Source organism: Taudactylus pleione, unplaced genomic scaffold (genome assembly GCF_031769625.1).
Source record: "Taudactylus pleione unplaced genomic scaffold, aTauple2 ptg000431l, whole genome shotgun sequence".
Taxonomy (NCBI): domain Eukaryota; kingdom Metazoa; phylum Chordata; class Amphibia; order Anura; family Myobatrachidae; genus Taudactylus; species Taudactylus pleione.
The window spans coordinates 4073735-4145823 of NW_028284833.1; the positions used below are offsets into that span (position 1 = coordinate 4073735).

Sequence of the window (72089 nt, forward strand, 5' to 3'; positions counted from 1 at the left end):
TCAATAACCTTAATTTCCACTCATTTCCAGTCTATTCTGAATACCTCACACCTCACAATAGTGTTTTTATGTCCAAAAGGTTGCACCGAGGTAGCTGGATGACTATGCTAAGCGACACAAGTGGGCGGCACAAACACGTGACCCATCTAGGCGTGAAACTGCAGTGGCAGACAGGATGGCATTGAAAAACTAGGCCCCAAACTGTACATAATGCAAAGAAAAAAAAGAGGTGCAAGATGGAATTGTCCTTGGGCCCTCCCACCCACCCTTATGTTGTATAAACAGGACATGCACACTTTAACAAACCAATCATTTCAGCGCCAGGGTCTGCCACACAACTGTGGCTGAAATGATTGGTTCGTTTGGGCCCCCACAAAACAAGCTGGCAATTTATCTGTCCCTGCACAAACTGGCTCTACGGAGGCAAGATGTCATCCTCATCCTCCTCATCCACCGATTCCTCACCCTCTTCAGTGTGTACATCCTCATCCTCACAGAGTATTAATTCGTCCCTGCTGGAACCACAGGTCCCTCTGTACGTTCTGGAGGCTGGTCTCCCTGGAAGAGTTGATAATTCATTTTATGAACATCATCTTCTCCACATTTTGTGGAAGCAACCTCCTACGCCTTTCGCTGACAAGGTTCCCGGCTGCACTAAACACTCTTTCGGAGTACACACTGGAGGGGGGGCAACTCAGGTAAAATAGAGCCAGTTTGTACAGGGACCTCCAAATTGTTTCTTTTTCCTGCCAGTACAGGTACGGACTGTCTGACATGCCTACTTGGATGCTGTCACCGATGTAATCCTTTAACAGACAGACGCACGCTTGTCACTGCTGCTTTGAGGATTCAAGTGCGGCTACAGCCCACACAATTCACAAAGACAGAAAAAAAAAAGAATATTTTTATTGTTTGTGGAGCACACTTTGAGGGTTACACCACCCTTTAACAGACAGATGCACGCTTGTTGCTGCTGCTTTGAGGATGCAAGTGCGGCTACAGCCCACACAATTCACAAAGACAGAAAAAAGAAGAAGAATATTTTAATTGTTTGTGTAGAACACTTTGAGGTGTCACCACCCTTTAACAGACAGACGCACGCTTGTCGCTGCTGCTTTAAGGATGCAGGTGCGGCTACAGCCCACACATTTCACAAAGACCAAAAAAAAAAAGAACAATATTTTAATTGTTTGTGTAGAACACTTTGAGGTGTCACCACCCTTTAACAGACAGACGCACGCTTGTCGCTGCTGCTTTAAGGATGCAGGTGCGGCTACAGCCCACACAATTCACATAGACAGAAAAAAAAAGAACAATATTTTAATTGTTTGTGTAGCACACTTTGAGGGTGTCACCACCCTTTAACAGACAGACGCACGCTTGTCGCTGCTGCTTTGAGGATGCAGGTGGAATCTAGACGGGATTTGGAACCGAGGACACACTACCTCCATCAATTGTCTAAATCCCACTGCACTAATGTCGGATACCGGACGCACGTCTAACACCAACATAGCAGTCAAGGCCTCAGTTATTCGTTTTGCTTCAGGATGACTGCTGTCGTACTTCATCCTCATCGCTAGGGACTGTTGGAGGGTCAATTGTTTAGTAAAAGTAGTGATGTTCCTACTTCCTCTCTGGGATGATGAACAACTCCCAGCAGCAGCAACAGCACTAGGAGGAAGTGGTTCTTGATCTTTCCCTATTTTATTTTTATCGGAGAAAGTTTGGTCCTCCATTTATGTTATATTGATATATATACGTGCGGCTAAAGCGCACACAAACACAGAAAATATTATTTTATTTTTGCTGGAGAGAAGTGCACTTTGTGGGTTACACCACCCTTTAAGAAATGAGCCAGCCGGCTCTTTACTTATGGGACACAGGCGCACGCTTGGCGCTGCTCCTTTGTTGATGCACGTGCAGCCACAGTGCACACAATTCACAAACACAGAAAATAATTTTTTTTTTGGTTTGGACTGGAGTGTACTTTCGGGGGTTACAGCACCCTTAACGGTCAAGCCAGCCGGCCCTTTACTTATGACACAGGCGCACGCTTGGCACTACTTTGTTGATGCACGTGCGGCTACTGCGCACACAATTCACAAACACAGAAAATAATTTTTTTTTTGGTTTGGACTGGAGTGTACTTTCGGGGGTTACAGCACCCTTAACGGTCAAGCCAGCCGGCCCTTTACTTATGACACAGGCGCACGCTTGGCACTACTTTGTTGATGCACGTGCGGCTACTGCGCACACAATTCACAAACACAGAAAATAATTTTTTTTTTGGTTTGGACTGGAGTGTACTTTCGGGGGTTACAGCACCCTTAACGGTCAAGCCAGCCGGCCCATTACTTATGACACAGGCGCACGCTTGGCACTACTTTGTTGATGCACGTGCGGCTACTGCGCACACAATTCACAAACACAGAAAATAATTTTTTTTTTGGTTTGGACTGGAGTGTACTTTCGGGGGTTACAGCACCCTTAACGGTCAAGCCAGCCGGCCCTTTACTTATGACACAGGCGCACGCTTGGCACTACTTTGTTGATGCACGTGCGGCTACTGCGCACACAATTCACAAACACAGAAAATAATTTTTTTTTTGGTTTGGACTGGAGTGTACTTTCGGGGGTTACAGCACCCTTAACGGTCAAGCCAGCCAGCCCTTTACTTATGACACAGGCGCACGCTTGGCACTACTTTGTTGATGCACGTGCGGCTACTGCGCACACAATTCACAAACACAGAAAATATTTTTTTTTTTGGTTTGGACTGGAGTGTACTTTCGGGGGTTACAGCACCCTTAACGGTCAAGCCAGCCGGCCCTTTACTTATGACACAGGCGCACGCTTGGCACTACTTTGTTGATGCACGTGCGGCTACTGCGCACACAATTCACAAACACAGAAAATAATTTTTTTTTTGGTTTGGACTGGAGTGTACTTTCGGGGGTTACAGCACCCTTAACGGTCAAGCCAGCCGGCCCTTTACTTATGACACAGGCGCACGCTTGGCACTACTTTGTTGATGCACGTGCGGCTACTGCGCACACAATTCACAAACACAGAAAATAATTTTTTTTTTGGTTTGGACTGGAGTGTACTTTCGGGGGTTACAGCACCCTTAACGGTCAAGCCAGCCGGCCCTTTACTTATGACACAGGCGCACGCTTGGCACTACTTTGTTGATGCACGTGCGGCTACTGCGCACACAATTCACAAACACAGAAAATAATTTTTTTTTTGGTTTGGACTGGAGTGTACTTTCGGGGGTTACAGCACCCTTAACGGTCAAGCCAGCCGGCCCTTTACTTATGACACAGGCGCACGCTTGGCACTACTTTGTTGATGCACGTGCGGCTACTGCGCACACAATTCACAAACACAGAAAATAATTTTTTTTTTGGTTTGGACTGGAGTGTACTTTCGGGGGTTACAGCACCCTTAACGGTCAAGCCAGCCGGCCCTTTACTTATGACACAGGCGCACGCTTGGCACTACTTTGTTGATGCACGTGCGGCTACTGCGCACACAATTCACAAACACAGAAAATAATTTTTTTTTTGGTTTGGACTGGAGTGTACTTTCGGGGGTTACAGCACCCTTAACGGTCAAGCCAGCCGGCCCTTTACTTATGACACAGGCGAACGCTTGGCACTACTTTGTTGATGCACGTGCGGCTACTGCGCACACAATTCACAAACACAGAAAATATTTTTTTTTTTGGTTTGGACTGGAGTGTACTTTCGGGGGCTACAGCACCCTTAACGGTCAAGCCAGCCGGCCCTTTACTTATGACACAGGCGCACGCTTGGCACTACTTTGTTGATGCACGTGCGGCTACTGCGCACACAATTCACAAACACAGAAAATAATTTTTTTTTTGGTTTGGACTGGAGTGTACTTTCGGGGGTTACAGCACCCTTAACGGTCAAGCCAGCCGGCCCTTTACTTATGACACAGGCGCACGCTTGGCACTACTTTGTTGATGCACGTGCGGCTACTGCGCACACAATTCACAAACACAGAAAATAATTTTTTTTTTGGTTTGGACTGGAGTGTACTTTCGGGGGTTACAGCACCCTTAACGGTCAAGCCAGCCGGCCCTTTACTTATGACACAGGCGCACGCTTGGCACTACTTTGTTGATGCACGTGCGGCTACTGCGCACACAATTCACAAACACAGAAAATAATTTTTTTTTTGGTTTGGACTGGAGTGTACTTTCGGGGGTTACAGCACCCTTAACGGTCAAGCCAGCCGGCCCTTTACTTATGACACAGGCGCACGCTTGGCACTACTTTGTTGATGCACGTGCGGCTACTGCGCACACAATTCACAAACACAGAAAATAATTTTTTTTTTGGTTTGGACTGGAGTGTACTTTCGGGGGTTACAGCACCCTTAACGGTCAAGCCAGCCGGCCCTTTACTTATGACACAGGCGCACGCTTGGCACTACTTTGTTGATGCACGTGCGGCTACTGCGCACACAATTCACAAACAGAAAATAATTTTTTTTTTGGTTTGGACTGGAGTGTACTTTCGGGGGTTACAGCACCCTTAATGGTCAAGCCAGCCGGCCCTTTACTTATGACACAGGCGCACGCTTGGCACTACTTTGTTGATGCACGTGCGGCTACTGCGCACACAATTCACAAACACAGAAAATAATTTTTTTTTTGGTTTGGACTGGAGTGTACTTTCGGGGGTTACAGCACCCTTAACGGTCAAGCCAGCCGGCCCTTTACTTATGACACAGGCGCACGCTTGGCACTACTTTGTTGATGCACGTGCGGCTACTGCGCACACAATTCACAAACACAGGAAATAATTTTTTTTTTGGTTTGGACTGGAGTGTACTTTCGGGGGTTACAGCACCCTTAACGGTCAAGCCAGCCGGCCCTTTACTTATGACACAGGCGCACGCTTGGCACTACTTTGTTGATGCACGTGCGGCTACTGCGCACACAATTCACAAACACAGAAAATAATTTTTATTTTGGTTTGGACTGGAGTGTACTTTCGGGGGTTACAGCACCCTTAACGGTCAAGCCAGCCGGCCCTTTACTTATGACACAGGCGCACGCTTGGCACTACTTTGTTGATGCACGTGCGGCTACTGCGCACACAATTCACAAACACAGAAAATAATTTTTTTTTTGGTTTGGACTGGAGTGTACTTTCAGGGGTTACAGCACCCTTAACGGTCAAGCCAGCCGGCCCTTTACTTATGACACAGGCGCACGCTTGGCACTACTTTGTTGATGCATGTGCGGCTACTGCGCACACAATTCACAAACACAGAAAATAATTTTTTTTTTGGTTTGGACTGGAGTGTACTTTCGGGGGTTACAGCACCCTTAACGGTCAAGCCAGCCGGCCCTTTACTTATGACACAGGCGCACGCTTGGCACTACTTTGTTGATGCACGTGCGGCTACTGCGCACACAATTCACAAACACAGAAAATAATTTTTTTTTTGGTTTGGACTGGAGTGTACTTTCGGGGGTTACAGCACCCTTAACGGTCAAGCCAGCCGGCCCTTTACTTATGACACAGGCGCACGCTTGGCACTACTTTGTTGATGCACGTGCGGCTACTGCGCACACAATTCACAAACACAGAAAATATATTATTTTTTTAGCACTTGGGGGGAGCACCCCTGATGGACAGAGCACCGCCTGGACAACACTGCAGCACTCCTTTAGGACTGGGACACTGCACAGGACTTTGGAGTGGACACAGCCCCTATGGAGAACTGACTGCACAACACAGTCCAGCCAGCCCCTATGGACTTTGAAGTAGTGGACACAGCCCCTATTAACAACAGCAGCACAGCACAACACAGCCAGCCCCTATGGACTTTGAAGTAGTGGACAACAGCAGCACTACACTACACTACACTACACAGCCCTAACTCCCACCCTCCCTCTTCACTGTCCACAGCCGAGTGAGAAAATGGCGCCGACGTGGGTACCTTATATAGGATCCAAAACCCGCGAGACTCGGAAGGCGGGATGATGACGTTTTGCCTCGATTTCAGATCCGAGTCAGGCGGGAAAAGTCGAGCCTGATTCGGATCGGACTCGGATCGGGGGGGCTCGGGGGGGTTCGGATTTCAGAAATCCGAACCCGCTCACCCCTAAAAAAAACCCTCTCACTTTAGTAAATATACCCCTTAGTATAAAACACCTGGGTAAGAGAGACCCCAAGCTTATTGGAAGGAAGACTTCTACATATGTATGGCTCATACATTAAATGTCATCCCAGCGTAGAGCCTTATTCATAGGTGTAGAGGAACTTGCTCCGGCAGGGTATTCTGTTCCTTGTAGTGCCAAATTGGTGGATCTTGAGGTGCCTTTAGGTGAGTTAGCTCTAAATTTAGACATATATATGTAGTGTACATACTTCAGGATCAGGTTGTCAATTTATTAATTTAAAGTGTAAGGTAAAACAGGCTAGCAACAGCAGATTAATGGACTGCAGACGTCATAATGAAGTATAGCTCAGTTGGGTTGCAGTGCATAAACCACTCATATCCGGAAATGTGAATTTGGTAGATGAGTGGTTCTGGGGACAGGCCTGGCAAACTACTGGGAATTGGAGGAATGCTATATGGTCAGATGTATCATTCTTCAAACAGAGAAGTACACATGTGGTGCCAACCGAAGACCTCTACAGTCCTGAGTGCTTGCTTTGGTGGTTCCATTATAGTGTGCAGTGCAGTTTCCTGGTATAGCGCAGGTGCAGTCATTGTTATCAAAAGGCACAGCCAACATTTATAGCTACTTATTGGTACTGAGGAATCATATTCACCCCATATTGAAGAGCTTACTTGCTGAGGGGAGAGGTGATTTCCAGGGCAACAAGGCAACAAAAACAAAAAACCTGTCCAGTCACCGATTTGATGAGCATGACCTGGATATTATCTCTATGTCATGGACTGCTCATTCACCAGGTCTCATTTATGGGATATTCTGAAATGACACTTCAGATCACTATAAACCATGTGTCAGTTGGGTGACTTTCTTGTGGAATATTGATGCTGCAACCAGGGGAGGATTTAGGTGTCAGACCCCCATAGACACAACATTATTGACCACGCACACATGGCATAGGGATTAAAATAAGTGTCGGTATTTTGACGCCTATCTTAAGTTCCGTGTCGGACTTTCAGTGTCGGGATTCCGGTGGCATGCCGTCCACCAACCTGCTAACTACATCCCATCCATTAAATAATACCGCTAGAATTTGTTGTACTGAAACAGATTGCCTAATTTACTGATATCTAGATATTCCAGTTTTGCAAAGGTTCTTCTAATTAGAATGATTTTGACAAAAAGTCCACCTCATTTTCAGTTTTTCAGGCACTGTAACCCAGAGAATAGATTTAGCAGGTCCACACCAGAGCTTACTACTGTAAGACCCAGGAAAGGGATCTGCATTGTTCTACTGGTCTGCTGGAGGGAGAATTTGGAAAAGTGTTGTTTATGGACAGCTACTTGCTTTTCTTCCAATACCTTTAACAAGCAAACATTTTAGGGTTCTCAGTTTCAGACATTTACACAATCAAAATGATATAAATCCTAGACATATAATGCCGAAAAAAAAATTAGCCAGGGCCGGTGCTAGGTGTCTCGGCAACAACCGCCCCGTGCTCTCCCTCTGCCCCTTCCTGCACTTCACTCTCCCCCTGAGCTTAATAATTACGGCAGCAGGTGGGAGGAGGGCGGAGGAGCTTCTACAGCCGGACCCCGGTGCCCTTGTGCAGCCTGCAGCCGACCCTGGCAATGGCAGATGGATTCACCAAACTATACCGGTTACATCGGCAGGCCAAGTCACAGCATCCGGTTAACCAGACTGGGGCACAAGTCTACTCATTCATTTGTGGCCTGTCTTATTGAGAGCATTAAAAGTTATCGTTGTTGTACAATGTTTCCGCTATATGGACAGGAGGAGAAACTTCTCATAAACTATTGTATAACAGATTTCAATGTGAGGAAAATATATTTCAATAACTAAACTGGTTATTAGTTTGTTTTTCAAATGAATTCTGGGGTTCCCATTCATATATTTAAATAACTTTTGGGTTGGGTATGGATTGCTGGCTGTTGAGATGCCGCTGGTCAGAATACAGACAGCGGCATCCCAACAGTCAGAATCCCGACACCCATAAGGAAACAAGGTAAGCCTAACCCTAAATCCTACCCTAACCCTTCCCGATGCCTAAACCTAACCTCTCCCTCCTCGCACCCTAACCCTCCCTCTAGTGCCTTACCCTCCACTAACTGGCGATACTTACATTCGGGATGCCAGCAGTCAGGAAACTGGTGCCAGGATCCTACACCGGGATGCAGACAACATCCCTAACTTTTTAGCCTGGGCACTCTAATGTGCCTAATCTATCATTTCAAAATGGCGACTTTGCTGCCGAATAAAATATTGGCCCTGGGGTTTTTCTACTTTCATTGATTTCCCTGCTATTTTATTATAGGCTCAACATGGTTTCAGGGTTTTTTTGTGCACTGGTAAACTATACTGTCATTTTTATACACTCAATGTGACATTTTATTGGAAGACCAATTGCCCAAATCTATATAGTTCATATTCTACCCGTCTTCAGTTAGGTCTTCGGTTCTCATGGAGAATCTACATGCTAATCCAGGAATGGTCGAAAAATTAATTTCCATTCAGGATAATTTATTTCTTCATCTCCCCAGAAGATCTTTGGGGTAAAGGTGTGCAGGACGGGATGTACTAAGGGCAGAAATGTGGTCAAACCACCGAAAATGCAGTTGTTTTCTCGGGTTTGAGCGCATTTCTCATATGTATTAAGTTCCGGAATGCCTCTTCGACCGGCAGGGTAACACCATCTTTAGATAGTGTTACCCAATAGAAGCATATGGGCTTCTTTCCGCGTCCTGCACTGAGAGAGATCCAACCGGATCCCCCCCCCCCAATGTGCCCAGCGGTGTGCGCGTCATTCTGCGCATGTGGAGGATGACACCAGGGGGACCTCCGGGTCATAAACCCTAACAGGAGAGCTGGCTTATGTGATTTTTCTAGGTACATAGCAGCGATATCACCGGTATGTACGCTATAAGTGGCAGAATGTACAGCATTGCGGATATAATACTTTAACCGCCCGTAGTCAGAATGTCTCCAATTTAAATGGGGTCTACGTACTAAGCCTTGGAGAGAGAGCGAGAAAACGGAAGGAGATAACGTACCAACCAATCAGCTCCTGTCATTTTTCAAAACATAGCCTGTAAAGAGAGTTAGGAGCTGATTGGTTGGTACTTTATCTCCAGCTACTTTATCCTAAGTACTCTACTGTTGAATGTGTTTTTTAGTAAAGTCCAATCTGGAAGGGAGCCCGAAATGCGACTTGATCACCAGAACAACAGTCACTTGCCGCGCTTGTACTAGGATGCACGAATCTATCTGCACATTACAAATTGAAATTATACAAGCTCAGACCAGCAAGCCTGAAGTTAGGCAACCATCTAATAATGATGTGCAATCTTAATAATGACGTGAATAATATTAATATCACCGATAACTAACAATATCAAAAGTTTGTTTGTTTTCTTAATTTAATTCTTCAAACAAGAAAAAAAAAAAAACTGGGATTATATATTTGTCCACTCTACAAAATAGACTGGGAATGAAACGGCAGAGATACAAAAGTAGCCTATAAACCTAAAAGAACTGCCAAATGCTTCTAGGATTTCCAGGTATAACACCACATTTTTCCTAAGCTATTTATCCACTCCCCAAATACGAAGACACCCAATTTTGCGGAGGTCCTGAACCCAGCAAGCTCCACGCTTTAGTTGCAGAGAATTTAAATCATCGAATGGTAAAAAGATCTTATATTATCACCGATTGGAGGACATAGAATACAAAATAGTTTCGGTAGGTTGCACTTCTAATCATGGCTTTCCTTTTAAAGCTTTCAGGTAGGATTGTTTGAATACATCTTAATTTATTATTGAGACTGAAAAAAATAAAACAAAAAAACGCATCAAGAATATGAAGACAATGTTAGAATAGTGTGAGAGGTCATCTAAAGAGAATAGGAATTAGCAGGCCACTGATGGTAGCTGGGTGCAAGAAATGGAAAATCAGGACTTTTTATAGACCATCATGAAATAGAAAAAAAACATCTGTTTAAGATTCCTTGGAAAGCCCGTCTTCATCATCACTGATGTGCGTTCTCTCCTCGGACACTCCACTTTCATCTATGTTCTCTAGCTCATCCGCACGTTGGATGGCCAAGTCTTCCAAATTTACAGTAGGTAGCGTGTTTTGCTCCGGATACACCCAAGGTTTGAAATGTGGGTCATGTTTTCGTTTCCATTCGGGATACTTAATCCCAGCTTTGTAAATCTTCTTCATAGCCTGTACAGACAAGTCAATTATATTATGTAAAATCAGCTTTTGTTTATATGGTCTTACTTTATATTAAGAATGATAAATGGTGCAATGCTGTATTTTGGTTCCATATGAATTTATAGTGAAAGGAATAAAAAGTACCAAGATTTAAATACTATTAGCACTGTACTTGCACAGAGCCAGGCCTGGACTTTTTGGCGCTATAAGTGAGATTTTAGCTGACCATCGTGCCTGCCGATATATATATATTTATTACACACACACACACACACACACACTGAAAATTACATTTTAAGGTAGCTTAGAGTCCATTTTAGCATATCCATTCAAGAGACTGAATACAGACTGCTTTAGAAGTGTTACATCACCTATAGTTTAAGGCAGTGTTGGCCTACCTTGACACTCCAGCTGTTATGGAACTACATAACCCAGCATGCACTGCTACAGTTTTGCTATTAGGGCATGCTAAAACTGTGGCAGGGCATGCTGGGATATATAGTTCCACAACAGCTGGAGTGTCAAGGTTAGCCAACACTGGTTTAAGGGGTAACTTTAATGGACCTTATTTGGTAGTTTCTTTACCATGGCATTTTTTTTTGTTTTCAGTGTAGAGATTCTGGTCACTTTATAGACAGATTATACTAAATGTCTCTCTGTGTAAACGTAGTCACTTACCTTTGGAGCCACAAACTGGGAGACTTTATTTACTACCCACTTCGGTAGCGAACCTTTAATTAAAGAAAATAAATACATAAATAAAAGTATAATTCATGAACTGGGTAGTTTGCAGACTTTTATAAATTAAAACATTTTACTTTCAGATCAGATATCTGGCTGACAGGGAGTGCTGGTCTTTGTAGTTCCTGCTTTTTGGAGAGTTCAGGTTACCTTCTTTTGTAGGTTTGCACTAATCTTAAAAAAGATAACCCAGTATGTATAGTGTCACTGTCTAGGGTTACTTAGGACCACCCTAAACAGAAGCACCATGAAGTGGCAGATGATGACTTGTTATACTGTATATATATATGAAGGGGTGTGTAAGACTTCTATATTTTTTTATTTTATTTATAAAACACAGGAGGCATTTGTATGGATGGGGCACTCAAAGGATTTGTCTGTGTTCCTCCTCCAAATTGTCCCTCACTTTTAAGCACCCGTTACTTGGATTAGAAGACTCGCAGCTTTATTGCTACTTTAAAAGTCATTACTGTAGCAGTGTTGGAAGGGGTACGCAATAACTTTTTCACAAAGCCTATAGCACCACCTTATGGTAATATACCATAATTGCATCTTAGCAATTTCTGTTCTGAAAATACCCCCATACAGGACATATTTTTTAAAACGTGAAAAGCCCCTTTACTACCAAAATTGGGCTTTGCTCTGTATGTTAACAGAGTGCCTATTTATCAAGTATGTCAGCAGTGCTTTTATAACCATGGTACCCCTGGTCTGCTAACGCATTCTTAGGAGGAGAAAGCTATGCTAACCAGCACCGTAGAGAGTTTCATATGTTGGGCGATATAACAATGAGCCCCATCACCATAAGATAGAGGGCCTTAGCTCTTTTATAAATATATCCCAAAGAAAGAATCGCTTCTACAAGATTCACTTATGAAAATCTAGATAAAAAATGTGATAACAGATTTGCACCTTCCTTTTTAAAAAAACAAACAAAAAAATTATATCTTGATATAATGAAGCCGATTGGTTGCTGTGGGCAACCTCTCCACTTTGTCTCTCTCAAAGGTTTGATACATCTCCTAGTTTACCTCCAGGGACTATCCATTTCATTTGCAGTGTGCAGCAAAGTCTTCAACAATTACAGGACAATGCATCAAGTGTGGCAGCTACTATAGGACTTTTAGCTACTTAGTTGCACAACTTCAGTAGTTCTCGGTTTACATGTTCAGAGCCGATGGCTTGTTCCAGCTATAAAGGGTTTAAGATCCTCTAGCAATTAAACAGGTTACTAGAATGAAAGAAGTTACTATGGTGCAGGAATAGGGGAGAAACAAAAACACAAAATCCCAGCCACTGAACTGTCATTTCTCAATGACCATATCACTCAGTAGTCCTGAATGTTGTCACCCTAAAGTGGAGTAGCTTAGCAGAAAAGGGGCAACTCCATGCAAGCATAAACTACTGTACTAGTCCCATATACAGCCCCACATCACTTGTAAATCAAACATGACAAAATATATATACTTTATTTATAAAATAGTATATACTATTAGCATGTAATATTAGTAATATTAGGGGTATATTTACTAAAGTGCGGGTTTTTAGAAGTGGTGATGCTGCCCATAGCAACCAACCAGATTCTACTTAACATTTGTCTAGCACCATCTAGAACAGGGGTGACCAAACTCGGTCCTCGAGATCTACTAACTTCACGTTTTCCAGGTCACCCAGCAGGTGCACAGGTGTAGTCTTTACTCAGTGACACATTTTGAAAGGTCCACAGGTGGAGCTAATTATTTCACTTGTGATTCTGTGAGGAGACCTGGAAAACTTGAACTGTTGGTAGATCTCGAGGACAGAGTTTGGCCACCCCTGGTCTAGAAGATAATAGCTAGAAACCGATTGGTTGCTATGGGCAACATCTCCACTTCTAAAAACCAGCACTTTAGTAAATATAACCATTAGGCCTGTATTCAATTTGGAGTGAAAAGCCATTTGTGTGTTTTAGGCGAAAACTTTTCGCCAATGTAATTTTTTGCTTGTTTTGATTTTACTCCGTATTCAATTTGGAAGACTTTCTGCCTCAATGCAATGTAATAGGCGGAAAAAAGTGCAGAATTGGGGTTTTGGGGTGCAACATTGCGGGAACCCCCGTGCAGCCTTCAGACAGTCCCCCAATGGGGACTCTGTCAACATTTAAAAAAAAAAAAAAAGTACCACCAGATATTTCTATTCAGGCGCTTTAATGGGGAGTATTTTCCTAGCAGCTGTAGGGATAGGGATAGGTTAGTCCAATAAGAATGAATTACAAAAAACAATTAACAGCGCTCATATGAGGACAAGTTAAATATAAACACAAATGATCAGATGAAGTGAAATTGTAAAAATAGCAGCATTTATTACATACTAAAGTGCATGCCAGGTTTCCTATGTAAGGGTCATTATTAGGCTGTAGGCCTTGGCTGGAGTGTTGAATATCATAAGTGCTGAATTCAAAAGTGCACTTTACATTTGAAATCTAATTTTGGCGTTATACCGGCGTGAAACAGAAGGAAAACAATCTAAATACACTCTTTCAACAACCTAAACTATATTTGGACAAAGTTGGATCAACACATGTGATTTCACAATCTCCTTATTACAAGATCCTGCTGACTACATAACCAGGACATTCATGACTGAACTCCCTGGTTAGTCGCTACAAAAACTTTGTGCCTCACTTCCTACTACTTGTGCTGGCTCTGGGCTTTACATAAAATCTCAAAGCACACTGTATCTATTTCAGTTTACCTCTCTAATCATGTAATGTTACCTCAACTCTTTCGCCTAGTCTTACATCATCTAGCTACTGCCACGGTCTACTTTAATATTCAATTTCTGCTCCCATCAAATCTATACTTTTATTATACTCAATAGTAAACTTTTGTTGTGCAGATACCTTTTCCTACACTGTACTTTTACTTCCATTTCTGGAAATCTCCTGCACTCTTATTTCTTCATTTCTACTTGCAAGTTTTCCTTCCCCTAGTTACCTCATCCTTACCATGACTATGGTTTCTTCAAACTCCTCCCCTTCACCCAGTGTCTCCTAATCTTTTATTCTGCCCCCCTGCTTCCACCTTTATCCTTTCCCCCTGGTCTCCTCCATTTCTTCCTCCCGTTATCTTCCCTCTTCCGTCTGTCTTCCTAACCCACTTCTCAAATTACTCCACTTTCATTCTCATATATCCCACCAGGGTCCTACTACCCCACTGCTAATCTCTCCTCCAACCCCCCACTCCCTGTCTCTTCACCCCAACTCCTTCCACATCTCATTAAACTCCTTCCCTGCCCACCTCCTACAGGTACCCCTCCTAGCACTGGAACCCGCACACTCACTACAGTCTATTAACCTCGGTCACCCAAATTAATCTCACCTATACGCTACAGCAACCCTGATAAATTTTATTCACATTCGTCCCACAAACTCTGTCCCTCTATTCTGTGCCCTCTGGAATGCCAGATCAGTCTGTAATATACTGGTCCCCACCCATGACCTTTTCATCTCCAACTCCCTGAATCTCCTAGCCATCACAGAAACCTGGATTTCACACTCTGACACTGCTTCTCCTGCAGTTTTTTCATCTGGGGATCTCACCTTCTCCCACACCCCCTGGTGGTGGTGTTAGGGTCCTTATATCCCCAAGTTACTCATCCCAACCCATACCCTCAGAACCATCCCTTACATTTGAAGTTCATGCTATACGCCTCTTCCAACCAGTACACCTTTGAGTAGCTGTCATTTACTGTCCTCCTGGCCTCCCTCCAAATTCCTTGACAACTTTGCTTCCTGACTCTCCCTCTCTCTCCCCTGACCTTCCCTTCATAATCCTAGGACAGAAGTTCCCAAACGCAGTCCTCAAGGCTCCCCAACAGTTCAGGTTTTAGAGATATCCATGGTTGGGCACAGGTGACTTAATTAGTACCTCAGTCAATTTGATTTAACCTCCTGTGCTCAACCATGGATATCTCTAAAACCTGAACTGTTGGGGAGCCTTGAGGATCGCGTTTGGGAACCTCTGTCCTAGGCCGCAGGTTCTCAAACTTGGTCCTCAGGACCCCAAACAGTGCATGTTTTCCAGATCTCCTCACAGTATCACAAGTGAAATTATTAGCACCACCTGTAGATCTTTTAAAATGGGTCAGTGAGTAATGATTACACCTGTGCACCTGCCAGGTGACCAGGAAAATGTAAACTGTGTGGGGTCCTGAAAACCCCTGTCCTAGGTGATTTTAATATTCCAATTGACAGTCCCACAGAATCCTCGGCCTCAAAACGCCTTAGCCTCACATCTTCATTTGGTCTCTCCCAATGGACCTCTTCACCCTCCCATGTAAGTGGGCATTCGCTTCACCTGGTCTTCACTCACTGTTGTGATATTTTGGATTACTCCAATTCCCCATTCCCCCTCTCTGACCATCACCATCTCTCAACTTATCCTCTCTCCCTGCCCTTATCTACCTCCTAAGGCGTAACATTCAGGCTATAGACAGTGTTGCTTTGTCCTCCCTGCTTGACACACTTCTTTCCCCTATTCTCTCTCTCTCCTGCCCTGAACAGGCCACTTCCCTATACAATGCCTCCCTTACTTCTGCTCTTGACTCTGTTGCTCCGGCGATCACTACTCACCCCCGCAGATCCACACCTCAACCCTGGCATTCCAAATGCACCAGATACCTGCAAAGGTGATTAAGAACTGCCAAGCGAAAATGGAGGAAATCACGCTCTAAGGCTGGCTTCCTTCATTTCACATTTATGCTCTCATCCTACAGTGCTGCCCTTTCCCTCTCTAAACAGTCATATTTCAAAAACTTAATCTCCTCCCAGTCCTCAAACCCCTGGTGTCTCTTCGCCACTTCAACTCCCTCCTCTGCCCATCCCCTCCTCCCCTCCTTGCTCTCTGACTTTGATGTTGCCACCTACTTTATATCTAAAATTAACTATACGTCTGGACATTATATCCCACCAGAGCCTCAGCACTCCTCTTCCTCCTTACCCTGACCACCCCTCCCCTTACCGACTGTCATCCTTCTCCCCTGTATTTGGAGAGGAAGTCATGGCCCTCATCCGATCCCCCCTCTTGCACCTCCCCCCTTGACCCTATCCCTTCCCGCCTCCTCCGCTACCTTTCTCCCCTTGCCTGTGCCCACTTCCTCAATCTCTCTTTCATCTGGCACTGTCCCTTCTGCATTCAAACATGCCCTTGTCTCTCCCATTCTTAAAACACCTACCTTTGATCCTAACACTATTTCCAACTACCGACCCATCTCTCTCCTCCCTTTTGTCTCCAAACTCCTTCAGCGTGTTGTCTACAACCTCCTTACCACCTTTCTTTCCTTCCGCACCCTGCATGACCCATTTCAGTCAGGCTTCCGTTCTCTCGACTCCACGGAAATTGCCCAACCGACTACTTCCTCAAGCACATGAGGGAAGAGGGCCCTGCTTGTAAGAGCTTACAGTCTAAAGGGGAGAGGTAGACAGACAGAGGTGACACAGCTGGGGTTGACAGGGAGGAAGGAGCATGGAGCAGTGGGTTAGGATGAGAGCTGGAAGGCTTTGATGAAGCAATGGGTCTTGAGGGCTCATTTGAAGATTTGTTTAAAGGTGGAGAGTCTCAGAGCTGCACAAGCAAAAGTTTGGAGTCGGGAAAGGGAAGAAGTAATCGGTTGGACGGAGAGGCGGCATGCATTAGTAAAGTGGGCGGGCGTGTGAAGGGGTATCTAACAATGTGAATAGACATTTGCAGCCATACTAATAATTTCTTTAGTAGTAGTGGGAGGTATTAAGAACCACTCAGCCAATCTGTCAAACATCCTAATCACCATCAGTACAAATTTTGTAAAAGGTGTTTAAGTACCCACAAGATATACTTCTGACAGGTGCATTTGTGGCTTTGGTGTGGTCTGCATGAGCTGCATTTAGGAGGACATTGGGCCTGATTCAGTAAGGATCGCTATTGCGATCACAATATCGATTATGCACGCAGTCCCACTGCGAAGATATGCTAATGATTGCATTTGCAATGCTATACGCAGCCTAACATAAGGACGCCCCCTTTACCTTACACACATCCGTAATACTTAGCAAGACTGCGAAACCATTGGTAACATTGCAGCCTCATGCACACTTGTACAAGCTCTGCCCTTACTCAGGAATTATCAACCTCTTCTCACGCAGTGAAAGCCCAAGCTGCGCATCGCAATGGCTAATTTATGTACGCCCCTGTAACGGCGCTCAAATGCACTGGCACGCCTGCGTTTTGCCAATCACCCCCCATCACCACCCCCAAATGGTACTGCCTGTCAATCAATCTGCGATGGGTCTGTGCAGTCACTGCAATCGCAGTCCCGAACGCAGTGGAGTTTTTCACACATGAGCACTGCGATGCATATGTAAAAACGCAACAATCCACCAATTGTGTGCGCTAGTGAACCAGGCCCATTGTCGTTATGGACTGTATTCAGTTTACACTTATATGAGGAAAAAGCACAATAGTGTGTTATTTGGAAAAAAAAAAAAGAAAGACAATAAAAATTACAACCAATAAAGTGTTCTAACTCTAACCAAGAGCATATAAGACAAAACAAAAAGTAAAAGATGTAGCATTACCTTTGGGGTCAACCTGTGTGAGGTAGTAGAGAACACAGCTGTTGTTGCCATTTGCTTTAATAAGATATCCGGTCTGCAAGGAAAATTCAATATGCGGATTGTAGTAAATAGAGCCCTTAGAGGCATAACATTAACTAGGCACTACTATTGGACATAAAATGACTTTGGGCGTTACTGTGGTTCAAAAAATGACTTTGGGCATTACTATGGTTCATAAAATGACTTTGGGCATTACTATGGGACATAAAATGACTTTGGGCATTACTATGGTTCATAAAATGACTTTGGGCATTACTATGGGGCATAAAATGACTTTGGGCATTACTATGGGGCATACAATGACTTTGGGCATTACTATGGGATAGGGATGGGACATAAAAAAAAAACATTGGAAGTACCAATGTTTTTAACATTGAATATAAAACATTATTTAGATACAAACGTTGGTTCTCTGGAACCAATGTTAACCAATTTTTTCCGTATTTGATTTTTAAGCAAACTCTATACTTAATAATAGACTAATACACTTTTAAAATAATTCTTAGACTGTCTATCTTCATGGAGGCAAACAGTATATGTACAGTATGTATATATATATATATATATATATATATATATACACACAAATGGTGCAAAAATGATAAGGCTGTATGCAGTTTTAAAAGTAAAGTAAAACGTTTTGTGGTAAATCAAACTTGTTATTGAAGGTGTCTTAATCTCTTCTCTTTCTCAATTTAATTTTTCTTGTTGTTCATTCTTCCAGACTTTGGCCCTCATTCAGACCCACTCGCAAGCGGGCGCACGTACGTTAGGCGTACGTACAAAAATATTTAAATTCAATGGCTCGCTCGTATTTTCGTTCGCAACTAAAATTCCTCCCAAAACTCTGACGACCCCTCCTCTAACTAACGAGCGTACGAAATAGCGAGCGTACATCCCCGAAATGGCTTGAAAGGAACGCACGCACAAGTATAAACAGGAAGTGGCCTTGTCAGATGTCGATTACCTGCTCCTTTATTCTGCCTACCTCCATCAATCGTATCATGCCAATCAATGTATCAATTAGCTTAATTGTTTGTTTTTTTTCAACACAATGAAAGAAACTTTACTCTTGTCTGTGTTTGTGTTTACCCGCAGAATACGTACGGATGAAACATTCGCTTGTATTGTTTAAAAAACATGTGAACCACAATTAAACAATTGTACTATTGCTGTGTATCCCCGCATATTTCCCTGGGTTCATTTCTTTATTTAAATTTGCTTACGCATGTCACTGCATCAAGCCTATCCTAACTCTCCAGAGATTTCTGGCCCTGTCGAACACATGACTCATACACTAACCAATAAAATTGCTCCTGTTAATTTCCAAAATACATTAGCCAATCAGAAAATTTTTACACACTTTATCAAAAATGATTTTTAAGAAAAACACCATTGCCATCATGAGAGCCTCCGCATTCACCAGGCGTGAGCTGCTGGTGCTTACGGAGGTCATGGATCGCCGGATCACCAGCCAGCCAGAACCCATGACCAACCGGCAGAAGCGCTCCGCGTATGCGGAGGTACGGTCCCGCCTGCGGTCCTTTGGATCACGCCGCAACATCGGCCAGCTGGAGCGCAGGTGGTCCGACCTGCAACGGCGAACGCCCCGCTTGCTGGCATGCTTTCGCATGCAGATCCTGGCAAGTAAGTGTTATGTATTGTGGTTTTAATGTTTGTGTTTGTGGGGCAAACTGCGTGTGCATGTTTTCATGTTTGTTCTATTTATTATTTGTACTCATATCTGCGTCTGCATGTTTTCCTGTCTGTTCTATTTATTATTTGTACTCATATCTGCGTCTGCATGTTTTCCTGTCTGTTCTATTTATTATTTGTACTCATATCTGCGTCTGCATGTTTTCCCTCTTTTTATGAATTTTTAATTATACTGCTATTTTTTTTTTTTTTTTTTTTTTTTTGTTTGTTTGTTTGGCCGGATTTGTCCATAAACTAAACGCAATTTATTTGACATATTTTAGGGGGACAGCCAAGACTCCGCCGTCAACGTCGGCGTTCCCGCCCACTCTCCCCAACCCCCAGCCAACACTCCACCCCAAATCTTTCCCCTATTCCCCACTCCTCCCCATCCTTCCCAGACCCTCTCCCGGAAATGTCGGGACTCCTTCCCCTCCGTCCCACTTCCCCCTCTCCTCCACCCACCCCTCTTCCAATTACCCCCTCCCCGGAGTCCAGCATAACTCCGCCCCATTCTTTGGGGAATGACGGATCCTCCGAGGAGGATCATGGAGGTTTTGCCGGAGCTCCCGATTTTTTTCCCGGTATGTTTTTTAATATTTTTTTTTAAACCACAAACTGTTTGTATGTAATCATGTGTCGTGCCTTTCTTCGTGTTTTTGTGGCTTGACTTTTGTTGATTGTGAAGGTTTGCCTTTACCTCTTCCTGGTGATTTAAGCATACACATATCATACCTGTGGGAATTTGTACCTAGGCCTTGTATTTTTGCCAGCCCACACTTTTTATTTATGTTTTTGGGTTTAGGAGTGATGTGTTTTTTAATTAATGTTTTTCTGTGGAGTCCCTATTGTTGTATTAACCCACACACTTTTCTCACCCACAGAGGAACAGAGGCGTCGCCAAGAGGTGGCGGATGTTGTGGGGCAGATGCGCCACCATGTAATCGGCCTTCTGGTGGCCCTCGACCGACTGTCTGGCCTCCTTCGGCATTAGATTTTTTTTTTTTGTTGTATTTTCCCAATAAAATTTTAAAGACAAATATACGTTGTGGATCATTTTTAAAAACCAAAACCAAAATAGTTTAGCCTGACATAAGTTCCTGCAAGGATTTCCCTTTTGTAAAAGTTAGATTGTGTTTTGTCTTTGTATGTCAAACAGACACCAGAAACACATAACAGTAACAATGTAATTTCCCTTTTTGGGTGTAGTGTCAATTTCAGATTTCTACATTTTCCAGGTTCCTACTTGGTGCGCAAGCTGCTTAGGCCAATCTTACAAATCCCAAGGTTGGGCCAGGCTTCCTTTTGGTGTGGATTGGAAAGCTGAAAACATATTTCAGTTTTGCTCATCTGGCGTCAGTACTGGTTTACCCCTTAGTCAAATGTAACTTGTGTTAACCTGGTTACACTTGCTGTTAACGTCCCAAAAAAGGAAGACCATTTCACTCTTCAAACATTTATTCACCACATAACAGAGCAAACAAAGTGGTCACTCCCCAAAAAAATACACAGTGATAAATTCAAATACAACACATACCAAGAAAAAAATAAATAAAAACACAAAATCAAGAACTGCTTGACGAAGGACCATGCCAACATGATTCCACAAACATGGCGTTGCGATATGGGTTCCAGAATATATGCCCAAAAGGACCAGATCCAGGTTTGGTAAGGGTAGCAGGAAGTAGTGAGCGTTGGAGTGCCAAAGATTATGTGAACAAACAGAATATGGTGAGAAAAATAAAAATAAATTAGATGTTTGCCCCAAAAAAAAACACATTAGGTATAAACACTGGAGTTTTGAACAAACTTACCTAAAAAATCTGGCCACAACATCATCGCGTATGGCCCCCCCACATACTGACCTTCGACCAACCTCGGGGGGGCCATCCTCAGGTAAGGCATCCTCTGGCTGCATTGGGACACCACTCCTTATGGCAATGTTGTGAAATATCCCACACAGGACCACAATTTTAGACACCATATCCGGCACATACATGAGCTCGCCACCAGAGCGGTGGAGGCATCTGAATCGGCCTTTTAAAAGGCCGATACAGCGCTCCACCACTTGCCTGGTGGCTGTAAGTGCGGAATTATACGCACTTTGTGGCCCTGGTGTGGGAGCCAAATAAGGAGTGAGCAGCCAGGACATGCAAGGGTATCCACTGTCTCCTGTGAACAAAAATAGACCACATCAGGAACACTGTGTATCAAGCTTAACATTGTTATGTACTAAAGGTCTCCACTTACCCAGAAGCCACGCATCACCAGCTTGTAGGTTGGTTAATTTCTGCCATATCCCTGATTGCCGGATGACGAAGGAGTCATGAGCACTTCCGGGTAATTTAGCATTCAGGGACAGGATCTGGAGGGAGGCATCACATACCACCATTACATTCAGGGAGTGATAGTGTTTCCTGTTTCTAAATATGGCCTCCAGCCGTGCTGGAGGCTGAAGTGGTATGTGAGTACCATCCACAACCCCTATGATGTGTGGGAAGCCAGCTATTTGGTAAAAATTGGCCTTGGCCACACTAAGGGCACCCATATCCAAAGGCATTTGAATAAAATGATGGAGGTGCTTGAAAAGTGCCTCCATCACTGCCCTCAGGATCCGGGAAAAGGAGGATTGGGAGATGCCCGCCACTATTCCGACCGTTGTTTGAAACGATCCTGAGGCACAGAAATGTAACACCGCCATAAATTGCGTCAGTGGTGGTATTGCTGTTGGACTGTCAATTTGCCGCTCAAGATCACTTTCTATTAATGAGAGAGTGTCTATGATGATTTTGGGAGGTAGACGGTAGCGTCTTAAAACCTCATCATCGGGCATTCCAAAAAGGGTGACACGTGTTCGAAATATCTGGGGCCTTGCATGCCTACGATGCCTACGCCTGGGACGAGTTTGAGGTTGGTCGTCTTCCGGGAGCAGGGCCAGAACAATTCGCCCCAGATCTATCTGAAATTCAAAGTTTACAATGTAAGGCTTTTGACCCACCCCAAAAGTAAGAAAAAAAAACTTAGCTTTCTGATACCATCCATAGCTGCTTACATGCCGGGGTATTGTCATGATATGTATAAACTGTAAAAAAGGCAACAATGAGACGTCAAAAATGTAAAGGGTTTTTTTTTAGGTAAAAAATTGTTGCAAGCCAACACAGAAAATAACGGAAAAACACATTTGCCCATCGCTGAAAACTACATTGCACACCGTACGTCAAATAGGGTTCAAATGGACCCAAAAAATGGAAAAGGGAAAAGCAAAACTGGATTATATGATGAATAAGCCGTCCAAAATGCGGTAAATTATTCGCAAATGCAAGTCACTACACCAACAGTCCAAAATGCGGTAAATTATTCGCAAATGCAAGACAAAAAATGGACTTACCCAACTCGAATATATAAGATGTCCTCAAAAAACTTCTTTGGGTCCGAAAACCAAAAAAAACTAAAAAATATGAAATGAGTGTTAAACAAATTAACTAACCACAAAACAGAAGAATACAACAATTGGCCACAAATTTGAATGCACAAAACTTACCAAATCAGGAAAGGATGTAGAAAAAATGAAAAAAATGCGAACGTAAAAACCAAAGAAATGAAGCAAAAACAAACAAAAAAACAACTCTCCAAAATCCTCCAAACGCAACCAACCAACCAAATCCAAACCACTTCACCGACAACACTCCAACAACCCCACCTCGAATCCACACACACCAAGCCATAAATAGTGTTTATTTTCCCGCACAAATTAAGGATGAATCATAGGGACGCACAATCAATGATGCGGCCGCAATCTAACGACGCATGTATAAATACGTCACAAAATCACATAGAATTTCTGGATGATTTCATGCTGGAAGCAGAGACATGGCTTCAAACCAGGGAAACAATGGTCAAAATTGCGGCGGTAAGGCCTTCATGCATTTTGTGTCAATGAGTATTTTAAAACATAATATTGTGCAAGTTGAGAAGTGGCTAAATCTGCATATTTACCCAAATAGGTGAGGAGGATGACATGGAAGAGACTGCTGGCCCCAGTCAACCCGCCAAAGCTGCCAAAAAAAAAAGGCAGCCACATTTCACAAGCAAGGAGATGGAGGTTTTGATCCAGAAGTGCGTTGACATCCTGCCCCAGGCAGCCAGGAATATGAGCCAAAGCCAGAAGTGGAGAATGTGGGAGGAGGTCGCCGTTGCTGTCAATAGGGTGGGTGATTATGTCCGTCTAGCCAGGGATGTCAAACGGCGGTAAGTAAACACTTTCCCATCCTATAAACAAACCCCATTGTTAAAAAAAGGATAATGGTTCCAAATTCATTCCACAGATGGGCAGACTTCAAATATCGTCTAAAGCAAAAACTTGCCGACAGGGCTAGGCATGCAAGGGGGACAGGTGGGGGTCCCACCCCTGTGTCATTGGAGTTGACAGACTTAGAAGAGCTGGCACAGGGGTGTGTGCAGGCTGTGGAGGTGTTTGGCGTGTCCAACATGGATACGGACATGCCAGACTTTGCGGCTCCTCATGTTGGCCAAGGTAAGTCTTGTCATGTCACCATCTCAGAAATGCTATTGTGCCAATATGTAGATTCTAATGTGAGTCTTTTCTCCAATTTCCTAACAGAGACAGAGGCGGATGAGTCTGCTCCAGAGGGGAGCCTTGGCCGCAGAATTTCTGCTGACTCTGCAGGGGAGGAACCAGTACATCCGGCTGAGGACCCTGCAGAAGCCAGTCCAGGGCGTGCCCCCTCGCAGGCAGTGGGCCTCCTCACAGAACTCAATTTTAAATCGGATTGCCATACGGAGATTCTGCAGAGGATGGACGCCAGTCTGATACGGGTGGCTGAGGCCCTGGAGCAAAATGCTGCGGCCAACGTGACCATTGCTCAGGCCCTGGCGGAAAATACCAGGGCCAACATCCGCATCGCCGATGCCCTGGAGCAGCTCGTTCGCCAGCACATGGTGGAGCCGACCTCCCTTCCTGCCGGAACATCCAGATCCTCCACCTCTGGCACAACATCAGGCAATCCTCCAAATGTGCCTAGCCCTGTGCCTAGTCCAGAGGCCACAACATCTGCCTCTGGACAGGCCAGCCCGATGGCATCCCGGACCCGGTCTGGCGCCCACCCTCACCCATCCAAACGGCCGAGAAAACGGCAATGGCGACTTTTCCCACTTTCCTTCTGTGCTTGGCTCATATTCCTTTCTGGTCAAAACTTCCCTCTCCTTTCTTGTGAAATGTTTTTAAATTTTGTATTTACGATTATGTTAGTAGTTATGTTTTTTTTTTTTTAGATCAAATATCTTGGACACAAAAAAAGGCAATACAATATTATGCCAATTTGTTTGTGTGTAAACAATAAATTGTACAAAAAAAACAGACATTGTATTGTGACATTATTGTACAAATGGGTTACATTTAATCCTGGCCTTAAACGCAAAAACTGACCCTCTTATGTTAAAAAAAAGGCCTCTTTAAGGAACGTTTAAAAAAACACATAGCGATGCAAATTCAACAGTAAACCAAAAAAAAGGGGAGCTAATTAAAAGATGATGACATTATTTTTACAATAGGCCATAACCACCAAATTGTAGCCAAAAAAAAAACCCAAAAATGTACGCTAATTGATTATGTAATCATGACATTAGCAGCTCTGATTTCCACCTGCGTACGTTTTTGTGCTATCCCAATAAACTGCTTTCCAAACACATACCAAGCCGGATTTCAATCCAACACTAATTACTTTACTGACCAGCCACGATTAATCGCAGCACCATCGTGGAGTCCCGGGACGGAGGAGAAGGCCATCGCCAATGTGGTCGAGTAATCCTGACCCTAAGCTGTGCGAGCATTTTGAAGGGAAAGCGGATGTTTCAGTGACGTATGAGACGGTCCGAACACATTTGACGTTCGCATCTGCTAATGTATGTACGCCCCAAAAACGCTTCGCCACGCCTGCGTTTTGTCATCTCCACCCCCGTCAACACCCAAAAACGCCCTGTTCTGTCAATCACATTTGACATGTCACTTCCTGTACGCTATTTTAGGAACGAGAGAAAAAAAGCTCGCAATTTGCCGTACGCGCATGCGCGGTGTAACCCCGACGCATGCGCGGTTAGTCAACATCGGAACGCAACGAGCGTACTGTTGTTAACGTGCGGCTCTGAATGAGGGCCTTTACTCTTTCAGCCTGAGCCTCCTCTTTAATGTTTTTCTCTCTCTCTTCTACACTGTCAGCTATAGTCTCTGTCTATATCATCACACACACACACTCTGGACCTCATTCAGAGTCGGACGGAGGATGCAAGCGGTCGCTCAGAAACTGGGCGGCCACTTGCATCCTGACCGCCCGCCTCTGTTGCGGTCGTTAGGCTGTGGGTTTACACCCACAGCTCTAACGACCGCTCAGGTGATGGTCGCGATGGTCAGAGACCATCGCGACCATCGGGGCTTATGACAAGACCCTAGGGTAGGGTCTCACTTGTAGTAAGCCCCGGAGAGCTTCTGGCTCTGTCTGAGCCGGATGCTCTCCACTGACATCACTAGTGATGTCAGTGGGGCCTCCCCCAAACGGCAGGCGTTCCCATAGGAACGCCTCCGTTTGGGCTGCCACCCCCCCGGCCCGCCTTCCAAATGGGGCGAGCTGTCAATCAACATCAACAGCTCGCCCCCTTTGGATCGAGACCCGCTACGACCGGTGCTATCAGTCGTAGCTGGTCTCACGCATGCGCACGGCGGCGCCGGCGCCATCGTGCGCATGCTCTGTGGGGGGCCATCGACCCGGTCCAAGCGCATCGGCGCTAACGACCGGGTCTGAATGACCCCCTATCTCTCTCAGCTCCTCACCAATGATGTCACTCCAGACACTAAAGGTGCGTACACACAGGGCGATCAGGAAAGACAGTACGATTACAACATTGTAATCGTACCGTTGTTGCTGATCACCTGTAGTGTCTGCACTGAATGATCAGTCGTTCAGTGAAGGCACACTCCTTCATTCCTGTACATGGCCAATCCGTCGTTCACTACAGATTGGACTGCATGTTCAGACGATGGACAATGTCAGAACGACATGCAGGAGCGCGCATCGCTGGTAGTTTCCGACATAAAAGTGCACGATTTGTGCATGATTACTGAGCAATTGTACGATTACGATGTTGTAATCGTGCAATCACTTAGTAATATCGCCCAGTGGTTACACACCTTAAGGCACCGCTGGGTCTGTCATGCACATGCAGTGAGTGCCTGATAGTGACACTGTGACTGACTGCTCAGTTACCAATAGCTACAGCAGCCAGACACCCCAGCAGCCAACCAGTGCTCACTGAGAGTATCACCAGTGACAATGAGCCAGGGGTGGGACTGTCCTATGTGCTGCAGCTGATTGGCTGACCAGAGTGTCTTTCACTCTGTCAGCCACCACGCCCAGCAGCAGTAGTAGTAGTAGCCTAGTCAGTGTTTGGACTCTCTTCTTAAGTTGTAATTGAATATAAAACAAGGAGAGAGCCAGGTGGCAGCCCAAAGCAGTGACAGCACCACACAGTGTCACAAAAAAAAAAAAAAACATTGGAAAAGCAGGGAAAAACATTGGGGGAGAAATCTTGCGATGGTGATGGAACATTGGACCCTAAACATTGCAGGGTTGAATATTGAACATCGAAACCATTTGACCGATGTTTCCGATGATACATCAAATTATTCCCATCCCTACTATGGGGCATAAAATAACTTTGGGCATTACTATGGGGCATACAATGAACAACTGATGTGTTTCTCTTGAAGCATTGGGTGGGGGCACCTTCAAAATGTTGCTATGAGGCCTTCAAAGTTTTAGCTATGCCCCTGTACACATGTCGATGTCATGATGTACACAGAGCAATGGCATCTAAGCTTTCAACCCATACTGTACATGAGGGCTCCTCCATGCTGGTCACACAATCAGCCAATTAGAAGTGAACAGCTGGTGCTGCTGGATGTCACCATCATTGTGTATGGTTGCACCAGCACTCCAGCCACTGCAAGAGATACATCTCCAGCCAGGTGTATCTGCCTTCAGGTCTGCATCAGTCATAACTATGAGAACACGTCCCCTTTCCTCCCCTTCCTCATGTCACTGCTCCAGGGCCTAAGAAATCCTAAGTGTAAGAGGCGCCAAAATTAAATACGGATGTATATGCACTTTATATGGTATGTAGATGCAGTATGAAAATGTGTATCTGACTCAGACCAATAGATGTACGTCCAACACTATATGAGCCTCACTCTGTATATGTTTCCACTGATGCATAGTATGGGCCTGTATGTATCACAGACACACACAGGGCACAGATAATACACATCACTGCTGTGTGTAATGATTATATTTCTCCTCATCCCAATTATGTGTTTTGATTTACTGACATGTAGTAATCACATTGTATTTTCTATTAACCCACAATGTCCTGACTGAGATACATGGCAGTGCTCCCCTGCCAGGGCACCTAGTGATGTCATAGTGGCAGCTGATGATGTCACTATTGGATGGTGTGATGGGTATAATAAGGCAGCTGGATGCTTCCTGTGTCTCATATCTGATATTGCTGGACTAGTGACAGTACAGATATTTTTCTTCTCATTTCTGAGTGGATAAAATGATTTTAAGATGAAGAAGGCGGGAAATAACCATCCTAAGGACCATCATATTACTGTAAGTATCTCTTATAGAGCCGCCATGGACTCACTGTATTACTGCTGGGGAATGATAATAGGTCATTGTTATATGATTTCATATAAGTTCAGGGTAGAGTTAGATACATTAGATACATTAAAATCTCCCCTTTTCTTTGTATTTATATTATTTACTATTAATATGTGTTTTGCTTAGTAGCTTTCCAGACTTTCTAATAATTATCTTAAGGTTCTGATTTCAAATTATTTAAATAAAAGCAAAAATATAGTGAAATGCTGTTATACCAGGGGAAGTGCACCTATATCACTGTTTGGTTTGCTTTATATTAGTGTTTTTGCCACTATAAGGAGGTTTCCTTGTCATTAATAATCCTGCATTGTTCTTATGTCTGTTTTATTATTTCACAGGTCGCTCTGCGCATCCGTCCATTTAATAGAACAGAGGCTAAGAGCAGCGCCCGATGCATTGTACACCAGCTCGGGCCGCAGGTAAGAAAATGCTAATAACATTATTTTAGTTTAAACAACTGAATTAGTTTAACATTTAACACAATTAATTATAAAATTGTTTTCTTACCAATACATTTATTCTTATGTTGGGCTTTTGGCATCTGGCTAAAGATAAGCGTCGGGATTTAGAAGCCTATCTTTAGTTCCAGGACGGATTTCCAGCGTAGGGATTCCGACAGCTGGAATTCCGATGGCTGGCATTCCGGGTGGCGGTAAGTTAACCGCATCCCCTCTGAAGATAGTGTGAGAAGTTGTATCTATGTTTATACTGCAGAGAGGCCAGGCAACATCTTCCATCTTGCGCTATCTGCCCAATCCAGGGTTCTCAGTTCAGTAAGGAAAAAAGATGTCATACACATATTTTATGGACAGTAACATGGCAATTCCCTTCAACAAGGAGGGTATGCTGAGCATTGTAGTTCCCCAATAGGTAGCAAACCACTTGAGATACAATCCAATAAGTTATTATTACTTACAGTTGAAAGGACCCCCAGGCTTATGAGGTAGATCATTCTGTGTTTTAAGGGCCTAAGAACCAGTGACCAGAAGAGTTTTTATAGAGATCAGCAGAATGTTCCTGGGAACTGTGCTAAATGCTGACAAATATGACTCTATACTCACATGTGTGATTTCGCTTTCATCCATTAATACAAACTGGACTTAAGATCTTCTGCTCCAGCCGCAGAGGTGCTTGTAGGACCTGGTGACATCTACTGAACATGTGTCTTCTCTTTCCTTACAGACAGTACTACTCCAGGACCCTGGCGAGGATCCTGATGATGTCCTGTGTTGCTGCAGGACCAGGGAGAGGACGTTCACCTTTAATGAGGTGTTTGACCAAGCAGCGACCCAGGTGATTGTAATCCTAAATTATTTACAATGAATAATAAAAGTTAATAGCATATATAATACAGTACTCAGGGACATCTTATGAGAGGAGGGTTCCTGTGTGCAGTCTCTGAACGGTTCCCCCCCAAAACCATTGTACGCGAGGTGTAGTCCCTGGTACTGTGCCAGAGCCTATTGTGCAGGCATACTACATATCTCTGGGAAAATGGTGCCACAATGGAGATTTCTTTTGGGGCAGCTGCATGGTAAGTACATTCGATGGGTGTATGGAGTGCGGTGTGGGCCCCCCTAGATTCAGGTGCCCATGTGCACTATACACCCCACACCCATTATACATATGGCAGCACTGCTCATAGCTCGATGTCATTTCTCCTTATTTAGTATACAGCATATTTTTACATTGTTTTTGCATGATTGCTTATGTAGCATCAATAAATGTGTCTCATTTCAGGAGCATGTCTATCAGTCCACAATGAAGAACCTAGTGGATGATATCATCTCGGGGTACAGTGCTGCTATATTTGCTTATGGCCCAACAGGTAATATTAATGTTATTAATACATAAGTCTAATTGTTTATATTGTATATGGAAAAGTAGTGAGCTGGTGAAATGAGTGGTGGTAAAACATGTGACCATCTGTACTGTTAGTAATTGTGAGCTAGTAGTTTCCTTACGGGCTGTGCAATTATCCAGGTGGTTCCAGAAAGTGAGGCGTTAGGTACATGGCACAATCCGGGTCTGAGCACTGAATCCTCGGTCTAGTGATCACAGATACAGGATAATAAATGAACAATTGAATTGAAAACATCCAATAAGGGCACAAGTCATAGTTATTAAGGATAACTCTTTTGGGGCATGGTAATAGCATGAGAATGGTGACAAGTGTAGTTAGAAGGGAAATCTCATTTACCAAAATATTGTTATAGATTTGGTCTATACTCTAACAATATATTACACTATAGGTGTACTGGTAAAATTATATTGGACATAACTATGTTACACAATGTTGTTTTGTGTTGAATAAACTCCCCAAAATGTGCATATTATAGATTTTTATATAGCATCTTAATTGATGTTTATATTTTAATGGTTACATTGTCAGCTTGTGATAGGCTGTGGTTACCACTGCTTCTAACTCTAACTGACCAGGGAATAGGTGCACCCATCACCAAATATGGAGGCAGCGTTTCATGGGCAGAACAAATATACAATGGTGCACAGTCTATCCATTCACTAACAAGTGGTGACATCCCTGAGAGAGTGAACTGATGAGCAGCATCCTGATGAATATTGGTTTAGTCACATGATGTCTGTCACTGTTCATTACTAACATGACACATTGTATAATTACATATCTGTCATTCTTTCTTGTAACGTTAGTGTGTGTATGCCTAATACCTTTATATTTATCACAGGCACCGGGAAGACCTTTACGATGATGGGCAATGGTCATGAGCCCGGAGTGATATTTCGCGCTCTGAAAGATCTATATAAGACCATCGAGGTGCAGAGAGGGCAGAATAAGTTCTCCGTTACATTGTCCTATGCTGAGGTAAATATATGAGGAAGATGTGCTTGGTTTATGTTCTATGGGCGGAATTCAATTGATTATTCCCCCCTTCACACCCGACGGAGCTATTCTATTGTTGCTCCTGTCGGGTGCGATCAGCTGCTAGCGCTCAATTTCAGCTCGCAGCCCCAGAGGGGTGCGGGCTGAAATCGGCGAAAAGTGTCCTGTTTGGGCGCCCAAACAGCACTTTCCGCGATCGCGCCCAGCACTTTGGTCGGGGTTAGCCGTTTTACGCGGCTAAACCCGACCACTTTGGGTGCGATCAGCGTGAAACGCTGGCACAATTGAATAGCGGCCCGCGATCTCCTGTCACTTTAGACGGGAGATGCGGGCCGCGAAATCAATTGAATTCCGCCCAAAGTGTCTTATTTAGAGGTGGATGGAACTCTGGGGGTTTAGCATAAGATATGCATTTACATACTGTGCATGCACAGGCAGCGGCGAGCATACGTAGGCCAAGTAAATTGTAGCACAATTAGACATGACGCCTAGGCAGATTTTGGGATGTGTGTCTATTGCCGATACTGGAGGGCCAGATCAACTACACAGAGTGATGATAACTGTTAGCAGCGCTGTCCTCTGATTGGCTGATTGTGTATCTACCCCATCAGCTGATAGTAGTAGATTCAGGCTTATATCCTGTTATATGGAGCCACGTCAATATATTCACATTACTTAGTTGATACCACTAGAACTACTCCAGGACACAGTCATCTCATTGAGTTTTGAATGAGGTAACAACAAATGTTTTTATTATTATTATTATTATTATTATTATTATTATTATTATTATTATTATTATTATCCTTTATTTATATGGAGCCACAAGGGTTCCGCAGCACCTAACAAAGTACATAAACAATTGAGCAGACAAGAAAACAGTGACTTACAGTACAAGACAATGCAGGACATTGCATGTAAATATTGCTGCAACAGCGAAATAAGCTTTTTATGTGTCCTCTTTATGTACATTCTGCCCACATATGCGGCCAACTATAAATGATCCCCCTACATATAATAACATGTAATAACATATAATTGGGCATAACTAGCAATTACCAGGCCTGTAACAAAGTTTGAGGGGGCAACTAAGACCCTCTACTCTGCTTTTTTAAAAAATGCATGGTGACTGGTGCAGAACTGAATGCTGAGATGGGCCCCTGCTATGTCTGTACATTACCCCAAAAAATTTTCTTCATGATATACAGCATCTTGAGAATCACAAGTAACCCAAGCGCTTTCCAGAGAGTACATGTGGATTACACACTTATCCTGTATTGCAGAGAGTGATTATTCCTTCATTACATTTTCAGGTCTACAATGAAACCACTCGGGATCTGCTAAGACCGTCCTCTGGATGTATGAACCTCAGAGAGGATCCCTCTGGCAACACCAGGATAGAAGGGATCGCTGAGTTCTTCCCTAGCAGTCCTGAGGCGGTGACTATCATTAGTCTGTGCTACCCTTATGCAGTGACCACTAGTCATCCCTGTCTATATTATTATTATTATTATTATTATTATTATTATTATTATCATCTTTTATTTATAATGCACCACAAGGGTTCTGCAGCACTGAACAAGGGGGATACAAATGACAATATATTATATAAGTACAGACTAATATAAACAGGGTTGCTGTCTGTAAAGAACCTATTAATGAGTGAATGAATAAGCAGAGCCTATGACTATGTGATCGCTGGTGTAGTGACCCTGCTGTAGCTATAACACATGGGCAAGTGTAACTGTATGATTGTATTGTGTAACCACAAGAGTGTTGGAGCATCTATATTACTCTCTATTTCAGGCCATCGCATTACTGGTGAAAGGGAATAAGCGCCGCTCTAAGGCAGCCACAGCTGCCAATAAGTTCTCATCCCGCTCCCATGCTGTTGTACAAGTCACCGTAAAGCAGACGAGCAATGATGGAGTGTGCACGGGCCGGCTGTACATGGTAGACCTGGCGGGATCAGAGCGAGCATGCCAGGTATCACTTGTATTTTACATATCCTTATCATTTCTTTGTATTTCCCCCTGCAATGCCAAAGAGGTAAATATAGTGTTTGCTATCCTTCTGCAGTATTCATGCTTCACCACTAGTCGTCACTGTCTACTCTATAGAGAGAATATTTATCAGTCACATCAGTCCTTGGCCCATTGCAGCTTACAGTATATATACTCTAACACACATGCACAAACACAAATGCACAAATGCGCACACACTCACACTCACATACAGGGATCCAATTTTTTGTCCAGCAGCCAAGTCACCTGCCAGTATGATTTTGAAAAAAATCAGAGCACTCCGAAAGGTCCCACACAATCACAAAGAGGAACATACCATGTGTTTTCGGGATTATAGAAGGTTACTAAAGCTGCACTATGCTAAATGCTTTGGTATTGCACTAGTGAGCACAGATAGTGCACTCAGAGCATGCCTGGGTATGTGCCTACTCTACGCTCTAAGTAGTGCTAGGGTAGTCCTTGTACTGTATGATGAGGTGGCATGTAAAGTAAGCTCTTTTCTTTGATTAAAGCTCTTATGAACGTTGTCATTTGTTTTTGCATCTGTTTGTAGTGAAGGAGTTATAGCAGAGTCTTTTATGTTTATAGCTATTTTTTCTCATGTATGTAGTACTCCCTAGCGTGGCCTCTCTCCCTTTATAGCGGTGATTCCCAATCTGTTACCGGCCACCGTCCCCTTAGTTACATACATTTATGTCAGTGACCCCCCCCACTGAGACCTTACTCATAACAAATTATATAACATTTTGATTAATGTCATTTTTTTAATTAATAAAATAAATCAGTATCAAATTAATGATACAAAGGAATTACATTATTTTTAGTAGCTTGGGTTAAATTACCTGCAGTAAGAAAAGCATTTCAGCCAATATCACTAACAGAACAAAGGTGAATGGGAGTCACTGTCTTGGGACACAATGGAAGTAAATTGTGCAAAGTTTTATCATACAATAGTTTGTGTTTGTACTGTCAGATGTATTTCATTATCTTTTCTGTTTCTATATCAGACTAAGAACACTGGCCAAACCCTGAGAGAAAGTGGCTATATAAACCGCTCCCTTCTGGCCCTAAGGAACTGCATTATGGCGCTACGTAAGAGACCGGGCACCCATATCAATTATCGGGACAGCAAATTGACCTGGCTGCTAAAGGTATGTTATTACTATGAGATTTCTTACACACATATGACCATACAACTGTACCTGATGTCAGGGACAGCGATAGGAAGGAAGGGCCCCGTGTGCAGTCTCCATGCAGCCTCCCCCTTCTCTTACAGGCACATGCACTAATTATACTCTGGCACTGAGCTTTCTCTACTGGGCATGTGCAGAACCTTGGAAATATGGCACCCATGTCACTTTCCCGGTGACTACATTGATAATTACAGTGGCATTGGCAGAGCGTTAAGTGTAAGTTATGGGATACAGCTAGGGGCTTATTTATAATCGGTGCAGGGTGTGCAGTTTAGGGGGGCCCACACTACCCTGCAGCCATACTTTTTTTTTTTTTATACTTACCTCTCCTAAGTCCCACAGGCTAGTGCTACTCAAAATGCCTGGAAAATGGCTGCCGCTGCCATTTTCCCAGCACAGGCGCAGTAGGAAGTCACTGGGAAATGGCTACCACCCATGGCTGATGTATAACACATGGAAGATGACTGCCGCTGCCATTTTATTTATTATTTATTTATTTATTACCAGTTATTTATATAGCGCACACATATTCCGCAGCGCTTTACAGAGAATATTTGGCCATTCACATCAGTCCCTGCCCCAGAAGAGCTAACAATCTATATTCCCTATCACATGCACACACACATATGCACTATTTTCCCAGCGCATGTGCAGTAGGAAGTCACTGGGGAAATGGCTGCCACTCAAGGCTGATATACAAGTAGAATTAGTCACTCCTTAGATATTTTTTTGGATACATGCATTTAGAAATATGAATGAGTTATCAAACAGGGACATTAAGAGACTTTATTATGCCCTAGTACTAAAGGGGTGTGAGGTTATAGTGTATGGGTGTGGCCACATCCTATTGTAAATGCTGAGGCCCAGTGTACAGGGGATGTGGCCACAGCATCCACGATGGAACCTCAGTCATCAGGAATATTGCTCCTAACACATTGTTCTGTTGTTTTATCTCAGACAATGGCTGCAATCAACCATGATATTAGTAATTAGTGCAATCATTTGTTTCTCACAAACATAGTATAAAATAATAGTAGTAGATCTATAAACTGCTCGTTACAATGTGTAAGGATTCCTCAGTGATCTCTCCTATAACCAGAGCTTTATCTATCACAGGGAGCACTGAGTGGCAGGAGCAGAATGGTGATGATCACACACATCAGCCCTGCGGATGCTGCCTATGAAGACTCTCGCAGCACACTCACCTACGGGAGCAAGGCCAAGCACATGAAAACACTGGTGAGCAGCCCCCAAGGGGTAACTACATATTTATCTGTGTTACTGGGTATAACTGTGGTGCTATAAGGGATTTATTATTAAATAAAACAAACATTATGAACATTCAAAATCCGTATTATTAGAAGATTGGTTGGAATGTGATCTTTTACTTTCTATTAGAAATTCAGCTGCCAATTTAAAATATGTTAGAAATATCTACTACAGGCTCAATCAGTCATAAAAGTGACACCTGTAGTATTACATGTCTGTGTGAGGACACGTAGGTTACCTATCCATAATCTCCTTCCTCCTGCAGGTGGAGAGGAACCGTGTGTGTGCCCCCCACAAAATCCCCAAGGCTACAGGAGAAGACAAAGTGCAGCTGAAAGACCCTCATCCTCCAGGTATTCTTGTTTCTTGTAATGAAAAGATTAAGAGGTTGGTTTATCATAGTTGTGCAATAACAATCTGCATCACCACTTATCGCAGCAATACAGATTGTAGTTACACCACAAGTTACCATGCTGGGAGGTGGGAGGTATGTACATATGCCGGTCTTTACAGTTACAGATTAGGCAAAGGAAGCGACTGACCCAGGAACAATAGGAACAAATAGGGGTTTACACTTCCAAACTATATTCCATTGGCTAACTGACACAAAACATATACCAGACATAGTAGTAACTGTACTATTACTGTATTCTTTTCCACAGAGCCAGCTCATAAGGACAAAGCACCCTGTTCCAGTAACACTGGTCCTATGAGATGCTCTGAGTAAGTACTTTGTGCAGATATCACATGAACAATAAGTGACAATGCGTTTATAGATAGAAATGTAAATTTATGAAAATGAATGTAATTTAAAGATAAGAATAGATTATTATGAAGTTTTTTTAGCTATTACTATATAAATGTTAATCATAATACACCATAATATGTAGCTATGGGTACATTATTATATTGTACTAATCTTAGCTATTGTTACATTCTCATAGAGTCCTATAGGTGCAAATGTGTCTGTTTTCTCTTTTTAGGTTTTCGCTGCATAAACTGCTCTCTGTAGTCCCTATGCCAAGTAAACACCTGGCAGTACCTGAGGCCATGGTCCCTATGCCAAGTGAACACCTGGCAATACCTGAAGCCGCTGTCTCTATGCCAAGTGAACACCTGGCAGTACCTGAGGCCGTGGTCCCTATGCCAAGTGAACACTTGGCAGTACCTGAGGCCATGGTCCCTATGCCAAGTGAACACCTGGCAGTACCTAAGGCCATGGTCCCTATGCCAAGTAAACACCTGGCAATACCTGAGCCCGTGGTCCCTATGCCAAGAAAACACCTGGCAGTACCTGAGGCCGTGGTCCCTATGCCAAGAAAACACCTGGCAATACCTGAGGTAAGTTCTTTCAGTGACATTGTGGTTACTTACCTTTTCCTTATGTCCTAGTATTTATATATCTCTTTGTCATACAATGAAATGCTTATTACACTGACAGTTACATATTATATTACTCCACAAGTGTCACAATTTATACACATTATGAGAAATGAAACATAGGTTTCTTGTAATGCAAATGATCTTAAAAAAACATAGTCCAATATAATTATAAATTAAATAAAAATAATTGGTAGTGGACAAGTCCATGGCCGCGATTCAATTCAAAGCGATGATGAATAGCCCCAGGAGGGAGCTCCCAGAGCTAATCAATTCAGTCTGATGTTTGGCCCGACTAAAGGTTTTCTTCTCGCACCTTCCTGGGGGTGTGAGGAGAAATCCAACAAAAGTGCGCTGACAGCCTCACGGCCGGCACTTTAGTTGGAGAATGCCGGATCTCATGACTAAACATCCATGTTAAGTCGCGAGAACCGCCATTTTCTGACTTAACAGCGTGATGAATTGAATCGCGGCCAATAAGATGAGCTAAATATATAAAACTTAGAAATGTGAACAATGGGATGGAAAATCTCCTATTCCAATTCTATACAATCTAGTCATCCATTGTAGTATTATAGAATTAAATACTGAAATTCTATTAGAAATTCAGCTGCTAATTAATATGTTAGAAATATCTACTATAGGCTCAATCAGTGATAAAAGCTACACCTGTGGTATTACATGTCTGTGTCAGGACACGTAGGTTACCCATCCATAATCTCCTGTCTCCCTGTTTTCTGTGAGTGTGCCGGTGCCCAGTAACTTACTCTCTGCTGTCACCCTTCCTCCTGCAGGTGAAGGCGCACCATCTGAGTCTGGCCCACAAGATCCCTGAGGGTGCCAGAAAAATCAATGTTCAGCTGAGACTCATCCAGCAGGTATTCTTGTACCATGTAATTAAAAGTTTAAGGGATCTGGTTATCATAGTTGTGGACTGACAATCCGCATCACAGCTTATCGCAGCAATGCAAATTGCCTAGTAACTAACTCTCTGCTGTGTACCCTTCCTCCTGCAGGTTGAGAGGAACCATGTGTGTGCCCCCCACAAAATCCCAGAGGCTACAGGAGAAGACAAAGTGCAGTTGAAAGACCCTCGTCCTCCAGGTATTCTTGTTTCTTGTAATGAAAAGATTAAGAGGCTGGTTTATCATAGTTGTGCAATAACAATCTGCATCACCACTTATGCAGCAATACAGATTGTACTTACACCACAAGTTACCATGCTGGGTGGTTGGGAGGTATGTACATATCCCGGTCTTTACAGTTACAGATTAGAAAAGGAAGCAACTGACCCAGGAATAATAGGAACAAATAGGGGTTTACACTTCCAAACTATGAGCCTGATTCAGTGGCGGTCGGAGGATGCAAGCGGTCGCTCAGAAACTGGGCGGCCACTTGCATCCTGACCGCCCACCTCTTGTTGCGGTCGTTAGGCTGTGGGTTAACACCCACAGCTCTAATGACCGCTCGGGTGATGGTCGCGATGGTCAGAGACCATCGCGACCATCGGGGCTTACGACGAGACCCTAGGGTAGGGTCTCACTTGTCGTAAGCCCCGGAGAGCTTCTGGCTCTGTCAGAGCCGGAAGCTCTCCACTGACATCACTAGTGATGTCAGTGGGGCCACCCCCAAACAGCAGGCGTTCCCTTGGGAGCGCCTCCGTTTGGGCTGCCACCCCCCGGCCCGCCTTCCAAACAGAGCGAGCTGTCAATCAACATCGACAGCTCGCCCCCTTTGGATCGAGACCCGCTACGACCGGCGCTGTCGGTCGTAGCGGGTCTCACGCATGCGCACGATGGCGCCGGCGCCGCATGCTCTGTGGGGGGCCATCGACCCGGTCCGAGCGCATCGGCGCTACCGACCGGGTCTGAATGACCCCCTATATTCCATTGACTAACTGACGCAAAACATATACCAGACATAATAGTAACTGTACTATTACTGTATTCTTTTCCATAGAGCCAGACCGTAAAGACCATAAGGACAAAGCGCCCTGTTCCAGTAACACTGGTCCTATGAGATGCTATGAGTAAGTATTTATGCAGACATCACATGAACAATAAGTAACAATGTGATTTATAGATAGAAATGTAAAATGCTGAAAATTAGTGTAATTTATAGATAATAGGTTACTATAAAGTATTTTTTTAGCTATTACTATATCAATGTTAATCATAATACACCATGATATCTAGCTATGGGTACATTATTATATTGTACTAATCTTAGCTATTGTTACATTCTCATAGAGTCCTATAGGTGCAAATGTGTCTGTTTTCTCTTTTTAGGGCTTTCCTGCATAAATTGGCCCCTGTGGTCTCTATGCCAAGTAAACACCTGGCAGTACCCGAGGCCGTAGTTCCTATGCCAAGAATACACCTGGCAGTACCTGAGGCCGTGGTCCCTATGCCAAGAAAACACCTGGCAGTACCTGAGACCGTGGTCCCTATGCCAAGAAAACACCTGGCAATACCTGAGGCCGTAGTTCCTATGCCAAGAAAACACCTGGCAATACCCGAGGCTGTGGTCCCTATGCCAAGAAAACACCTGGCAGTACCTGAGGCCGTGGTCCCTATACCAAGAAAACACCTGGCAGTACCTGAGGTAAGTGCAGTGTAATGCTTATTACACTGACATTTACGTCTTATATTATACACAATATGAGAAAGGAAAATAGGTTTCTTGTAATACAAATTATCTTACAAAAACAAGGTCCTTTATAATTGTAAATTAAATAAAAATAATTGGTAGTGGACAAGTCCATGGCCGCGATTCAATTCAAAGTGATGATGAATAGCCCAGGGAGGGAGCTCCCAGAGCTAATCAATTCAGCCTGATGTTTGGCCCGACTAAAGGATTTCTTCTCACACCTTCCTGGGGCTGTGAGGAGAAATCTGACAAAAGTGCACTAACAGCCTCGTGGCCGAGACTTTAGTTGGAGAATGCAGATTCTCATGACTAAACACCCATGTTAAATTGTGAGAACCGCCATTCTTTGACTTAACAGCGTGATGCATTGAATCACGGGCCAATAAGATAAGCTAAATATATAAAACTAGGAAATGTGGACAAAGGCATGAAAAATATCCAGATACAACTAGTAAAACAAATATAATCCAATTCTATATAATATATCAAGTAATTAATTGTAGTATTTTAGAATTAAATACTGAAGTTCTCTTAGAAATTCAGCTGCCAATTAAAATGCTAGAAATATATACTACAGGCTCAATCAGTGATAAAAGCTACACATGTGGTATTACGGTACTCTGTGAGGACACGTAGGTTACCCATCCATAATCTCCTGTCTCCCTGTTTCTCTGAGTGTGCCGGTGCCCAGTAACTTACTCTCTGCTGTCCACTCTTCCTCCTGCAGGTGAAGGCGCACCATCTGAGTCTGGCCCACAAGATCCCTGAAGGCGCCAGAAAAATCAATGTTCAGCTGAGACTCATCCAGCAGGTATTCTTGTACCATGTAATTAAAAGTTTAAGGGGTCTGTTTATCATAGTTGTGGACTAACAATCTGCATCACAGTTTATCGCAGCAATGCAAATTGTAGTTACCCCACAAGTTACAATGCTAGGACGGTTGGCACGTGTGTACATATGCTGGTCTTTACAGTTATGCAATATTTATCTATGTTACTGGGACCTCGGGTCACACATGCATAGTCGGGATGACGGGGAGCAGTTAAGTTAAGCAGCTACTTCTGTAGCTGTGATACTAACCGAGGGGACAGCTGCTTTTCAGAGCAGCTGTCCACACACCGGCGCAATGATGAATTGCTATGGTGTCTAGTTTCCCCCGCTGCAAGTTGGATACTTAAGTATCCCTTGCAGCGAGACCATTACTTAATCATTGGGGGCCATACATACTCCAATGATGAATAGGCCCCTCAGTCATAAAAGCTACACCTGTGGTATTACGGTACTGTGTGAGGACATGTAGGTTACCCATCCATAATCTCCCGTCTCCCTGCTTTCTCTGAGTGTGCCAGTGCCCAGTAACTAACTCTCTGCTGTTTACCCTTCTCATGCAGGTAGAGAGGAACCATGTGTGTGCCCCCCACAAAATCCCTGATGCTACTAGAGAAGACAAAGTGCAGCTGAAAGACTCTTGTCCTACAGGTATTCTTGTTTCTTATAATGAAAAGATTGAGGGGTCTGTTTATCATAGTTGTGCACTAGCAATCTGCATCACCACTTATCGCAGCAATACAGATAGTAGTTACACCACAAGTTACCATGCTGGGTGGTTGGGAGGTGTGTACATATGCTGGTCTTTACAGTTACAGATTAGGCAAAGGAAGCAACTGACCCAGGAACAATAGGAACAAATAGGGGTTTACACTTCCAAACTTGAATCCATTGACTAACTGACACAAAACATATACCAGACATAGTAGTAACTGTACTATTACTGTATTCTTTTCCACAGAGCCAGCCCATAAGGACCATAAGGACAAAGCACCCTGTTCCAGTAACACTGGTCCTATGAGACGCTCTGAGTATGTACTTTGTGTGGATATCACATGAACAATAAGTAACAATGCGATTTATGGATAGAAATGTAAAATTATAAAAATTAGTGTCATTTATAGATAATAAAAGATTATTATGAAGTATTTTTTTTAGCTATTACTATATAAATGTTAATCATAATACACCATAATATGTAGCTATGGGTACATTATTATATTGTACTAACCTTAGCTATTGTTACATATAGAGTCCTTTACGTGCAAATGTGTCTGTTTTCTCTTTTTAGGGCTTTGCTGCATAAACTGCCCCCCGTGGTCTCCATGCCAAGAAAACACCTGGCAGTACCTGAGGCCATGGTCCCTATGCCAAGAAAACACTTGGCAGTACCTGAGGCCATGGTCCCTATGCCAAGAAAACACCTGGCAGTACCCGAGGCCGTGGTCCCAATGCCAAGAAAACACCTGGCAATACCTGAGGCCGTGGTCCTTATGCCAAGAAAACACCTGGCAATACCTGAGGTAAGTGCTTTCAGTGTCATTGTGGTTACTTACCTTTTCCTTATGTCCTAGTATTTATATATCTCTTTGTCATACAATGTAATGCTTATTACACTGACATTTACATCTTATATTACTCCACAAGTGTCACAATTTATACACAATATGAAAAAGGAAAAATAGGGTTCTTGTTATACAAATGATCTTACAAAAACATAGTCCATTATAATTGTAAATTAAATAAAAATAATTGGTAGTGGACAAGTCCATGGCCGCAATTCAATTCAAAGCGATGGTGAATAGCCCAGGGAGGGAGCTCCCAGAGCTAATGAATTCAGCCTGATGTTTGGCCCGACAAAAGGATTTCTTCTCACGCCTTCCTGGGGGTGTGAGGAGAAATCCAACAAAAGTGCACTCACAGCCTCACGGCCGGCACTTTAGTTGGAGAATGCCGGTTCTCAAGACTAAACACCCATGTTAAATTGCGAGTACCGCCATTCTCCGACTTAACAGTGCGCTGAATTGAATCGCGGCCAATAAGATAAGCTAAATATATAAATGTGAACAAAGGCATGAAAAGCCTCCAGATAATACTAGTAAAAGAAGTATATTCCAATTCTATATAATATATATAGTCATCCATTGTAGTATTTTAGAATGAAATACTGAAATTCTATTAGAACTTCAGCTGCCAATTAAAATGTTAGAAATATCTACTACAGGCTCAATCAGTGATAAAAGCTACACCTGTGGTATTACATGTCTGTGTGAGGACACGTAGGTTACCCATCCATAATCTCCTGTCTCCCTGTTTTCTCTGAGTGTGCCAGTGCCCAGTAACTAACTCTCTGCTGCCCACAATTCCTCCTGCAGGTGAAGGCGCACCATCTGAGTCTGGCCCACAAGATCCCTGAAGGCGCCAGAGCAACCAATGTTCAGCTGAGACTCGTCCTCCAGGTATTCTTGTACCATGTAATTAAAAGTTTAAGGGGGTCTGTTTATCATAGTTGTGGACTAACAATCTGCATCACAGCTTATCGCAGCAATACAAACTGTAGTTGCCCCGCACGTCACCATGTTGGGATGTGTGTACATATGCTTGTCTTTATAGTTCTGCAATATTTAAAAATAAAATAAAATAAAAAAGGCTGCCTTGGGGTATGCTGTAATGGAGGGGTGTATAGGCAAAGGAAGTGACTGACCTGGGAACAATAGGAGCAAATAGTGGTTTATACTTACAAACTATATTCCATTGTATAACTGATGCAAATCATATACAGTACCAGACACAATAGTAACTGTATTATTTCTGTATTCTTTTCCATAGGACCAGACTGGAAGGACAACAAGCTCAGTTCCAGGGACATTGTTCTTATGAGATGCATGTATGTACTTTGTGCTGATATCGCATGAACAATATGTAACAATGGGAATTATGGATAAAAATGTAACAATGAAAAATAGTGTAAGAATAGATTACTATGAAATATTTTTAGCTAGTTCTATTTCAATGTTAATCAGATACCATAACAGGGCTGTAACTAGGGCGTTGTGGCCGCTGCCTCCGCACAGAGTGTAACATGCCCTGAGGGCGGATCCGGCTTCTCGACGCAATCTCTATATGCCACTGGGTGCCCACTGCTATGTATTAGTAGCAGTGCACCCGGCTACTTTACTGCAGCACCAGCCCTGCCTGCTCCACCTCCTGACCCTTCTGCAGGGACGGGAGAGATGTCATGGTCTCTCTCCTCAGCTCCCATAGTTCCAAGAGAAGCTGTTTGTTGGAACTTAGGTGCGCGAGGAGACGGTGGCAGCGTGACAGGTCTGGCGCCAGTATCCTACATAGAAGGGCCCAGTGTGAGTGCCACTATGATACACGGGACTCCAGTGCACAGTCACAGCAGGTAAATAGGTTACACATATCACAGTGCCCTCATACTGACAGTTACACTATTTTATCTATAATAAAGCTAATATAAGTACTGTAACGTATGTATGCAGCAGTTTCAGGGACTCACTGGAACCACATATATTTTACTATATTACTTTACACCATGAGGATATTTCTCATCTACACAGCAGATTATGGAAGTAATGTAATGTAAGGACACTACTGCCAGACTCTACTATTAGGGAATGGTATCCTACAGAGAATAATATATTGTGTTCTATTGTGTTCTTCAATCTATGTACAGTACATACCTTCCAGCAATTATACACACAAAATGGGGACAACAATATTAACAGCCAAGTTCCCCAGGACCAGCCTGTCACAGTATCATTTCCAGTGCTGCAAACTAACAGTAATATCAAATTATGACATTGGGGGGGGTGCACCGATGCTCCTTCTCGCACAGGACACCACAATGTCTGGTTACAGCTCTGCCATAATATCTAGTTATGGATCCCATTCATATACTAATCTCAGTAGCTGTCATAGAGCATATTACATTTTACTTATAATGTCACTGTAATATATTTATTTTTCTGTATAATAATATAGAATAACTGAAGAGTATAAAATGAGGAGCACAATGTCCCAATGATGTGCATCAGCCTCATTAAGGTGTAGAATGTTCTCATGGAGTCATTTAGGTACTATGGTGTCTGTTATCTCTTTTTAGGGGTTTGCGGCATAAATCGCCCCCCGCGATCTCTATGCCAAGGAAACATCTGGCAATACCGTAAGTGCTCTCAGTGTTATTGTGTCTACTTTCACTTTCCTTATCACCTAGCATTTATACATCCCGTATACAACCCGGCACTCAGGATCCTGGCAGTAAGAATCCCGACACCGGCATCCGGACAGGGTTAGGATACTGACACCTGCTAGTATATATCCTACCCCTACCCCTCCCTCCTTGTACCCTAAACCTAACCTCCCCCCTAGTGCCTAACTCCTAACACTCCCCCCTAGTGACTAACTCCTAACTCTCCCCCCTAGTGCCTAACTCCTAACCCTCCCCCCTAGTGCCTAACTCCTAACCCTCCCCCCTAGTGCCTAACTCCTAACTCTCCCCCCTAGTGCCTAACTCCTAACTCTCCCCCCTAGTGCCTAACTCCTAACCCTCCCCCCCTAGTGCCTAACTCCTAACCCTCCCCCCTAGTGTCTAACTCCTAACCCTCGCCCCTAGTGCCTAACTCCTAACCCTCGCCCCTAGTGCCTAACTCCTAACCCTCCCCCCTAGTGCCTAACTCCTAACTCTCCCCCCTAGTGCCTAACTCCTAACCCTTCCCCCCTAGTGTCTAACTCCTAACCCTTCCCCTACCCCGCTTCTTACCGTCGGGGTGCCAGTGCCGGGGTTCTGACTGGTGTCGGGACTCTGGCATTCTGAGCGCCGGCATCCTGACCACTGGGATTTAAACTACCTCCCATTTATACATCTCTTTGTCATACCAATGTAATTCTTATTACACTGACATGTACATCTCATATTACTCCTCATGATCATAATACATACACAATTTGGAGAAAGGAGAAAAGAAAAATAAGTTTCTTATAATGGAAATGACCTGGCAGAAACATAGGGCCTGATTCAGAGGTGGGCACTAATGCGTACACAGCCACACATTCCCACGCTCTCCGCTGTGAAAATATGCTGATGTTAGCAAAGATCACCCGAGCATAAAGACACCCACTTCTGCCTTCGTTCTTGCATGCACCATCGCATGCACGCATAAATATTGGTAACATCGAAGGACATCGACAGCCATTTTACCCTTGCGGAAGCTCTTCTGCCACGCAGGGCTGAGTACGTAACGGCGTTCAGACTCCCAGGCACGCCTGTTTCTTTAACCATCCTCCCCGTCAACACCCGCAAATGGTCACTTCCTGTCAATCAATCTGCAATGTGCCTCCGTGGTCTGCGGACTCGCATGGCTATCGCTGCGGGATCGCACAGCTGCCTTTGCGCACGCGCACTGCGATGCATGCACAATGGCAAACAATCGCTCAGTCTGCGTGCGAATTGCAATAACATCCGCCTCTGAATCAGGGCCTTAGTCCATTATAGTTGTAAATTAAATAATTGTCAGTTTTAGATTTATTGTGCCCAGCAGTGGACAGGTCCATAAGATAAGCTAAATATATAAGACTAAGAAATGTGAACATAAGTATGGAAAACCTTCAGCTAAAACTGGAAAAAAAAGATATATTCCAATAATATATAATATATCTAGCCATTCATTAGGTTTTAGAATGAAGCTATCCTTGTAGTAAAATATGCTCCTATTTTTCTATGACCCCTATCTGGTTGCCAGTATACTAAGCAGACCCCTATCTGGTGGCCAGTATACTAAGCAGACCCCTATCTGGTGGCCAGTATACTAAGCAGACCCCTATCTGGTGGCCAGTATACTAAGCAGACCCCTATCTGGTGGCCAGTATACTAAGCAGACCCCTATCTGGTGGCCAGTATACTAAGCAGACCCCTACCTGGTGGCCAGTATACTAAGCAGACCCCTATCTGGGGGCCAGTATACTAAGCAGACCCCTATCTGGTGGCCAGTATACTAAGCAGACCCCTATCTGGTGGCCAGTATACTAAGCAGACCCCTATCTGGTGGCCAGTATACTAAGCAGACCCCTATCTGGTGGCCAGTATACTAAGCAGACCCCTATCTGGTGGCCAGTATACTAAGCAGACCCCTATCTGGTGGCCAATATACTAAGCAGACCCCTATCTGGTGGCCAGTATACTAAGCAGACCCCTATCTGGTGGCCAATATACTAAGCAGACCCCTATCTGGTGGCCAATATACTAAGCAGACCCCTATCTGGTGGCATAAAGCAGCTACTCAATTACTGTATGTATCTGTTGTACAAAACAGTCCCATAAACTGATGGCTACTGTATGGTGTATATTAAATTTAATGGCTTCTGCATTAACTAGGCTTCTAAGATGGGTTATTAGTCTATCAACTACACTTTATTCCAGTTCATCAGTGGGGGTGGGGTGGGACAATAAATCAAGAGGCTGGGTAGAGACCCTGCATCCATGCTGTATATGCCATTGGTTATACCAACATTCTACTGTATCTTTCCCATTCCTGTCAGTGGGCATTCCAGTGGCCCATTTATTCCAATGGAGTTGTGTGCTACACATAGAAACGCTATTGAAATCATATGAAATTTAAGTGAACGGGACATTGACAGGAATGGAGCCTCATAGCATTGCTAATTATATTTTTTCCCATGTCAGCAGAGATTAATTTAATCTGTACTGATGTTTGGTTAAAGCAAATAATCCTTACGACTCCCCTCACAGTCTACCAATCACAACAGCTAGTGTAGGAAAGCACTTGTAATTGGCCGAGCAGTCAGCTCATAGTCACTCTGCAGAGAAAGTCTGAGCGGAACTGGTTGTGTCTTCCATTGTTTTTTTTGTTTTTTTTTAATACATGCAGATTACACATTAGGAAGAGTTCCAGTACATTACAAGAAGAAAACATTTATTTGACTATCAATTAAAAAGATGTTCCTGTAGATAAAAAGATTTCAAATGTATTTGCCTTAAAAATTAGGAAGATCCCATTGGATGACAAATGAAAAATATTTTTACTGTGGATTCCATGTACCGTATAACACAATCCCATTGGATTACAAATTAAAAGTTGGGATAAAAAAAATTACTGTTTTTTACATGACTACTATGATTGCTTACACTTTGTCATTACACACTTTCCATTAGAACTCTTTGGGGAATTGTATTCTGTTTACAATTTCCCTTTTTATTGCTGTTATATTTAGAGTATTCTCACTATTGTTAAAACATAAATGTTTAATTCTTGCTATGAATTATTGATCTGAAACTTTAATTGAATTCCCTTTAGATCAAGACTACAGCTCGTTGTAGCGCACGTTCTGTCATCCATCTGGAATGTGCCCAGAGAAAGTGATGAAAAGATCCGCTTGGGCCGAGGCCGTCACCTTTCTGCGTTGTCAACTAACACCATCGGCCACTTGTCAAATAACATCTTACCAATTAAATAAACATCATTGGTGATTTTAGTGGTTTCAGTTCATTGCATTTCACAATTGAATTTTATTGTAACCTTATTTTATTGTATTATTGTTACATAACATTATACTTAGATCTCATAATGTGTATGTTTGGGCAGTACCAGGGAGAGATGATAAGACCATGAGAACTTTAGGTCTTCACCTTTAGCAAGCTGCCTTTCCCTTACAGCAAGATGTGCTTAAGCCCTGGGGATCATATGGTCTACATTTCTCATCCCACAAACACACTAATACACAGGTTCTCAAACTCGGTCCTCAGGACCCCAAACAGTGCATGTTTTGCAGGTCTCCTCACATAATTACTAGTGAAACTGATAGCTGCACCTGTGGATCTTTTAAAATGTGTCAGTGAATAATGAATACACCAGTGCACCTGCTGGGTGACCTGCAAAAAGTGAACTGTGTGGGGTCCTGAGGACCGAGTTTGAGAACCACTGCACTAATACATAGTAAGTGTTTGGACAGTGGGAGCACCTGGAGGAAACCACACAAACATGGGGAGAACATATAAACCACATACAGGGGTGTATCTAGGGGTTTGGGCACCCCTGGCAAAGTAATGGACTGGCGCCCCCCTTATTTCCTGAATTACACTCTGTACTTATAACTTCTCCCCAGCCAGCCCCCCTTCTGTCTTCCAAGCTAGCCCCCATGTTTCATCAGCCAACATCTCCTTCTGTTTAATCAGGCAGGATCCCTTCTGTCTCCCCAGCCAGCTCCCCTCCTGTCCTCTCAGCCATACCCCTTCTGCCTCCAAAGCCAGCTCCCCTTCTGTCTCCCCAGCCAGTCGGACTGGGGCACGAAGGGTCCACAGGAAAATACAATGGAGTGGGCCCGCTGAAGCGGCATGGGTAGGTGTAGTCATCAAATAAGTGTGGCCAAAGAAATGAAAGATTAACAGATTGTGAATGGAGACAAGTTTGATGCTGATAGAGCCTGTATTCCAAAAAGCGCACAAGAATGGGGGAAAGGGAAGTGGCAGGATCACTGGCAACAAGGAGAAGCATCAGGATTAGTAGGAGGAGGATGTAGTAAAAATATCTATGGAAGTAATGTGGCTTTGTAGGTGGATGAGGCGTAGTTAAGAGTTGCAGAATGTATCATAAAAAAATGGGGTACCCATGGGTAAGGCTGGAGGGGATTAAGGTGGATGTAAGTGGGGGAAGGGGAAAATGGATGGTTCGAAAGGAGTGGAGGAGGAAGTAAAGATTTATGTGAGTGAAGGAGGAAAAGTGTAGAGAAAGCAAAGTGATGGGACATAGAAGGAGCAAGGCATGGGAATGTGGAATCGGGTTGGGTATGGGATGCCGGTTCTTGAGATCCCAGCTGTCAGAATCCCTACGCCGGCATCCCTAAAGGGCTAGAATACCGACACTTGTTGTTCGGTATTATAACCCTCTCCCTACCCTAACCCTCCATCCCCCATGCCTAAACCTAACCCTCCCCCTAGTGCCTAACCCTTCCTTCCCCTAATCTGTCGATACTTATATTCGGGATGAGGTGGCCGATATTCTGGAGCCGGGAACCCGACTGCCGTCGGGATTCCAGCGCCGGTATATAGATCGGCAGCATTCCTTATGATGGGATGATAACCACATCCCTGTGAAATCATAGGGTCGCTGAATCCTAGCCTTGCATACCGGCCAGCCTGTGTAAGCTGAGGCTTACCCAGCTGGCCGGCGCGGTCCACGGTCGTGATGGGATCACAGATGCAGCAGGGGGTGTCAGACACCCCCTGCTGCATTTGCATATTAGCAAGGAAGTGTATGTGTGTATGTGTATATATATATTTATTTATATACATAAACATACTGGAAGTAGAAATATATACATACATAAGTGGAAAAAGATGGACAGTACTAGTAAGAAATTATGTATGTACAGTATGTGTATATATATATATATATATATATACTGTATATTCTATAAATTTCTACACACAAACATACTGGAAGTAGATATATATATATATATATATATATATATATAATATACATACATAACTGGGAAAATATGGTACTCAAGGACTTTCTTGATAATAATCACTTTTCTGTAGTCTTAGCATATCATGTTCAGATGACTTCCTCATGGAGCCGTCACCCTGCTCCATACACGAATCGCTCCCGTCCTCAAGTGCAGTTCAGTGGGGATCACTGAACTGAAAGAAGGGCTGGGGAATAGAGGACATGGGCGGATCATCTATCCGCAGTGTAGAAGAGAGCCAGCAACGTGAGGCGGGGGCAGTAGTGTAGTGCTGTGCGGTCGCAGATTACACAGCCCGCACCTCAGGCTGCAAGTGACTTGGGCTCCGCTGGTGGTGACGGAGGCAGTGGGTGCCTAGCAGGCAATCTAGCCAGTGCCTGTAGTGTGGTACTCAGAGAGGGGATGGGAAATAGAATCAGCGCTGCTGGTGCAGCACACTCGGAGCCCGCAGCTTGCTATAGTAAATGGCCGCCGGTGACCTAGACAGTCCAATCTTTATTCTGCTTCCTGGCCACGGGTGGCACCGCTGAATGGTGCCCCCCTTGGCCGGCACCCCTGGCGAGTGCCATCCTGGCCAAGGGGTGGATACGCCCCTGACCACATACATATAGAGCTCATGTCAAAATATAACCCATGACCCCAGTGCTGTTAGGCAGTAGTACTAGCCACTGTATATTCATGAGAAGGCAGTTGCTAATTTACCAGTAACAAGTAACATCATAGAGGCATAAGGCACTGGTTCCTGGTAACTACACAGACTGAAGTACCATTAAGCAGCTTTAGGCAGTTGCCTAGGGCACCAGCAAATGAGGGGATGGCACTGAGGCTGCCAGCACAATAATAAGGATGTCTCTGATGTCATTATTTTACTGAACACTGGTGGCAGCCACAGTTTGCATAAACCGTGGCACTTGTCAGCTGCTGTCTGGCTGAGACTGCAGACATGTTAGTTTGACATGTCTGGTGCAGCCAGTAGCAGCAGTGCCCATCACCTCCCCCTTCCCTCATTCTCTGCATGATGGCTAGTGACTAACAGCTACCAATATACTGTAGGGATGGGCATCGGAAACCAATAGTTAGTAGCCATCAATGTTTCCGACTCGATGGAAGTACTTTTTTAATCAAATACCAGGAATTTGATGGTTGCCAGCCATCAGATGCAGATTTCCGATGCCCATCCGATGGCTGGCTGTGGAGTTAAAGCACACACAGGACCTCATTCAGAGCTGCTCGCAAAATGCAAGTGCTTGCTCTGAATGAGGGCGGCCACTTCCTTTTTAAAATCCGGCCTCCAGGCCGCTCACTAAGCTGTGGGTGACCAGCCACAGCTTTAGCGAGCGGCCAGGTTGATGGTCGTGATGGTCAAGACCATCGCGACCATCGGGGTTTGCGATGAGACCCTTGTGGTAGGGTCTCATCTGCCACAAGCCCCAGTGAGCTTTCGGCTCTAATAGAGCCGGAAGCTCACCACTGACATCCCCCAAACGGCAGGCGTTCCTTCGGGAACGTCTCCGTTTGGCAAGCCACCCCCACCCCGCCTACACAACGGTGCGAGCTGTGGATCACCATCGACAGCCGCCCCTTTTGTAGTGAGCCCCGGAGCGGCCGCTGTGCGTGTGCAGGGCCTCAACATGAGTCCCACAGTGCAGTGGGAGAATAGATGCCGTGCACATGTAATGTTTGGGAAATGCTTAGTAAAATAATATTTCCATCGTTCTCTGTATATTCGCATTTGTGAATTAGTTTGGCCGGGCACACACCTCAGCGATGTGCCGACCCAATGACACAGAGATGTAACGAAATATATCACTTGCAATAAATCGTTACATGCTTATTAATGCAATAACAGTGCGTCATATGTGGCGTTGTCCCATCAGCAGCACATCCAATGAGAAGATGCGACCACCCAATTCATCAAACGATGAATCGGATGGATATACGATGGTCGTTGCGATCCATCGTGGATCACAAGATCAGCTAATATAGTTTAGAATTTGCACCCAGTTTAAGAGATGGCAGTTACATTGCAGAGTGGAGATAAAAAAAAAAATACTACATAACCAAGGAAATATAAGCATGCGCTGAAGTAAGCAATTCCTGAGTGAGGTCTGACCTGTCCTAACTGTGCGTATGGGTCCGATGTTACTCGATGTTACTGATTGTTTCGCTATGTTGACAAAGTATACGGGAGTGGGTAAGGGGAAGTGGGCGTCCTTATGTTAGGCTGCGATCGCAATGCAAATGCAAATATTTACATATCCCTACTGATATTAGCAACTGCGTTGCGTGCGTATAAGCAGAATAGCAATAGCAGACCGCAGTGAATCAGGCCCTTTGTCCTTGTGCATATTGCTGTATGTTTTTCTGCAGCTAAACAAAGCTAAACAAGGTTTGTTACATGTCCTTTGTGTGATAACATGGTCCCTACTGGTATACAGCTGCCTACTTATCTCAGGGTGACCTGAACTTCCCATTTCCCAGAGCATACAGTCTCCGGAAGATAAACGTCAGGATTCAATCAGTGGCAGGAAGTCACTGACCAACACTCAGAGCAGGATACAGCCATGAGAGTAAGTCAATCTGTTCTTTTTTTTAATGATATCTTATTCTGGGCCTAATACAGAGATGTACACAATCCCAATATCTTACGTACATCTCCGATGGCGTGAGATCTGCGCATGTGTGGATCTCATACCGCAACATCCCTCGCAGTGCTCTGGATGCTGCAGCCTGATTGACACGCTGCAGCTGTTTGGGGGTGGCGACAGGCAGTGTTTCAGAAAACGGGGGCGCGTCACCCACATATTGTGGTCTTGCTGAAGCCAGTGGCTGCATCCTTGTACGCGGCTTCACTGCCTTCAGCGGTGTGAATTCCCCGGTCATCCTGAGTAAACTGAGGATCACTCGGATAACCAATGTCCACATATGATCTGACGCTGCGGCGTCTATGTACCCACCTCCCGTAGCATTAGCGTATTATCACACAGCCGCTGCGTACAATGGCCGCTGCGTACAAAGCCGCTGCGGCCATGTGATGAGCGCACATCACTGAATAAGGCTGTATACATACTGTATGTAATATATTTATTCAGTCATTGTCACAAACTGCTTAATGTTACAGCGCTATGCGGTTGTAAGGAGCTGGCACTGTATAAATATTAATAAGTAAGTAATAATTGATACCATCTTGTACCAGTGATCAGAATAGTCACCTTCAGATAATCTGGTCATTTGTTACAGGTTCTTAAGCAATGTTACCTGTGCACCAGGTTTGGGGCACCTAGGGTCTGATTCACAGTCATACGCTATGCACACAGCTGCTGCCTCGGCACTCCTAGAAAACGGGGACAACACGTCCCTGTTTTCAGGAACACGGTCAAGGTCCGCCACCTCCATACCCCTAAACGGCCCTAGCCTGTCAATCAGGCTGTGACTCGGGGGGCACTGTGTGCGATGATGCATGCGCAGCCCACCCACCATCGGACTTGTACGCACAATCATTTTAAATATCCCCTTCTGTATGTATAATCCAGGATTATTATAACAAATGTTTGGGAAATGCTCAGTAAAATATTAAGGCATACTTATTTCCATCTATCTCTGTATATTCGCATTTGTGAATGAGTTTGGCTGGGCACACACCTCAGCGATGTGCCGACCCAATGACACGGAGATGTAACGATATATATCACATGTAATAAATCGTGCGTGTGCCCGACAACCCCCGTCACCACCCATAAACAGCACTTCCTGTCAATCGCTCTGCGATGGGTCTGCGTAGCCGCTGCGATCGCAGTCCCGATCGCAATAGCTGGTTCACGCATGCACACTGCAATGCACTACGCATGCGCAGTACACAACAATCGGCCAATTGCGTTCATATTAGCAACTGCGTTCCTTGCTGAAGTACGTCTATAGTGCACTGTGAGCAAGGAACCAATGGTCTGATTCAGAGATGTACGAAAACCCGATGGATTGCATACATCTCTGACAGTGGGAGGATGCGCAGGACCCGTACTGCACAAGTGTAGAACCGGTCCTGTGATATCGTTTGCTGATTAACAGACTGTGGCCATTTAAGGGCAGGGAGGGTGCAGCCATGGGTTCCATTTAACAAACTAGAGGCGTTTTGGCCTGGTTTTGTAGGAGTGCCATGGCCAGGGTCTGTGTCTTCCGATGTAGATCCCCTGGCCCCATCTGAGCCGTTCCAGCCGCCAGTAACCGCACCCTTATTCTCATACTGGGGAAGAGGAGGAGTGCCATGGCCAGGGTCTGTGTCTTCTGATGTAGATCCCCTGGCCCCATCTGAGCCGTTCCAGCCACCAGTAACCGCACCCTTATTCTCATACTGGGGAAGAGGAGGAGTGCCATGGCCAGGGTCTGTGTCTTCCGATGTAGATCCCCTGGCCCCATCTGAGCCGTTCCAGCCGCCAGTAACCGCACCCTTATTCTCATACCAGGGAAGAGGAGGAGGGCCAGGAAACCACCCAGAAGGAATGGTCCGGGGAAGCAGAGGAGGTCACCACACCAAAGCGTTTTGGATAATAAAAATCTTTTGTCGAGGTGAGATAAAGGCTGCAGTCATTTCATCCTCTTACACAGTCTTCTCGGGTAGTCATTTTACGTCACGCCATTTGGGGTTTTATGATGTATTTGTGATACTTATCCTGTGAAATATATGAATAAATGTTATGAATTTTTCTGATATGCACTATTGTGTGCTTCTCTTATCTGTTTATCTTGGAGGTATACCTGATAATGGAATGAATGTGCAAAGGTTTTAATTACATCTATCAGAGGTAGATACGATTTTATTGTCTCCATATTTTAAAGCTGGGTACACACTAGGTCGATGGGTCGGCTATTTGGCCGACCCGCCGACCTATCTGACAATGTATATACACACTTACCAATCGTCTGCCTGATGCGCCGGGCTTGATAGCTCAACTGGGCGGGCAGTTAAATTTGCCTGCCCAGTTGGGTTGTCAATCACCGCCGGGTCCTTGCAGCATGTGTACAGGCCGGGCGATCCCTGGGTCAAAATACCCTCCAAAGCCGGGAAACAAACTGGGAACTTCTATCGGACACATTTTCTGGATTCCCATTATATCTATGAGTAGGACAAAGAGTGATCACAGGAGTGTGGCAGAAGGTAATCTAGTGACAAACACAAAATGGGATGTCTAAATCTACCCACTATTACCCAGATATTATTAAAACCTTTAGATGGATTTAGTTCTACAATAAAATCCATACATAGAGGTGTCCTTTACTTTACTATAAGTGAAGACATCAACTAGCCTAGGGGACAAGGCAGCTTGCCTACATCCAGGTCTATAAGACATCAAACCTTAAATAAAGGAGCCAATGGGATAAAAGTGGCACTTTCCAAAGTCGCCGCATGTTTGAATGATTTGGCCGCAGGATTTAAAAGGACAATAATATTAATCAAGAAAGCAGGTGTGCATTTAATATAACATTACTGCCCCTATTATTGTGTCTAAGATCAAATCTCTTGGCTGATTCACAACATAAGTGATTGGTTTACTCAAAAATTAATGTAATATTCTCTGCGTATTTCCGGTCTACAAATTGGCTTAAGCAATGTTCATGACAGTACGGGCAATCAATTAAATAGGAGCTAATATCATTGCGTAATGAGTCACTTTATGCCTCATGCCTCAGTGATACCTCTAGTTCTAATCAATAGGATGAATATTGGCTTGCCACATAAAATGGCAGCATTTACCTTGTGCAGTATTGATGGTTGCACTTTAAAATACACCAAGTGTAATACAGAGCATTCATTACCCAAATTCTAGTGTATTGTGAAGCAAATCCAGGATTTATAGCAAGAAGTTGAAACCCCGAAAAGGTATTTTATTCCTAATTATAACCATCAGCTCTCATGTTAGCCATTTATTTACATAATGTTACTGTAGTTTAGGTCTTCGCATACTTTGTTCTCGGAAACGGGTGTGGGTATAATTAGATCAATTTCCTGTCTATTTTAATACAAATGTTCTATTTATAATATATCAGTTTTTAAAAATAAATGTGAATACAATTAGGAAGTCGTGGCAAGTAAGGAGGGTAAGACAATAGCTCTGTATTTAATCATTTCTGTAGATGTGGCATAACATAAGGCACATGCTTAGTTCATGTACTTTTAATTATATGGTAGGAGATGTACTAAGCCTTGGAGAGAGAAAAAGCTCAGAGTCCTAACTATAATTTTTCAAACACAGCCTTTAAGCAGATTGGTTGGTACTTTATCTCCGTTTACTTAATCTCTCTCTAAGGCTTGATAAATGCATCTACCCCTATATACACTATTATACACTGCTCAAAAAAATAAAGGGAAGACTAAAATAACACATCCTAGATCTGAATGAATGAAATATTCTTATTAAATACTTTGTTCTTTACATAGTTGAATGTGCTGACACCAAAATCACACAAAAATTATGATTGGAAATCAAATTTATTAACCCAAGGAGGTCTGGTTTTGGAGCCACACTCAAAATGAAAGTGGAAAAACACACTACAGGCTGCTCCAACTTTGATGTAATGTCCTTAAAACAAGTCAAACTGAGGCTCAGTAGTGTGTGTGGCCTCCACGTGCCTGTATGACCTCCCTACAATGCCTGGGCATGCTCCTGATGAGGTGGCGGATGGACTCCTGAGGGATCTCCTCCCAGACCTGGACTAAAGCATCTGACAACTCCTGGACAGTCTGTGGTGCAATGTGGCGTTGGTGGATGGAGTGAGACGTCCCAGATGTGCTCAACTGGATTCAGGTCTGGGGAATGGGCGGGCCAGTCCATAGCATCAATGCCTTCGTCTTGCAGGAACTGCTCACACACTCGAGCCACATGAGGTCTAGCATTGTCTTGCATTAGGAGGAACCCACGGCTAACTGCACCAGCATATGATCTCACAAGGGGTCTGAGGATCTCATCTCGGTACCTAATGGCAGTCAGGCTACCTCTAGCGAGCACATGGAGGGCTGTGCGGCCCCCCAAAGAAATGCCACCCCACCCCACACCATTACTGACCCACTGCCAAACCGGTCATGCTGAAGGATGTTGCAGGCAGCAGAACGTTCTCCTTGACGTCTCCAGACTCTGTCACGTCTGTCACATGTGCTCAGTGTGAACCTGCTTTCATCTGTGAAGAGCACAGGGCACCAGTGGCGAATTTGGCAATCTTGGTGTTCTCTGGCAAATGACAAACGTCCTGCACGGTGTTGGGCTGTAAGCACAACCCCCACCTGTGGACGTCGGGCCCTCATACCACCCTCATGGAGTCTGTTTCTGACTGTTTGAGCAGACATATGCACATTTGTGGCCTGCTGAAGGTAATTTTGCAGGGCTCTGGCAGGGCTCCTCCTGTTCCTCCTTGCACAAAGGCGGAGGTAGCGGTCCTGCTGCTGGGTTGTTGCCCTCCTACGGCCTCCTCCACGTCTCCTGATGTACTGGCCTGTCTCTTGGTAGCGCCTCCATGCTCTGGACACTACGCAAACCTTCTTGCCACAGCTCCCATTGATGTGCCATCCTGGATGAGTTGCACTACCTGAGCAACTTGTGTAGGTTGTAGACTCTGTCTCATGCTACCACTAGAGTGAAAGCACCGCCAGCATTCAAAAGTGACCAAAACATCAGCCAAAAAGCATAGGAACTGAGAAGTGGTCTGTGGTCACCACCTGCAAAACCACTCCTTTATTGGGGGTGTCTTGCTAATTGCCTATAATTTCCACCTGTTGTCTATTCCATTTGCGCAACAGCATGTGAAATTGATTGTCAATCAATGTTGGTTCCTAAGTGGACAGTTTGATTTCACAGAAGTGTGAATGACTTGGAGTTACATTGTGTTGTTTAAGTGTTCCCTGTAATTTTTTGAGCAGTGTATATTAGAGAGGCATATAGTTAAAAAGCTGACGGACGGGATCCCGGCTGCCGATATACCGACGCCGGAATCCCGACCGGCATCGAAATGAAGGAGATCAGGATAGCGGTGTCAGCATCCCGATCGCCGGAATCTCGAATGTACGGACACCGGGTAAGTATCATTGTCCCCGGGGATAGGGGGGGAGATTAGGGTTAGGCACCCCTCTGGGAGAATTAGGTTTAGGGTGCAGAAGGGGGATTAGGGTTAGGCACCACTGGGGTTAGGTGAGGGTAAGGCACCACTAAGCGAGGATTAGGGTTAGTGTACTTATTACCACCCTTCGGGATCTTCAGTCATTGGGATCCCGCTGTCGAGATTTGACACGGCAGCTACCGTGCCGCCAGTATTTCATACCAAACCCATTAGAGATGAGCGGTTCACTTTTGCTGAAAACTAAACACACCCGGACTTTGGGCTTCTGAGTCGAACAGAGGGCCTGATTCAGACCCGCTCGCAAGCGGGTCGATGGTGCCCTAGTGTGCATGACGGAGGGAGTTCCGTTGTGCGCATGCGCGAGACCCACATAGCAACAGCCAATCCGTCGCTATGGGTCTCGCACCAAAGGGGGCGTGCTGTCGATGGTGAGTGACAGCACGCCCCCTTTGGTGGGCGTGCTGGGGCGTTGCTGCCCAGATGGAGGCGTTCCCATGGGAACGCCTACCGTCTGGGGCCAGCCCCACTGACATCACTAGTGATGTCAGTGGGAGTGCTTTTGGCTCTGATAGAGCCAAAAGCACTCCTGGGCTTGCGGCAGCGAGACCCTACCACAGGGTCTCGTCGCAAGCCTGATGGTCGCGATGGTCTTGACCATCGCGACCATCTTTTTGGACACTCGCATAAGCTGTGGGTGGGCACCCACAGCTATGCGAGTGGCCAGGAGGCCGCTCCAATTTTAGGTAGGAGGGCCCTGATTCAGGGCGAGCGCTCTTGTCAGAGCGTCCGGCTCTGAATCAGGCCCAGAGTCCCAGACCAAAACACTTTTGCCAAAACATTTGAGAACAGTTTTGCCAAATCCAAAACACAGGGATTCATGCACATCTCTAGTTTAAATGGCCGAAAGACAAACAAATGTGTTCTACACAACAACTCAAAAAAATGTAGTTTAATATGTACAAAAATAGTAACAAGCATGTTAAATCTTCACACCTGATTTAAGTGATCAACAGGTTATCGCCCGTATTCAATTTGAGGCGAAAAGTCCGGATCCGTGATACTTTTTCGCCGATGACGTCATTTTCGCCTGTTTTGATTTTACTCCGTATTCAATTTGAAAAGTCAATGCAATGTAATAGGCAAAAAATCGCCTATGAATAGCAGGCGGAAGAGTGTGCAGAATTGGGGTTTTGGGGTTCAACGTTGCGGGAACCCCCCTGCAGCCTTCAGACAGTCCCCCAAAAGGTAAACTGTGTAAAAAATATTTTAAAAAAACACTTGACAGCCCAAAAAATGACTTTGAAAAAGGGGGTGAAAAAAATGTTGGGTACTAAGTTAAAAACTAGCGAACTTGACTCTGGGGGGGTCCCCAAGTATGCCCCAAGTGTTTTTTTTATTGCAAGTGCTTGCAGAAGGTGGATTTTTCACGATTTTTTCAACTTCACTTTAGCAACTTTTAAATATGCTGACCCCCATTTGCAAGTACCAAAAATTTGCTGGGATAAGTTATTATCAGGAAAAAATACTCCTGAATACTTTTCTGCACCACGTATAGAAAAACGCTATTTAGCAGCTATTGAGCCCATTTAAAAAGACCAAATACCTTCAGCAAGCCAAATCGGGGGGTACCATATGGAACCCCCATGTCAGAGCATTTTTTGGGGGGTGGCAGGCTGACTTCCCCAAATCTGACAGTACTTTCCGCCTGTTCAAATTTCGCCGGGTCCAGTTTTCACGTACTTTCAAATTGAATACGGGGTAAAGCGAGCACGCGCGTGATACTTTTCCGCCTACAAAACAGGAGAAGTAGGCGAAAAGTCCAGGAGGCGAAAAAGTATCGCGGCTCAGCTCAAATTGAATACGGCTCTATATATTAATCCCTCCTGTTGCGTCCTTGTAGTATTCTTCACGTTTTCTCCCTCATGCAATAAAAGCCTCTATCTACAACCTATATCTTCATTTTTGTTTATTTTCTATAGAATGTTATAATAATAAATGACCATAACACTGGAACACTTTCATTAAAACCCCGGGTCCAGACCAGCTCACTGAACAAGGGTTTCAAGCCATGTCACTGCAGCTTATGTGGTACCCTAGGACCTGGGAGTACCACTTATGCCAGTATGCCCTTGTGTCTAAATATAATGTAATGTATGTGCATGCGGCTCAGTACTGTTTGGCATTGGTGACAGTGGACATTGAGGACAACTGCAGAAGTGGGCATGTGGGCAGAACTGACAGGTGACTGAAAATGACAGTTAGCTGCTCCAGCTCTCGGTCCTGGCAGGAAGCGTCCAGGAGACGCATAGAGACTCACCGGCCATTGAACAGTGCTGAGGCAGCGTTTGGCCTGGTGAAAGCTGCGCTGGGTCACTTAGTGGAACGGCGGTTTTTGGCTCTGAATTGCCGGTAACAGAGCTGGGAGATGGTGCCCAGTGAGACCTGCTGCCTTCTGGACAAGAGTCAGGGGGAGGCGGAGACGGACCAGAGGAACCAGCCTTGCTGAGATAACCTGCTGGGGAGGAGGTGGTACAATATATGGAGGAGCTAATTGGAAAGGGTGGTGATTCCCCTGGGAAGAGATTTCCATCTCTGGATAACCAGCTTCAGGAGAGGTCTGTAAATACACCAAGCACTACCCTGCATTACAGCCTCACTACCCAGCTGTCAGATCTTAATGTGACACATAGCCGTCTATTCAAGTGATCCTGCATTTCCTCGCCTTACAGTGCCCCTTATTGCCAGTGTAGATGTACCCCTCTTTAGGGAAACTAAAAGACTAGGAGCAGCTATAGTAATTATTTATTAATAATTGATTGTCTTCAGCCTGCTTGTTGCCATAATCAGCTGATAACTGCCAGACCCAGCAGACAGAGTCACATAGTAAAATCAGGCAGTCACAACTATTGCTAAGGATAACCTTCTTCATTGATTGCTCCAAATATATGGATCCTTCAAGCCTTTCCAAAACTATTTATTTGTATCTGATCATATCCAAGGAGCATTGGATTACAAATTCATCAACTGTGCACCACCTTTACAGAGCTAGCTTGTACTGAATTGACTGAAACACTTAAGGTTATAGTTTAGGTTAAAGAAATAACCGTAGTGTGAGGTTATATAATTGCTTGTTATCTTTTGCAAATTGGTAGTACAGTTATTTAAATTGTTAAAGTGATTAACTATTGTCTTATTTAACCCACTTAATATGCATATGAACAGCCACAGATCCCGCGCAGTTCCAGTAAAATAAATCTAAAATTGTCATGTGTATGTTATCTGCACAAAATTGTTTCTGCATGTATTTTCTGTTGTAATACATTAATGGTATATTTTTGCCATTTTAAATAGTTAGAGAGATTGCTATTGTTAATAAATAGAAATTTACTTGACAACAGCCGGCATCGTTTATTGTAGTGGGACGCTACCTCTGACGCTAAGTGTGACCATCTATTCCTTCTGGTAAGATACCTGAATATCACTAAACCACCCTACACTACCTGTCGGGGTATTACACTTGTAACCCATTGACACCATAGGCTGGACCCAGGATATTGCTGGAATGCGACATACTAAATGCAGTTAACGGGACATGGGCTGAATGACCCAGGACACCAGCTTACACTGCCCCGCAACCCAGACCCAACCCTTCTCAACACCTGGGTTGGAATCTCGGGTCACTGGGCCTGGGATAACCCTTTTACACCAAGCAACAACCCAGGGTAACCCGGCAACAACCTGGGCTTTAGCTGTGGTGTAAAAGGGGTAATATTGAGCAAGGTACACCGATTTATAAATAAAGTTGTTCCATAATTCTGGTCTGTAGTATCAGAGTAAAACTCTGACATATAGATCAATGTTCGTGTCCTGATAAAAAAAAAAAGCCCTATGACGCGTTTTGTGAACTCCTGCTCCTCAGATCACTCTAAGCTGTTGTTTCTTTTCTTTTTAATTCTGGTATTGCTCCAAGGAACGTTTGTTTGTCTTATCCTCATCTTATTGAAAGGGAAACAGGGATTCTCTCTGTTTTTAAACCAGCAACTTGACTTTGATTTGGGAAAACTGGTTTAGTGGTGGAAACTGGACCTTATCCCCTGACCACTCCTCATATTAAATGATGCAATGTACTTCCAATAAACTTTTTGTGATTGGGCTGACAATAATATCAATGTCACTGTTACATCTGGAAAAATAAACTACAACTTGCAAGATATTAATGACAGAAAAAGACATAACCAAATAGGAAAGACAGATATGCTTTTTGAGTACAGGTTGAGTCTCCCATATCCAAATATTCTGAAATACTGAACATTTTTAGCATGACTGAGATAGTGAAACTTTTGCTTTCTGATGGTTCAAAGTAGGGGTGAGCGGGTTCGGATTTCTGAAATCCGAACCCCCCCGAGCCCCCCCGATCCGAGTCCGATCCGAGTCAGGCTCGACTTTTCCCGCCTGACTCGGATCTGAAATCGAGGCAAAACGTCATCATCCCGCCTTCCGAGTCTCGCGGGTTTTGGATCCTATATAAGGTACCCGCGTCGGCGCCATTTTCTCACTCGGCTGTGGACAGTGAAGAGGGAGGGTGGGAGTTAGGGCTGTGTAGTGTAGTGTAGTGTAGTGTAGTGTAGTGCTGCTGTTGTCCACTACTTCAAAGTCCATAGCGGCTGGCTGTGTTGTGCTGTGCTGCTGTTGTTAATAGGGGCTGTGTCCACTACTTCAAAGTCCATAGGGGCTGGCTGGACTGTGTTGTGCAGTCAGTTCTCCATAGGGGCTGTGTCCACTCCAAAGTCCTGTGCAGTGTCCCAGTCCTAAAGGAGTGCTGTAGTGTTGTCCAGGGGGTGCTCTGTCCATCAGGGGTGCTCCCCCCAAGTGCTAAAAAAATAATATATTTTCTGTGTTTGTGAATTGTGTGCGCAGTAGCCGCACGTGCATCAACAAAGTAGTGCCAAGCGTGCGCCTGTGTCATAAGTAAAGGGCCGGCTGGCTTGACCGTTAAAGGGTGCTGTAACCCCCGAAAGTACACTCCAGTCCAAACCAAAAAAAAATTATTTTCTGTGTTTGTGAATTGTGTGCGCAGTAGCCGCACGTGCATCAACAAAGTAGTGCCAAGCGTGCGCCTGTGTCATAAGTAAAGGGCCGGCTGGCTTGACCATTAAGGGTGCTGTAACCCCCGAAAGTACACTCCAGTCCAAACCAAAAAAAAAATTATTTTCTGTGTTTGTGAATTGTGTGCGCAGTAGCCGCACGTGCATCAACAAAGTAGTGCCAAGCGTGCGCCTGTGTCATAAGTAAAGGGCCGGCTGGCTTGACCGTTAAAGGGTGCTGTAACCCCCGAAAGAACACTCCAGTCCAAACCAAAAAAAAATTATTTTCTGTGTTTGTGAATTGTGTGCGCAGTAGCCGCACGTGCATCAACAAAGTAGTGCCAAGCGTGCGCCTGTGTCATAAGTAAAGGGCCGGCTGGCTTGACCGTTAAGGGTGCTGTAACCCCCGAAAGTACACTCCAGTCCAAACCAAAAAAAAAATTATTTTCTGTGTTTGTGAATTGTGTGCGCAGTAGCCGCACGTGCATCAACAAAGTAGTGCCAAGCGTGCGCCTGTGTCATAAGTAAAGGGCTGGCTGGCTTGACCGTTAAAGGGTGCTGTAACCCCCAAAGTACACTCCAGTCCAAACCAAAAAAAAAATTATTTTCTGTGTTTGTGAATTGTGTGCGCAGTAGCCGCACGTGCATCAACACAGTAGTGCCAAGCGTGCGTCTGTGTCATAAGTAAAGGGCCAGCTGGCTTGACCGTTAAAGGGTGCTGTAACCCCCGAAAGTACACTCCAGTCCAAACCAAAAAAAAATTATTTTCTGTGTTTGTGAATTGTGTGCGCAGTAGCCGCACGTGCATCAACAAAGTAGTGCCAAGCGTGCGCCTGTGTCATAAGTAAAGGGCCGGCTGGCTTGACCGTTAAAGGGTGCTGTAACCCCCGAAAGTACACTCCAGTCCAAACCAAAAAAAAATTATTTTCTGTGTTTGTGAATTGTGTGCGCAGTAGCCGCACGTGCATCAACAAAGTAGTGCCAAGCGTGCACCTGTGTCATAAGTAAAGGGCCGGCTGGCTTGACCGTTAAAGGGTGCTGTAACCCACAAAGTACACTCCAGTCCAAACCCAAAAAAAAATAATTTTCTGTGTTTAGCCGCACGTATATATCAAATCGATATAACATAAATGGAGGACCAAACTTTCTCCGATAAAAATAAAATAGAGAAAGATCAAGAACCACTTCCTCCTAGTGCTGAAGCTGCTGCCACTAGTCATGACATAGACGATAACATGCCATCAACGTCGTCTGCCAAGGCCGATGCCCAATGTCATAGTAGAGGGCACATACAATCCCAAATGGCAAAGTTCAGGAAAATGACCTTGAAAAAGACATTTAAATCAGCTGAAGAGAAACGTAAACTTGCCAATATGCCATTTACGACACGGAGTGGCAAGGAACGGCTAAGGTCGATCCCTAGTATGTTCATGACTAGTGGTTCAGCTTCACATGACGATGGAAGCCCTCCTCCCACTAAAAAAATCAAAAGAGTTAAGCTGGCAAAAGCACAGCGAAGAACTGTGCTTTCTAAGAAGATATCACAAATCCCCAAGGAGAGTCCAAGTGTGGTGGTGGTTGCGATGCCTGACCTTCCCAGCACTGGACGGGAAGAGGTGGCTCTTTCCACCATTTGCACGCCCCCTGCAAGTGCTGAAAGGAGCACCCACAGTCCACTTGCTGATATGCAAATTGAAGATGTCACTGTTGAAGTACAACAGGATGAGGATACTGGTGTAGCTGGCGCTGAGGAGGAAGTTGGCGAGGAGGATTCTGATGGTGATGTGGTTTGTTTAAATCAGGCTCCGGGGGAGACAGTTGTTGTCCGTGGGATGAAAAAGCCCATCACGGTCATGCCTGGGCAGAAGACCAAACATTCCACCTCTTTGGTCTGGCAATATTTCTATCCAAATCCGGACAACAACTGTCTTGCCATATGTACCATATGTAAAGGTGAAATAAGTAGGGGTAGGGACGTCAACCACCTAGGAACATCCTCCCTTATACGGCACCTGCAGCGCGTTCATAAAAAGTTACTGTCAAGTTCAGAAACTTTGGCTAAGACCGTAAGCAGTCCAGGGACACCTAAATCCCGTTGTCCTGTTGTATCCAAGCGCCTGCAAACCACACCGTCAACTCCCTCCTCGTCAATTTCCTCCTTAGTTAGGATCGGAAGTAGTCCTGCAGGCCATGTCACTGGCATGACTGACTCTCCTATCCGGGATTCCTCCGGAGGATCCTGCATTGCTACGCCTACTGCTGCCGCTGCTGCTGTTGCTGCTGCTGGGAGTCGTTCATCATCCCAGAGAGGAAGTAGGAACACCACTACTTTTACTAAACAATTGACCCTCCAACAGTCCTTAGCGAGGAGGATGAAGTACGACAGCAGTCATCCTGAAGCAAAACGTATAACTGAGGCCTTGACTGCTATGTTGGTGTTAGACGTGCATCCGGTATCCGCCATTAGTGCAGTGGGATTTAGACAATTGATGGAGGTAGTGTGTCCCCGGTTCCAAATCCCGTCTAGATTCCACTTCACTAGGCAGGCGATACCGAGACTGTACAGAAACGTCAGAAAAAGTGTCCTCAGTGTCCTGAAAAATGCCGTTGTACACAATGTCCACTTAACCACGGACATGTGGACAAGTGGAACAGGGCAGACTAAGGACTATATGACTGTGACAGCCCACTGGGTAGATGTATCACCTTACGCAGCAACAGCAGCAGCGTCACCAGTAGCAGCATCTCAGAAATGCCAGCTCGTTACAAGGCAGGCTACGCTGTGTATCACCGGTTTCAGTAAGAGGCACACCGCCGACAACCTCTTAGAGAAACTGAGGGAAATCATCGCCCAGTGGCTTACCCCACTTAGACTCTCCTGGGGATTTGTGATATCTGACAACACCACCAATATTGTGCGGGCATTACATCTGGGCAAATTCCAGCACGTCCCATGTTTTGCTCACACAATAAACTTGGTGGTGCAGAATTTTCTGAAAAGCGACAGGGGCGTGCAGGAGACGCTTTGGGTGGCCCGAAAAATTTCTGGCCACTTTCGCCATTCAGCGACTGCGTGCCGAAGACTGGAGCGCCAGCAAACACTCTTGAACCTGCCCCGCCATCACCTGAAGCAAGAGGTTGTGACGCGGTGGAACTCAACCCTCTATATGCTTCAGAGGATGGAGGAGCAGCAAAAGGCCATACAAGCCTATACATCCACCTATGACATAGGCAAAGGAGGGGGTATGCACCTGACTCAAGCGCAGTGGAGAATGATTTCCGTGTTGTGCAAGGTTCTCCAGCCCTTCGAACTTGCCACACGTGAAGTCAGTTCAGACACTGCCAGCTTGAGTCAGGTCATTCCCCTCATCAGGCTTTTGCAGAAGCAGCTGGAGAAAGTGAAGGAGGAGCTAAGACGGAGCGATTCCGCTCGGCATGTGGGACTTGTGGATGAAGCCCTTCATTCGCTTTGCCAGGATTCCAGGGTGGTCAATCTGTTGAAATCAGACCACTACGTTTTGGCCACCGTGCTCGATCCTAGGTTTAAAGCCTATGTGGTGTCTCTCTTTCCGGCCGACACAAGCCTGCAGAGGTGCAAAGACCTGCTGGTGAACACACTGTCAGCTGAAGCGGAACGTGACACGTCAACGGCTCCTTCTTCATTTTCTCCTGCAACTGGGGCTGCCAGGAAAAAACTTAGGTATCCTAAGCAACCCGCTGGCGGTGATGCAGGGCAGGCAGGACCAAGTTTGGACATCTGGTCCGGACTGAAGGACCTGGCAACAATTTCTGACATGTCTACTGTCACTGCATATGATACTGTCACCATTGACAGAATGGTGGAGGATTACATCGGTGACAGCATCCAAGTAGGCATGGCAGACAGTCCATACCTGTACTGGCAGGAAAAAGAGGCAATTTGGAGGCCCCTGTACAAACTGGCTCTATTTTACCTGAGTTGCCCCCCCTCCAGTGTGTACTCCGAAAGAGTGTTTAGTGCAGCCGGGAACCTTGTCAGCGAAAGGCGTAGGAGGTTGCTTCCACAGAATGTGGAGAAGATGATGTTCATCAAAATGAATTATCAGCTCTTCCAGGGAGACCAGCCTCCAGAAGGTACAGAGGGACCTGTGGTGGTGGATTCAAGTGGGGACGAGTTAATACTTTGTGAGGATGAGGATGTACACACTGAAGAGGGTGAGGAATCGGTGGATGAGGAGGATGAGGATGACATCTTGCCTCCATAGAGCCAGTTTGTGCAGGGACACATTAATTGCCAGCTTGTTTTGTGGGGGCCCAAACGAACCAATCATTTCAGCCACAGTTGTGTGGCAGACCCTGGCGCTGAAATGATTGGTTTGTTAAAGTGTGCATGTCCTGTTTATACAACATAAGGGTGGGTGGGAGGGCCCAAGGACAATTCCATCTTGCACCTCTTTTTTTTCTTTGCATTATGTACAGTTTGGGGCCTAGTTTTTCAAACTGCCATCCTGTCTGCCACTGCAGTTTCACGCCTAGATGGGTCACGTGTTTGTGCCGCCCACTCGTGTCGCTTAGCATAGTCATCCAGCTACCTCGGTGCAACGTTTTGGACATAAAAACACTATTGTGAGGTGTGAGGTGTTCAGAATAGACTGGAAATGAGTGGAAATTAAGGTTATTGAGGTTAATAATAGCATAGGAGCAGAAAAACCTACAAATTCTGTGATTTTAGCTGTTTTTATGCTTTTTAAAAAAAAAATACAGATCCAAAACACAAAACCCAGAACCCAAAACACGGAAGGGTGGTTTTGGCAAAACCAATCCAGATCCAAAACACGAAGAAAGATCCAGATCCAAAACCAAAACACAAAACACGAAAAGTGGCCGGTGCACACCCCTAGTTCAAAGTAAACAAACTTTGTTTAAGGCACAACATTTTTTAAAATATAGTATAAAATAACCTTCAGGCTCTGTGTATATGAACATAAATTAATTTCATGTATATACACAAACTTTTTTTGATGCACAAAATTATTGAAAATATTGTATAAAATTACCTGCAGACTGTGTGTATAAGGTGTATATAATACATACATTATGTGTTAAGATTTGGGTCCTATTCCAAAGGTATTTCATTATGGTATGCAAATATTCCAAAATACGGAATATTCCGGTATCCAAAATACCAATGGTCCGAAGCATTTTGGATATGGGAGACTCAACCTGTAATTACCTCTGGGGAAATGATTGCTTATTCAGCTTAAAGCAGATGGCAAACACATGGGTAATATTATAAATAAGGGAAGTGTAGGCAGTGAGTCCCATATTATGGACATGGTAGTTATCTGGAAAAATCAAAGTCTCAATGTTTGGAAAAGAAAGTACAATCCATTAGTGTGTAATGTTATTAACAGTTATAATATAGCACCAGCATATTCTGATGTCCTATACAATTGGGGGAAAATAAACCCCCAGTAATCAAACGAGACTGTAATAACAAACTGAGAATTAGGTATTTGATACATGAGGATAAGTGCTACCTATTACATATTGGTCCACCCAAATTGCAAAGGTTCCTGGTGGGCTATATAACCCAAATACACAGCAATGGTGGCCTGGGGTCAGCAACATATGTAAGTATTGTGTGACTGTGTAGAGGGTAGGTAATTGGACAGAGTCATTTATGAGGTTATACGAGTGGTTCTGGAATTCTATAAGCGTGCCTAAAGAGATGAGTTTTTTGGGGATGCTTGAAGGTTTGGCAGCTAGAAGAAAGTCTTGTTGTACAGTGAGGACATTTTGCAGAGTGGGTGCAGCTCTAAAAATGTAACAGTGAATGGGAGCTGACAGAGAGAAAATAAATAATCCCTTTACCCACATATTTTTCTCCAAGGAGGGCACGTGCCCCAGTCGACCCCTCCTAGTTACACCACTGCCAAGGAGTGTACATTTGATTTGCTAACAAGAATCTTAGAATTTAGTGAAGCTGTAAGCTTGTCAACCTGCCCTGACCAGATCCTTAGCACAACTATAATGCACCCCCCAACATGACATTATTAAGTTACAATGAGGGGGTGGCCGCGGACCACCGGGACTAGAAAGAAGCTGATCAGCTGGAGCATCCTAAGGAGCAGAGCATTCAGAGACAGTTCTGTAGCAGCTGACAAGGCTACCCTGCAAGCCAAATGCAGGTGCCACTTGGGCAATAAGGTGCCTCCCCCAAGGCCATGCACAGTGACACTGCTGACACAGTCCTATATACGGTCTTGGCCCTGATCCACTTGAAAATCACCTCCAACTGCAGGTTTACAGTTCATGTCTCCGATATGGAGTTTGAAGTATTGTGTTTGTGACCAATAAAGTATTACACAGTTGAATATGTTTAGTCTATTTTTTGTGTATTGAATCCACTTTAACCCTGGCATATTTAACTTATGCTGCAACTTTGAGTACATTTTATATGCTGTAAACAAAAAGCACAAATGAGTTTCACACGATTTTATTGCTCAAGAAAAATAAAATAAATATTTTTTTGTTTTATATAAGCACTCATTTCTTTAAATAAAATTCATTTCAGATCACACTGACAGTTTACAGAAGGTTCAATTGCAGTCAGATTTGTTAAACAACGTTCATGTACTGATTAAAATAAAAAAATAGAAGTTGATTAAACAAAAAAATGTGAAGAAAAGAATAATGGTCTCATTTCTCTATGTGAATAAAGATATAGTAACTACCTCTAAATACGAGGTGGTTACTATATATATATATATATATTGGTCAACTACTGGTGCTAAGAAAAAGCCAGGGGTACCACATGTGAAACGCGTTGGGTGTATAACCAGAGCTTACACCTGTGAGTACAGGCACGTGCGGAAACAGGTACCAGGTGATTGGAGCCAATGGATGCTATCCCCGTACTGGTTTGTATGCTTTTGTTGGCATTAAGGAACCATAGTACACCAGTGAGTTATCAGAATACTAATAGGCACAATAAGACGGCTTCACAGGACAACTTTTATTGTTATTGGGGTGGTGCTAAGGCTTCCAGAATTTTGATACCAAAAATAAGGATGCAACTGATATGAAATGTAACCTGATCATAAAATCCTCCCAATACATAGTTTTGTGCACCAATTAAGTTTCAATAGCTTGGAAGCATCAAGAGTTGGAATTTATATGAAAAAATATATATTTTAGAGTTTTGTATACATTTAAAAAGTTGAAAACAAGGACTTTCCTGGGAAAGCTGGGACATATAGGAACATTAATAGACCTTGTTCTCCTTGCACACCAGAAGTCTTTGCAACATAAGTTAGTGATGCATAATTATGCACAAAGGGGGAGATGCACTAAGCCTTGGAAAGAGATAAAGTACCAACCAATCAGCTCCTGTCAGTTTACAGACTGTTTGCAAAATGACAGTTAGGAGCTGATTGGTTGGTACTTAATCCCTCTCCACTTTATCTCTCCAAGGCTTGCTACATCTCCCCCTATATGATAACACCATCTAAAGTGTAATGAGACAATTGATTGTTTTACATTACAATTATTGCCAACCAATGGCTAAACCGGATGACACACAGTGATTTTATTGACCAACCCGAGAGGCCAGGAAGATGACCCTAATCTAACCTGGTCACACATTTCCCAACATGCCAGATATGGACCACAAGGATTTTTGATACGATCACGGTCAGTGTACACTTTTGTTGTGGAGCCGGGCACGTGGCAGCGTTGACCCAACTGTGTGACAAGGACGGCAATTCTACAGCCTGCGTGGCCACATGACCAATGTGTGACATCTGCTGGCATCACAGAAGTCTATGTCGTACTGATAATGGTCTCAGATTTATATGTAAATGTTTCCATACCTTGGCAGAACATATGGTATTACACACTGAAGCTGATCATTTCTGTTCCCTGTTATCAATCATCACAAGCCCACGAAAGGCCTGTGTGCAAATGTCATTAATAGGGGCTTTTATAGAAGCCGACTTTCATTTTGGATTTTAATAGTTCTTTAAAACTGAGCAAAGTCACTTCTCCAGATATTACACTAAAAATAATTTGCTCAACTCCATGGTTTACCATGAGGAAGTTCCTGTCTGCCATGTACGGTTATCATCATTCTTTCCTGAGTAATAAATGGAATAATGGATAGCAATATTTTACAATATTTCAGGTCAAGAATATACATAACATACACACACTTAGGGGTGTATTTACTAAACTGAGAGTTTTTAGAAGTGGAGATGTTGCTCATAGTAACCAGATTCTACTTAATATTCATCTAGCACCTTCTAGAAGATAAAAGCTAAAATCTGATTGGTTGCTATAGGCAAAATCTCCACTTCTAAAAAAAAACCTCTCACTTTAGTAAATATACCCCTTAGTATAAAACACCTGGGTAAGAGAGACCCCAAGCTTATTGGAAGCAAGACTTCTACATATGTATGGCTCATACATTAAATGTCATCCCAGCATAGAGCCTTATTCATAGGTGTAGAGGAACTTGCTCCGGCAGGGTATTCTGTTCCTTGTAGTGCCAAATTGGAGGATCTTGAGGTGAGTTAGCTCTAAAGTTAGACATATATATGTAGTGTACATAGTTCAGGATCAGGTTGTCAATTTATTAATTTAAAGTGTAAGGTAAAACAGGCTAGCAACAGCAGATTAATGGACTGCAGACGTCATAATGAAGTATAGCTCAGTTGGGTTGCAGTGCATAAACCACTCATATCCGGAAATGTGAATTTGGTAAATGAGTGGTTCTGGGGACAGGCCTGGCAAACTACTGGGAATTGGAGGAATGCTATATGGTCAGATGTATCATTCTTCAAACAGAGAAGTACACATGTGGTGCCAACCGAAGACCTCTACAGTCCTGAGTGCTTGCTTTGGTGGTTCCATTATAGTGTGCAGTGCAGTTTCCTGGTATAGCGCAGGTGCAGTCATTGTTTTCAAAAGGCAGAGCCAACATTTATAGCTACTTATTGGTACTGAGGAAT

General features: G+C 44.2%; 1 protein-coding gene across 1 annotated transcript; it reads right to left on the reverse strand.

Annotated features, from left to right (window-relative positions):
* Positions 1 to 10178: 10178 nt before the first annotated feature.
* On the reverse strand, positions 10179 to 52795 carry LOC148506038 (START domain-containing protein 10-like). The gene is made up of 4 exons (XM_088447443.1): positions 52562 to 52795; positions 17734 to 17806; positions 11079 to 11131; positions 10179 to 10409 (listed from the first exon to the last, which is right to left on the reverse strand). Exons 1-4 carry the CDS (start codon positions 52793 to 52795, stop codon positions 10179 to 10181), a joined length of 591 nt encoding a protein of 196 aa, XP_088303569.1.
* Between the last annotated feature and the right edge of the window lie 19294 nt (positions 52796 to 72089).

Excerpts from the sequence above, each read along its gene's own strand:
- LOC148506038 (XM_088447443.1), bottom strand. The coding sequence starts at position 52,795 with ATGACCGGGGAATTCACACCGCTGAAGGCAGTGAAGCCGCGTACAAGG. Across the intron at positions 17,807-52,561 it reads TCACGCCATCGGAGATGTAC|ACCGGATATCTTATTAAAGC; the intron begins GTAAGATATTGG and ends TTTTCCTTGCAG. Across the intron at positions 11,132-17,733 it reads CACACAGGTTGACCCCAAAG|GTTCGCTACCGAAGTGGGTA; the intron begins GTAATGCTACAT and ends CTTTAATTAAAG.